Genomic DNA, 72,089 nt, shown 5'->3' on the forward strand with positions numbered 1-72,089 from the left:
CGTGGACAGCAGGAGATCAGTGACAGGTTATTGTTTCTCACTTGGATCTGGAGTTGTGTCATGGGTCAGCAAGAAGCAACCCACAGTTGCTCTTTCTTCTACTGAGGCCGAGTACAAATCTGCATGCTTTGCTTCTTGCGAGGCAGTATGGTTGAGGAGGATTTTGGGGGACATGGGTGCAGTGCAGAACAAGCCTACGCAGTTATCATGTGACAATCAGAGTTGCATGGCGATTGCAAAGAACCCAGTGTTCCACGCTCGCATAAAACACATTGAGATTCAATATCACTTTGTACGCGAGCTCATCATGGATGGAGAGGTTGACTTGGTGTACTGTCCGACTACAGAGAATGCTGCAGACATCTTCACGAAGGCTCTTGGAAGAGACTTGCTGGAGAGGCATCTTCATCGACTTGGCATTGGGCCGAAAAAGTAAGTTCACTTGCAGGTGGACATTGACGGGGGGTGTTAGATATCAATGCTCCACGCTCATGTAACTACATGGGAACTAGCTAACTCTACTTATAAGCCCCCCATATGAGGAGAAGGCATTTGAGTAGCTCGGTTATCCGGTTGGTCCTGGTTTGGACACCAGATGGGGGCCATGTGTGGCTTGATGGCTGGACGGCTTCAGATAGAGTTGGCACACCGCCAACTAGGCTACATGCAAGTGCGGGAAGGCATCCCTTAACTGACTGCATTGAGGGTAGACAGAACATTTCTCGAGGCAGCCCACTCTCGGGTTGCGGGGCCCGTTTGGAGCCTCAGATGATCCCGGATGGCTCTGAGCCAAACGTAGACCATAGGTTAGTTGCTTTGTTTTGCGCACTGGTTCTATCGTATGGTCGGTGGCCTATTTCGGGACCGACCCCCAGTCGACCGTTTTGGGCGAACTGGGTCGGTCGCCCAATTGAGCCTAACCGACTACGAGTGGTGGCTATATAAGAGCAAGCCCGTGAAGCCCATTTCATCACTGGCTACAGCAACCATGATTCCTTAGCATTCAGCCTCTGTCTTCTACTGTTTCCAACACGCCATCAAAGCTTCTTTCATAGGAGCGCACGGTTGGGAGGCAGCGCCATCTATTGTATCAGTTCTACAATAATCAAATTTTTGATTCTCCATACTATCTTGTTTTCTCTCTTGCGTACGAGATCCTGTTATCTGTTGAGCACAGACGTTGTATTATTTTCTTACACTTCTAAACCCATTTTTGCTTTCAAAATGGCAAAGCTCTACACCTAGAAAAGTTAGAATCATAGTATTTGATTTTCAGACTACTTAAGTTTTACTACACATTGATATTATGACTGGTTGTTTGAGGCTTAATAGTGATATCTATTTCATATTTATCATAAGAATGTACATGCCATTAACTTTGTATTTATTTCATGAGTAGTTTTTTGAAGCACAATAGTGATAGCTATTTTCTTGTAAGATATTAAGCATGTTTATCATAAGGATGTTTGAATTTTGATAGTATGCTCAGTGGTTTCATCCCTTAGCCCATGATTACCAATGAGTCCTCTTATCCCCCATAGAGTAATGGACATTTGGATACTAATACCAAACACCCAAAAACATATGCATCCTATCATCATCCTTAGGAATTACCAACACTAGTGTGGTGACTATCGGCGGTACTAAGCCTTTTATTGGTGGTAGGCAAGCTTTTGATTTGTGATAATTGGCTTACTACCAACAATAGTGCCCCTAGTTATCGATGGTAGTAAGGCCATTATTGAGGCGGTAGTTCACCTTTTGCAGGTCATTGTTAAGCAAAAGGTTTTCATTGTGATGGTGTGCGTCATTTCATGAAAAATGTATTCACGTATGTAAGTCACAAAAAATTCACGTGCTTATGTAAATATGTAATCCATGTCCTTGACTCCCACAAGGTTGTCAAAGACAAACCTACATCAAAGGGCAATCAAAATTTGAGATGCTTAGCTTACATGCCATGAGATAAATTCATTTAGGACTATACCTAATACTGGGAATGGAAACTAGGCCAAGCATGGACATTTCTAGGATAATTCAGGATGGAAGAGCCGTACAGCTTGTTCTCATATGTCACCTACCATTGCGAATGCCAAAAGCTACACTTACACGGGAGAATGTGAAAACGATAGACAAAATTATGAAGACAATGGACAACAAAAGAAAGATGGTTGTAATGGCAACTTTGAAAATGGGCACAGTAATACAAATGATGGTGAGCACCCTTGCACAACCATATTGGTCTAAACAGTTATTGTTCCCATTAATACATTGGTGCACAACATCAAAATAATGCATATATGCAAGATGATGAAAAAGAAAGTTTATTAAAGTCTTCGGAAGACCGATGGGTCTATGAGACTGTGAAAATCCTGATACAACGAGCTATGGTAGTGGAGCTACTAAACGAGCATCCATACCAATGCAAAATGCAAAAAATGCAAAAATGCAGAATGGCAGTACTAAGTCCTAAGTACAACATAGTCATGTTGATGGTCGACTATATATCAATCTCAGCATCATCATCAATATCATCATCATCCCCAGCAATAGCAAGATATCAGGATGGATGAGGCAGTGGAGGCATGAAGTCAGCAATAGAGTGTTGTCGGCCACTCAAAGGTGCGGTCCTGGCACATCTCCTGGTCGTAGCTCTGTGTCTAACCATGGCTACTATGACCCCCGTCAGTCGGGCTCCGACTCTAAACAAGGAGGGTATGTCTCCAAGTGTGATCTATGTGTCGACCCTCTATCTGAGCTGTCAAGTCATGGGCTCCGGGTCACGGTCATGTCGAGGCCTCGTCTCGTTGGGGTCCATGTGATCTAGCTGAAAGAACTCCGTGATAGAGCTCTGAGAGGGATCAACCGAGGAAGAAAGATGCACATGGAAATGCTATTGGAGGAACCCAGGTAATGCTAACTTGCCACAACAAAAGTTGAGGACCATGAAGGAGAAAGGTAACAGCATCTTTCCGAGGAGGGTGATCTCATGGGGCACAATAATGCTACATCCTTGTCGGTAGAGTACCAAGGTACACTAATGCATGGGGATTTTTATGCAATCACACATAAGATGCAAGGTGGGCAACAAGTAGAATATTTATTACACAATCAACCAAAGTTTTCCATCTGTGGGAAGATTATCATTGAGCAGCCCACTATGATCTTGCCCATGCGGAGGTTCGTGTAGAGATCCACCCATGACATTTCCAATGGGTAATATCCTTTATTAACATGCAGGGGATAGAGGTACCTGATCTATCATGCTCCACAATGTTTTCACTATAGGACATCATTTCTAATATCACAATTTGGAAATTTTGGTGCTCACAGTTATTTAATTCGAGGACAAGGAATGCTAGATTTGGTTAGGACTACACATGCCATAAATTCAATGAAGTAGATCTTTAGCTGACTATTAGGCTACAGAAATATTCTTTTCGAGATACTAGATTGTGAAACCCTCTCAATGTCACACAATATTGGTGCAATAATACTAGAAAAACCACATTTGAAATCATGATGATGATCAATTGCTTTAGAAAAAGGGACACAAATATGGAAAGATGCCAACAAGATCCAGAGCTTCACCAACAACTTTCTTTTTTTGAAGGCACAATGTATGTGTTAAGAAAAAATATTTTAGAGCTTACTATCTTAAAAATGTAGTTCATATGTAGAAAGATCACAAAGAAAGCGAGCATACAAGGCAGTTACCAATGCATCAGAGACCCTACATGTTAGCCTTTATTTTTTAACCTTGCACCTTTATTACAGGATATACTTTAAATCAACCAAAGTATAGAGCTTTTGCGAATTTGAATTTGCCTTGTATACAACAGAGCTGTTCGCTTCTTCCCCTATATTGGAAAGGCCTTGAATTAAAAACTTCATTTATTACATGCGCATTAACTTCCACCTTCCACATTTATTACATGCGCATTAACTTCCACCTTCCAACACCTTTTCCTAATCCCCAGGTTTCTTCTTTTTAAGTTGGCAGGATGTTCACCCGGTAACACTATTGTATGACTTGATAACTGGATCCCCTTACAATTGATAGTCTATCAAAATACATCCAGACCAATTTTCATGTCTATGCCACTAACCAATGAGACGTGTCCAAATTCTGTTGTGTTATCTATAGTCTTGCTTTCAAAAGGACTTTTTCCAAAAGCTATTAAGTCTAGAAAACTGGAAAAGATCAGGTAACACAAACATGACCAAAAGTTCTTACAGCATTGATTTCCAGTTCGTATTTCTTAAGGAGAAAAGGACATTGACCGCTGCTTCAATTGAGCTCTTTACTGTCATGCCTAAAGGGAAATGCCTTCTGGTAATTCAGGAAACCGTCCAGACATGAAGCTTGAGTATTGCTTCTTGAGAGCTTCCACTGCTAAGACCACCAAATACATTAGAGGGCCCCATATATATGTTTGTGTGCATAGTTTATAATAAACAGAAATGTGTGGCAAGGGCATGTGTGTAAGATGGCGAATAGTGGGAGGCAAAGAAGGTATGGGGATTTGGGGAGAAGGGTGGGGGAACAAGGGAAAGAGAGCATCCAAATTAAAAATAAACCACTGTCATGTTATAAAAACTGGAGGTAAAAGTCAGGAAAGATGTAAACAGATAGAGAGGTATTATAAAGTCTTTGCTTCCTCAAGATACAACATGAATTGCTATATATGCTCCAGAGACGAGAATACATCCACACCTCCCAAAAAGCTAGCCTATAAAAGTCAGGAAAGGTAAAAACAAAAAAAGAGAGGTGGTGTTGTCGAGTCTTTGCTCCCTCTGTGTACAACATGTTTGCTGTATAAGCAAATAAGTAGCCTGATATGTGTAATGCAATTGAAGAATCTATTCCACATGAAATATTACCATTAGGAGGCAGATGCACACTATTAAATCTCTCTCCTTCCCGTAACAAACAATAAAAACTTACGTGCAAAAGTGTTTACAGGACATCATCTCCTACATTGAACTGGTGTAATAGTCCTTCCTGAGCGAAGGACCTAACAATAGTTCCTTCTATGCACGTGAAGATGGAGAGAATGAAGGATGCAAATATCAGGATAACTCACTTGAAGAAAAGGGGTTGTACGTTTCTTTTTTTCCCCTTTTGTTGCTAGAGAAATCCCAAACATTGACAACTACCACTCCAAGGAGCAAAGACCATCATGAAAGAGCAACACAAGGAACCCCGCCAAAGAGCACGACATGGATAGACAACACAACAGATCAATTTGAGACACTAGGCGGTGCTGGAATCACCATTAGCTCGATTCCTTGTCCCAATTTTCCTATATGCAGACTAAGTTGCACAAAACATTTCCATGCAGAAAACATGGAGGTTTTGAAGCAGGAGATGACAGGGTAGGCTGGGTAAAGTAAATTTATGGTCACATACACAAGCAAGCAATTACAGCAAACCATGCACCAATGCAAGCTAGATGTGTGTGCAGGACATGTGTGCATGCAGGATCACCAGGCAATCTTAGAAAGCATCCACCATTCAATTGTCAATGAAATGAGAGGATGATCGGTTCGAAATTACTAGAGAGCTCTGACCAATTCAATAATCAAGGGATTGGATCATGGAACAGATAATTGTCTAAGATACCCATGCCAAATCGTCTACCCTGAGTCTTGTGTCATTCCTGGCACCTGCGCTATGCACCCATGTGGATACATGTGTTGCATGCGTAGAGTACATCCTTATCAATGCCATCATCTCCGCCAATACCTTCTCGTTGTTCATTTTGTTCTAGTGCAGGTGCACTTTAGGCGTTTCCTATGTTTTTGGACGATGATGATCCACCATGGATGATCCACCAAAAACATCGGTCCGGAGTTTGGAGCTACTCCCCTTCAGGTTCATGCAGCCTTTCAGATGGTCATGTACCTTCATAGAGGTAGAGCCTCCGGCTCCACGACATCATAATGGAGCAGGCTACATTTGTTGGCCGGCCTATCCAATTGTACAAATTCAGAATTTTGTCGTTCTAAAGTCCTAAATTCTACAATGAAAAAAGAAAAGAGAAAGAAAAAAAAGAAAAATGAGATAACCAAAAAAAAAAGTATTGATCCATCTTGTTCTCATCATAGGTTGTTTTGGCACTGTGCTAGAGTCCCCACCTACAACAGAAACGTCCGTTCTTGCAAATGACGGGGTTCCATGACTCAAGGTGATTGTAGAGTGCCCAAAGACTGTACCAAAGGAGACCTTCCTTAAGACAATAGCTGGAGGAGAGCCCGGTGGAGGGTAGAGGTTTCTGAGCCCCTGTGTTAGAGAAACCATAGCCAAACAGTGTGTGTGATGTGTTGTACTAGTGGTTCATCTGTGAGTGCCACGTGTCACCTTGGGAGTTATTCCATATGCACTTGCTACATGTGTGAGTGTGCCTAGTCTATAAATGCTTGCCCTTCACTTGTCACTTCATACATGATGAATGAATGAAAGCCTTTCATGATGTCTTCATTTGAGTATCATTCCCTCTCACCCTAGCCTCTCTCTCTCTCTCTCTCTCTCTCTCTCTCTCTCTCTCTCTCACATACTCACCATGTTTCCTTCATGGTATCAGAGCAGGTCAACCCTGCTCTAATCTGCGATGTCATCTCCCTCATCTACCCTAACCCTAACCCTAACCCTGCTCAACCATCTCCTAGGCTGCCTTCTTTTGAGTCGGCTCATTTCGCCTCTATTCTGCCTCCTCCTTTCAGCCATTTGCTTCTGTTTTTGCCTCCATAGCCTGCCACCTCCATCCGGATTGCCTAGGAGCTGCCTCTAGGTGTTCTAGGTGCTCTTGGGAGCCTGCTAGCTTGCTGGTCGGTTCATTATCCAAGAGGCACCTGCACGTGTGGAGCTCTCCATCGCCGAAATCAGAGCCTAAGTGCTGCTCTCTCATAGCTGCCTACAACAGAGGCATCTCCGAGCTGTTTCAAGGCCAAGGATAGCCGACTTTCAGATTGGTGTCCTGCTGCAGCACTTCGGAGCTGTCCTGCTGAGCTGCCTTGCAGATTTTGGACCTGCCTTTGCATTTTGGAGCCTCTCAGCCCATCAACCAATTGCTGTAAACGTCTGCAGGAGCCTGCTGTTCAGCTTTGGAGATCTAAACTAGCATCCGGTGCTATGCGTTCGTCACCTCAGTTTGCTACCCGCCTTGCACACATGGAGCCTCGTCCTCGTGGTGAAGACCAATCAGCACAAGTTACAGCTTGGGATGAGAAAAATGACAAGGCACTGGCGCTTATTGGTTTGAGGCTGGCTGACAATCTACTTCATCATCCTGATCTAAAGAGTTCAGCCAAGCCGACATGGGACAGGCTCCAGAATCTTTTTGCCACATCTCCTGGACCTAAGGAGCAAGCTTTATCTCCTATATTGGATGACCTATCCCTCTCTGAGGTGGTAGATGATGTTTACTGCTACTAGTCCTTTTGTGTTGAGTCGATAAAGGTTCTTAGCCTTGAGTAGTCCCTCTAAAATAAATGTATTTCGAGTCAATAAGGGTACTTTGCCCTGGGTTGTCCCCCAAAAATGATTGTATTGTCTTTTACTTTGGTATGATTCTATTGACCACCTAGTTCCCAGTAAGGGGGGCAACGAGTGATGGTCTACCCTTGCCGGTCGCAAGCTGACTGAGAAGTCACTATCACAAGGGATGTGCTGGGATAGTTGGACTTGCTCTTTGCAGTATTGCGGTGAGGGGGGCATCTACTCCTTACGTGTTCAGTCTCACACTCTTTTGCTCTAAGGGGGGTTGTTGGAGAAATCATAGCCAAAGAGTGTGTGTGATGTGTTGTACTAGGAGTTCTGGGAGTTATCCCATATGCACTTGGTACATGTGTGAGTGTGCCTAGTCTATGAAGGCTTGTACTTCCCTTGTAACTTTATACTTGATGAATGAATGACAGCCTTTCATGATGTCTTCATTTGAGTATCATTTCCTCTCACTCTAGCCTCTACTCTCTCTCTCTCACACACTCACCATGTTTTCTTCATGGTATCAAAGAGCAGGTCGGGCCTGCTCTAATCTATCACGTCATCTCCCTCACCTACCCTAACCCTAACCCTGCTCAACCATCTCCTAGGCTGCCTTCTTCTAAGTCGGCTCATTTCGCCTCTGTTCTGCCTCCTTTCGGCCATCTGCTTCTGTTTTTGCCTCCATAGCCTGCCGCCTCCATCCAGATTGCCTAGGAGCTGCCTCCGAGTGCCCTAGGTGCTCTTGGGAGCCTGTTTAGCTTGCTGGTTGCTTCATTCTCCAAGAGGCACCTGCACGTGTGGAGCTCTCCATTGCCGAAATCAGAGCCTATGTGCTGCTGCTGCATAGCCGCCTACAACAGAGCCCTCTCTGAGCTGTTTCAAGGCCACAAGATAGCCGACTTTGAGAATGGTATCCTGCTACAGCACTTCGGAGCTGTCCTGCTGAGCCACCTTGCAGATTTCGGACCTACCTTCGCATTTTGGAGCCTCTCAGCCCATCGACCAGCTGCTGTAAATGTCTACAGGAGCCTGCTATTCCGCTTTGGAGTCCTAAACCAGCATCTGGTGCTGTGCGTTTGTCACCTCAGTTTGCTACCCGCCTTGCACACATGGAGCCTCGTCCTCGTGGTGAAGACCAATCAGCACAAGTCACAGCTTGGGATGAGAAAAATGACAAGGCATTGGCGCTTCTTGGTTTGAGGCTGGCTGACAATCTACTTCATCATCTTGATCTGAACAGTTCAGCCAAGCCGACATGGGACAAGCTTCAGAATTTTTTCGCCACATCTCTTATATTGGATGACCTATCCCTCTCTGAGGTAGTAGATGATGTCTAGTGCTACTAGTCCTTTTGTGTTGAGTCAATAAAGGTTCTCAGCCTTGTAGTCCCTCTAAAATAAATGTATTTGGAGTCAATAAGGGTACTCTGCCCTAGGTTGTCCCCCAAAAATGATTGTATTGTCTTTTAGTTTGGTATGATTCTGTTGACCACCCAGTTCACAGTAAGGGGGGGTGACGAGTGATGGTCTACCCTTGCCGGTCGCAAGCTGACTGAGAAGTCACAAGGGATGTGTTGGGATAGTTGGACTTGCTCTTTGCAGTATTGCGGTGAAGGGGGCATCGGTCTACTCCTTACGTGTTCGATCTCACACTCTTTTTCTCTAAGGGGGTAGTTGGAGAAATCATAGTTCACAGTAAGGGGGGGTGACGAGTGATGGTCTACCCTTGCCGGTCGCAAGCTGACTGAGAAGTCACAAGGGATGTGTTGGGATAGTTGGACTTGCTCTTTGCAGTATTGCGGTGAAGGGGGCATCGGTCTACTCCTTACGTGTTCGATCTCACACTCTTTTTCTCTAAGGGGGTAGTTGGAGAAATCATAGCCAACGAGAAAAATGACAAGGCACTAGCGCTTATTGGTTTGAGGCTGGCTGACAATCTACTTCATCATCTTGATCTCAATAGTTCAGCCAAGCCGACATGGGACAAGCTCCAGAATCTTTTTGCCACATCTCCTGGACCTAAGGAGCAAGCTTTATCTGCTATGTTGGATGACCTATCCCTCTCTAAGGTGGTAGATGATGTTTAGTGCTACTAGTCCTTTTGTGTTGAGTCAATAAAGTTTCTCGGCCTTGAGTAGTCCCTATAAAATAAATGTATTTGGAGTCAATAAGGGTACTCTGCCCTAGGTTGTCCCCCAAAAATGATTGTATTGTCTTTTACTTTGGTATGATTATGTTGGCCACCCAGTTGGGAGTAAGGAGGGGTGCCAATTGTTGGTCTACCCTTGAGGTTGTCTCCCAAAAATGATTGTATTGTCTTTTACTTTGGTATGATTCTGTTGGCCACCCAGTTGGGAGTAAGGGGGGGTGCCAACTGTTGGTCTACCCTTGCTGGTCGCAAGCTGACTGAGAAGTCACTATCACACGGGATGTGTTGGATAGTTGGACTTGCTCTTTGCAGTATTGCGGTGAAAGGGGGATTGGTCTACTCCTTCCATGTGGAGTCTCACAATCTTTTGCTCTAAGGGGGTTTGTTGGAGAAATCATAGCCAAAGAGTATGTGTAATGTGTTGTACTAGGAGATCTAGTAGTGGTTCATGTGTGAGTGCCACGTGCCACCTTGGGAGTTATCCCATATACACTTGGTACATGTGTGAGTGCATATAGTCTATGTAGGGTTGTACTTCTCTTCTCACTTCATACTTGATGAATGAATGAAACCCTTTCATGATATCTTCATTTGAGTATCATTTCCTCTCACTCTAGCCTCTCTCTCTCTGCCTGTCACACTCACCATGTTTCCTTCATGGTATCAGCGCAGGTCGGCCTTGCTCTAATCTGCCACGTCATCTCCCTCATCTACCCTAACCCTAACCCTGCTCCGAAGCTGTCTTCTTCTGAGTCGGCTCATTTCGCCTCTATTCTGCCTCCTCCTTTTGGCCATTTGCTTCTGTTTTTGCCTCCATAGCCTACCGCTTCCATCTGGATTGCCAAGGAGCTGCCTCCGAGTGCTCTAGGTGCTCTTGGGAGTCTGTTTAGCTTGCTGGTCGGTTCATTCTCCCAGAGGCACCTGCACGTGTGGAGCTCTCCATCGCCGAAATCAGAGCCTATGTGCTGCTGCTGCATAGCCGCCTACAACAGAGCCATCTCCGAGCTGTTTCAAGGCCACAAGATAGCCGACTTTCAGATTGGTGTCCTGCTGCAGCACTTCACAGCTGTCCTGCTGAGCCGCCTTGCAGATTTTGGACCTGCCTTTGCATTTTGGAGCCTCTCAGCCCATCGACCAGCTGCGGTAAACGTCTGCAGGGTCTGCTGTTCCGCTTTGGAGCCCTAAACCAGCATCTGGTGCTGTGCATTTGTCACCTCAGTTTGCTACCTGCCTTGCACACATGGAGCCTCGTCCTCGTGGTGAAGACCAATAAGCACAAGTCACAGCTTGGGATGAGAAAAATGACAAGGCACTGGCGCTTATTGGTTTGAGGCTGGCTAACAATCTACTTCATCATCTTGATCTCAATAGTTCAGCCAAGCCGACATGGGACAAGCTCTTGAATCTTTTTGCCACATCTCCTAGACCTAGGAGCAAGCTTTATCTGCTATATTGGATGACCTATCCCTGTCTGAGGTGGTAGATGATGTCTAGTGCTACTAGTCCTTTTGTGTTGAGTCAATAGAGGTTCTCAGCCTTGAGTAGTCCCTCTAAAATAAATATATTTGGAGTCAATAAGGGTACTCTGACCTAGGTTGTCCCCCAAAAATGATTGTATTGTCTTCTACTTTGGTATGATTCTGTTGACCACCCAGTTCAAAGTAAGTGGGGGTGACGAGTGATAGTCTACCCTTGCCGGTCGCGAGCTAACTCAGAAGTCACTATCACACGGGATGTGTTAGATAGTTGGACTTGCTCTTTGCTGTATTGCCGTGAAGGGGGGATCGGTCTACTCCTTCCATGTGGGGTCTCACACTCTTTTTCTCTAAGGGGGGTTGTTGGAGAAATCATAGCCAAAGAGTGTGTGTGATGTGTAGGCAGAGTTCGCCATGACACCTCTCCAAGTGGACGCCCTCTTCCAGACCGTGACTTTTCTCCACAGAGTTTGGACCCTACCTCAATGGAGATTACCGAGACTGGCACTTGACGCCTAGCTGAGAGAGGCTTTGATACAGCATGGTATGCACGGGTGTCCACATGGTTTGATAGCCACGGTATCCATATGGATAGGCTCCCCCCCTTTCAGTACAGCATGGATGCATCACCGGAGCTCCTTCCACATGATGAGATTAACCGTACCATACGGTTAGACCTTCTCCAGCTTCACACATCTTGGGCCTGGGGAGGGGATAAACAATTCCCCACCAAGACCCAGTTCTATCATGACCACTTTTTGAGGATATCGGAGTAGGGTCTCATCATCAGGCCCTAGTACCTCGAGGATAGGAGAGTCTCATACGCCTTGTGGATTGCTATCGGAGGGATAAGAGTCTCGTCCCACCAGTTGCGGATTGAGTGCGGATTGAGGCTGGGAGAACGGCCAGCATACCTAGAGAGCAGCGGGTTTGTAGACAGCACGATGGGGGAGGTCGAGACAGAGGAGCATTTTCTATGCGTTTGTCTGGCCTACTATGAGATCCGAGGACGATACCACTGTCTCTCTCAGGAGGGGCTCAGCTTCGGACCACTCACATGACTGATTCATTTCCCTGACCAGGATTGCATTGGGCTCTACCTGATTGAGATGCTGAGACGCAGAGATTCCCTTGTGCGGCAGGCCAGAGATTAACTACAATCAATGCCTCAGGAGACCGAGCTAGATCGAGCACACACACGCATCACTTATTTTTAAGCATCCGAGCCAGCACCAGATGAGATCAAGGCGGAGGAGCTCAAGGAGACGAGAGCACTATGGATCAGCAGTGAGACCCGTCACCAAGATGTGGCTGGACAAGAGACGCGGAGACCACACACGACAAGTGGGGCGACCAGAGCACGCACAATTGAGGTTCAACCTATCTCAGCCCTCCTCAGAGGGGACCGCCAGAGACGAGGCATACTCTCGATGTAGCCCATCGGATACAGAGATCCAGGAGAGCGCGCCCCTTGCCACCGCAAGTTCTTTGCATCACATCAGAAGACCATCAGGGAGCCGGGTTATATAGAGCCCCCACATGTACTTGGAGCTCTGGTTCTGAGCAGTATTTGATTGCTCTTTTCTTCCTACTATATTTTGTACTGGCTTTTTGCATTCTTAGCACTTAGCACTCAACAAGGGCCTTAGTGAGCCCTTTGCTTCAGCCCACAGTGGCTTGTATGGGTTACATATATCTTGTATCTTGTCTCATAGACCCACGAGGTCCCCTGAAGACGTTAATACCTCTCTCTCTCTCTCTCTCTCTCTCTCTCTCTCTCTCTCTCTCTCTCTCTCTCTCTCTCGCGCGCGCGCGCGCACCCGCATGCGCCCACCGCCACTTGGGACCGTCCCTTGCAACAATTGGTATGATGATGGGCTTTGTGCCACCAACTCAAATTCGAAACTAAACACAACCTTCCAACCAAACATTAAACAATACACGAGTATCGTCGGTTGGTTCACAAGAAGAAACAAGAATCTATCTGCAGACCAAGAGGAATTATTGAACACTTTGTTTAGTCTCTACGACATCAAGCAATGAACTTCGAACATATTTGGTCCATAGCTTCACAGTCCTCGCCCGCCACACTTTCAAACGATAGGAGCTCACGTCAGCCCTCTCTCCCACCCATGTGCCCTCTCTGGCTGTGACATGTGGGGAAAGACCTTCCTTACTATCAGAAAGCCGGTGCAATCTGAAGAATCCATGCCTTGGGAGTACCAGACTAGTTTAAAGAGACTTTGACTTTGTGTCCTAGTCCTTAGCTTTGTTCTTGGGACCGATAGTCCTTGGCCAGATGCTCTCTCTTTCCACACGCATAATGCCTCTGCCTTCCTTTCTTGTGCATTATCGAAAGTGCTTCAACACCATCTTGAGTGACCTGTAGCTTTCCTTGAGATATGAGAACCGTTTCCTCCTCTAGGAGAAGGGAGCATAGGTCATCAAAACCTAACTGACTTGTCATGACTTGCCACCTTAATGCTCGACAAGAATGGCTGCATGGTACGTCCGGCGGGGAACTCGAGATTGTATAGCTATCCTTGTAACGTGACAGCTCGCATCTTCGAATCCCTCGCATAGAGATCCTCCAGCTTAGACCATTCCTCGAAGGCACTGGTCAGCGTTTATACTACTAAAGAGACCTTCTTCGTGATTGTGCATATTAATGCTGAATGTGCCTTGGAGTCACACTCCTCCCAATTCTAAAGCTCCTCCTAGAAAGCATCCCAATGGATAGAGCTCTTGGGACGTTCAGGCTTCCGTTCGTAGCCCTGAGCTATCTCCCATAGCCTTGGGTATAAACCAAATCTTAAGATGCAATTTCTAGCGGCATGGTTTGTGCCATCGAGCTTGTCCTCCTTACTCATTCACAATGGTCCCATGGAACTACTCAACCCTCACACACCTCTATTGATGCCATAAAAGACACCCCTAAGGGCGGAAAAGAAGAAAGGGAAGGCGGGATGGAGGTGTGGGACGGAGAAGGAAAACTGCCCTGCTGACGTTTCCAACAAAATGCCATCCAGGCTACCTTGCTGCTGCCAGCTCTAGGATGTCGACTATGACAAGCTGCCATGCTAGAAGCATGTTCACACTACTTAGCTCCAAAAATACCCAGCAAAGACCCCCTTCAAAGTGAAGGTGGTGAGACCCAACACGAAAGAAAGATGCTACCTTCCAAACCCATCACAAGTTGTGTCGAATCCTACCTATCATGCACACCTCCGATGTCATAATAGCCCTCCAATCACATACTGCAACCAACATGGCAAGGCCAACACTTTAGTCACCCCCCTGAGTCCCAACTGGTTATAGGTCAACTCTAGATCCTTTCATAGATCGGAGGCTTATTTCATCACACACACAATCATTTATTACAATCATTCTAGAGGAACTAGGTAGAGTACCCTTCTTGACTCACCCACATAAAGGCAGCTAGAATGCCCAGTCTATATCTACTCCTAGAGGTGGAGTCATCCACTTCATTGTTGTACTAATGAACCAAATTTAGCTAAATGATCACTCAACTCATCACTGTCATCATCTTTAAATCATAGAATTTTAATTTCAAAAAACCCTTTAAGTTGGTGATGTGATTACCAAACAAGCTTTCTAGACTGTCCCAGATTCCCTTTGCTGTAGACTTGAAGTCCAAGGAGTCTGTCATGCTGAGCCCCATAAGGGCAATGGCCCTTTCATTTTGTTGCATCCATAGCTTTGAGTGTCGTGGATCAGTGCTTCATGGATTCTTATCATCATCAGATACTGTTCCTCGTGCATGAGAAGTAGCTGAACCTTGGTTTGTCATGTCGGGAATCCATTGCCTAAGAATTCCTCGACAAGTGAGGCGTTGGTACCTTGGGAATGCCATTGCGAACAGAGAAAGAATCGGGAAGATGGAGATGACAGCGAATCCAGATTCACATTAGTGAGGAAAGAGAAAAAACGGGCAATTCCATCAGGTAAAAACTGTGTAAACAGTCAACGGCCAGTGTCAGAACTCAGAACTGAAGATGGTTGGGTAGCATAATACTCACGAACAGGAGCAGCAGGTCACAAATAGGCTCCAGGGAAAATGGCGACTTCAGCAGGAGGAAACAACAGCTGAGTGGAGTCTTCAGGAAGCAGGCTGAGTAGGCCTGACAGCTCCAAAGAGTAGGTGCGACGGCGCAGGTCAGGACAGCAATTGAACTAAAGGTTGACAGGGCAAATCAGATCTGATGCAGTTGAGCTAGATATACTCCAAATGGTGGCTCTTCCAAAGATGGCGGTGTAGATTTGACAGAAAATCAGCCTATGCCTGAATAGCCACGGCTTGTGGAGGGTACACACCATGGCCGAGCAGGTCTAGCCCACAGAGAGGATGATGACCAGTAAACTAAGTACCCTGTGTGAAGAATGGCGGTGATTTCTGGAAGAGATGTCAACCAGCAAGTCAGAAGCAACAGCGGCAAGCAAAAGAATCACCAAGCTGAAGCTGGGCAGCACCACAGGAATGATGGCTTGCAGTGAACCTCCAAATTAAGACAGATCTGAGTAGATTGCCCCTGGTTGAGAGTAGCTCGAGGGTCTAGAGCACCAGGCTCTGATACCATATTGGTAATTATAGCAGATCTACATGATAGAGACAGGAGTGAGGCACAAGCTGAGTAGATCAATTGGATAGCAAAGTACAAGCCCCATTTTATATGCTGGGATAGCCTTATCTTGCCACAGACTACATCACTGATGAAGTCAAGAAGATACCCTTCGTCAACATCATAGATGATGTTCTACACACTAAACCACTTACACCTAGCTAACTTGTTCACACTGGTTCACCTAAACCCCTTTTACACTTGAACCCTGTATGCACTATTTTAGCTCCGGGCATACCCAAAAGTGGAGGCAGCGAAGAAGAGGACAGGAAGGCGGGGGGTGGCGCAAGGGACAGATGGGGCAGGGCGGAGAGGCAATGCAGGGAGGGGGTGGCACAAGGGGACAGCGGGAGGGGCTGTGGGGAGACGGAAGGAGGGCGGGAGCTCAGGGGCGGAGGAGGAGAGGGCGGGGAGAGCTGCCGGGTAAGGATCAAGGGAGGGAACTTGCTGGAGGAGCAGGGAGAGCGCCCCACAATACATGACTTCAAGGTCATAGCCAGAGAACTGTTGACAATCATATGGATCTCATAGACCAGATACTCCAAAGAATATACAGAAGCACGCATCAATGGAAAGACGCACATTCAATGGCAGTTTGTGAATTTCAATGAATGAACACACTCAGTTAGATCAAAGACAGCTTGTCTTATTTACATGGATAGAAAAGCCACATGACTATCCCTTCACACATATTTGGTGGCAGCTGGGCATAGCGCTTAATCCAAAAAGGCTGCTGCTTTGTAGAATGATACAAGCCAACAAAATAAATTTTCATCATTGCATCAAAGCTGCGAAACACAAACCTTGTGAATGATACAAATTCAAAGATATTCCCGTTGTATCATTAAGATGCAGACAGTTCTTAAAAAGCTAGACCATAGTCACAATGAAACGTGTTTCATTGGTAACAAAACGTGGAGTATCTTTACCTGCACTAACCTAAATCAAAGATATTAATATTTCAGTAAACTTTAGTTAAAAGTTTGAAATTTAAACTTTGTAATCTAGATTCCAGTCTCCATATTACTAATTTTTGAAGTTCAAAGCTCACACTCTAATTTAAATTATCTCTAGTCTTCTGTAACAACTAGCTAGTAACAACTTACAGACTAGAGTACTTCCAAAATCATTGGGCGGGCATTATAGGCATTGTATGAAGGCATTTTGTGATTTTTAAGCTTAGTTTGCATACTTTCAGCATAATATATGTATGCAGGGCATACAATTTGCATTTATTAAGACCCAAATATACAAACTGAATTTTTGAAACGCCCCGTGTTTTTTTTAAACGTTTCACATTTCTAAGTATTGAAACGTTTCTTTGAACGATGAGCTAGACTCATACAAGCTTTCAAAACACTGTGCAAAACAAGAGCTACACTATAGCTAATTACCAACAAATATAATATAATGTCTTACCTGTAGCTTCAGTGGGCTTTTTTGCTTTGCTCTTAGGTAGTTTCTGTGAAACGGTGGCTTCAATCAGCTTAAGCAGATCCTTACCTGCCAAATGGGAAAGACAACCAAACAACGCTCTTTGATTGAAAGCCTCAAGAAGTCGAGAACAAAGCCCTATTTCATGGATAAGACAGTTATAGCTCTAAGATAGAAATGCAAAATACAACTCTAAACAGAAAAACATATTAAATATTCAAGACAAGGTAGCAGGCTTTTTTTTGCGAATACTAAATCCATACAACAAAGACCATGCACCTGACATCAACTTCTCGCCTTCACTGGCATTGATCAAGAACGCTGGAACACCAGAGCTGGTCAGCTGTTCAAGAACCGACATAGGCTTAGGGTATAGAATGTAATTTAAAAAAGTAACTCTAAGAACAAAGAATGAATGCAGGTGCTAGCAGAAAGAAACCCAAGAACAGAAAGAAAGAAAGACTGACAAGGTCAACGAGACCAAAAATCATGCAGTAACTGCAAAATTAAGTATATTAGATAAGGAAAGACAAGAATTGTACTAGACACCACAATTTACCTGAAATGAATGAAGACTATTGTCAAGAAATGTGACCTATCTAGGTCTGCATCTGTAAATACTAGAGTTCTGTCCCAAGTACTTTGCTAAGAAAGTACCACATTACCCGCACAATGAAGACTCCTACAAGAACATGTTCCTTACATTCCCATGTCTAAAGTAATAGGGAAACCTAGGAATGTTTTCCAAGTACTATCTAGAGGCAGTGCCACATAGCACCATATACATTGAAACGTTCCAGTGAAAAGGTTTCAAGGTTCTGCAAGTTCAAGCTAAAACACGTTTGTGTATGAACCTCTGTCAGGGATTATTATTTTTAACATACATTATCTTTTATTATTGGAGGCATTTAGGACCTAGGGAGAGTAGGAACTAGTTAAAATTGTTAGAATTATAGATATAATTCAGCAGTGACCAATGTAATTTAATAAGCTAGTTAGAGGCACTTTTCCCTCTTTAAGAGGTTTTTCCCCCTAACCGCAGTTAGTTCACTAACTATGGTTAGTGACTACTAAGGTTTTGTCACTAGGACAAAACCTTATCTCTCACTCTTTGAGTTGTACTCTTTACACTCTTCTATTGCAGCTCAGCTCTCAAGCTTTCAGCTCTCAAGCACTCACTCTCTTGCTCTCTCTCTCCACAATCTCTCACATTTGGTATCAGAGCAATTGATCCTACTCCCTGCTCCTTCCCCCGTTCAGCTCCATCCTACAGCCCACGCTCCTGCTGCTACCTTCCGTACCCTCAGTACCACGACGTACTGTACCTGCTGTACCGTACCCTGCCGTACTGCTCCTACTGCGTCCGTACCTTCAGTACCTGCGTGGTCGTCGTATAGCTCGTCGTCCGTACAAGTGAAGCGACGTACAGTCTGCATTTCCATTCCGTACAGCAAATCTTCAGCCGTATAGTCCGTCGCCAGACTGTACAGTTCGCCGTACAATTCCGTACGGCTCGCTGTCACCATTCGCACCTGCGCGTACCTGCTTCCGTACTTGCCGTACGGTTCGCTGTCACCATCCGTACCTGCGCGTACAAGCCCTACAGCAGGTCATTGTCCCTGCTTCCGTACAGGCCCTGCTTCCGTACAGGTCCTGATTTCGTACAGCCTGCGTCATCGCCGTACGGTTCTGTGTAATTGTCCGTACAATCTGTACTTTGTCGTACATCCGCACGTGTGGCAGATCTGTACCTGCTTTTCTGTACTCAGTCACACATTCGTACTTGGTCGTCTGTACTCACTGTACCGGCGGACACTTGCAGTTCTTTGCTGTCATTTGGGTATTTTTAGGTTCACAGTTACTTGCGAAGCAAACATTGCAGACAGATCTGCAGATTTGGTCTGAAATTTGGGGCTCTTGGTCAAAAATTGCAAATTTGGGGCTTTTAGTAAATTTGCCCCTTCCTGATTGCAATTTCAAGCTCGAAATTTGGGGCTTTCAGTTTTGCAGTACAATTTCTTGAAGAAATTTGAGGATTTTGTGATTACACTGCAATTTTGCAGTAAAATTTGGGGCTTTTGCAGACAGAGGGCAATTCTTGCAACATTTGGGGCTTTTGATCAATTTGCCCCTTTCTGGTTGCAATTTCGGGCCTATTTTGGGGCTTTTGTGTTGGGAGAGCAATTTCTGGAGGTTTCAGTTCATACTGCCTTTCTTGAAGTGTTTTGCAGCACTTTTGGCAGATTCTGGAGAGTTTTTGATGCTTGGACAGATTTCTGACAGTGCAAGTACAGAAATCTGAGTTGCATTTACAGCCAGTGCTTGGCTGTGTTTTTTGGAAGTTGTGCATTTCATTCCCAGTAAGGGAATTCAGTTTTGTATCTGCTTAAATCTCTTTCTCAGATATAGCCCAGCAAAATCAGAATGACTTCTAGTTCGGTGGTCTTTCACAGGAAGACAAGTTGGATGGTACCAACTACTCCCTCTGGAGTTTTATGGTACGCAATATTCTGATTTCTCGCAATTTATGGGATTATGTGAATGGGGGTGAGATCCGACCAGCAGGTATGGCACCTAATACCCCTCCTCAGCAAGGAGGTGGAAGAGGTCGTGCACAGGGTGCAGCTGCAGAACAAGTTGTTGGTGCAGCTATAGCCACTACTCCAGAGCAGAAGAGATGGGATTCACGGGATGCCTTAGCTTTGTCATGTATCTCTCTTTCAGTAAAAAGATGTATCATTCTGCATATCCGGTCGTGTAAGACCTCGAAGGCAGCGTGGGATATTTTAGAAAGCATGTATGCAGCCCAGAATGATGCAAGGGTATCTTTCTTGAAAAGAGAGTTAAGTAATACACATATGGAAGAGGGTGACTCCATGTCAGTCCACCTCACAAAGCTACAGGATCTCAGAGAGCAATTATTGAACATAGATGAGATTATTCTTGATTCAGAGATGATTACTACCACTCTGAATTCTCTTCTTGAGTCTTATCTCAGCTTTCATACCTCGCTGAACTTATCATTGAGGGGGGGTGCAAATCCTCTCACTTTTCATGAGTTGATAGGACTTCTGCTTCAGGAAGAGCAGACCAGGAAAAACTTGCTTCACGTGCAGGTGAACAAGCTATGCTCTCAAAGTTTAAATCAAAAACAAAGGGACAGGCAAAGACATCAGTAAATCAGCCTTCCAGTGGGTCAGGACAGCCTTCACAAAAGGCTAAAAATGATGCAAGTAAGCCCAAGAAGAAGGGTTTTTGTCACTACTGCAAAAAGCCAGGTCATCACATTGCAGAATGCAGGAAAAGGCTTGCAAAAGAGAAGAAAAACAGCTCCGGTATGGCTGTTTCAGATTCAGCTCCTCATGCATCTGACAGTGGGGATGCTGCAGCCAACTTTGTTGGACAGGATTATGCCTTTTTATCTTGCATTTCAGATTCTAGGCTGGCTGCTCCAGATGCTCGGGATAGTACAGCCACTTGTAATGATGATACATATGCATTTTTGACTTGCAGTTATGACTCTTCTACGGATGCATCTGCTTTCAGTGTCAATGAAACACTGAACACTTGGTATTTTGACAGCGGTGCATCCAAGCACATCACTTCTAGGAAGTGTCTTTTTACATCCTTGCATCCACCTCCCGTTGGTAAGAAAGTCACTTGTGCATAACTCATCATATTCAGTACGTGGCACAGGAGATGTTGAGCTTACTGCCATTGATGGCTCAGTTTTCAGACTTTCAGATGTCTTATATGTGCCTGGTATCACCAAAAATCTTCTTTCAGTGTCCACTCTTAACAGAGCTCGATTTCAGGTCATCTTTGAGGATGACAAATGTGCTGTCCGAGACAGGGAAGATGATTATGCCTTAAGATTACCTAGTACTCTACTGCGTGGGCTTTTTCAGCTTGATCTTTTTGAGAAAAGAGCAGCCCATGCTCTTGTAGTTTCTACCCCTACTGCTGCCATGCAAAATGCAGAATTATGGCATGCCCGATATGGCCACATGCATTACAACAGCTTGATGACACTTCAGAAGCATTCTATGGTTGATGCATTCCCCTTCAAAAAGGATGGTTCAGTTAAAGCTGTCCGCAAATTACAGCTTATACATAGAGATGTCTGTGGTCCCATGAGGACTCCATCATTGGGTGGTCATCTCTACTTTGTTACCTTTATTGATGATTACTCCAATTTCACTTGGGTCTTTGGGCTGAAGCGCAAATCAGAAGTGTTCATGGTGTTTAAACACTTTTCAGCCATGGTTGAAAATGAAACCGGACTCAAGATACAGACATTGCGCACAGATAGAGGTGGGGAATACTTGGCTGCAGATTTTGATGCTTTTCTGAAAGGCAAGGGTATTGTGCATCAGCTCACAGTGAGGCTGACCCCTCAGCAAAATGGCGAAGCTGAGAGGAAAAATAGAACTCTCATGGAGATGGACAGATGTATGCTGAAAAGCAAACACATGCCTCACAAATTCTGGCTTGAGGGTCTGATGTGTGCCAATTACATTTTGAATCGGGCTTCCACTAAGGCTTTAAAAACAAAAACTCCCTATGAGGTCTGGAATGGGAGAAAGCCTTCAGTGGATCATTTCCGAGTCTTTGGATGCCTTGCTTATGCTCATGTGCCAGTTGAATTTAGGCACAAGTTGTCAGATAAAGCCATTAAGTGCATATTTGTTGGATACAGTGCAGAAAGCAAGGGGTACCGTCTCTACAATCCTGCTACATGCAAGATCATTGTCAATAGAGATGCGATATTTGCAAAAAATTCAGCTCACACTCACGCTGAATTTCAAATGCCTTCTTCTTCAGAGGATGTCTTTGAGGGGTTGCTACCCATTGCCTTGGGTTCCCCTGCTGATATTTCTGATGCAAATCAGAATTTACAGCCACCTCCTGATTAGTTCCGCCACAGGATGTCTTGCCACCTCCACAGGCAGTGGAACAGGTAGTGCAGCAAGAAAAGAGCAGGTACATGCACAGCCCAAAAACTATGCATTGGCAAGCAGTTAAGCGCATCTTCCGTTATTTGCAGGGCACGAAGTCTTTTGGCTTGCTATTTCCCAGGGGGGGTGACTTGCAGATGCATGCCTACAGTGATTCAGATTGGGTTGGTGATTATGACACTAGGCAGTCCGCTAGTGGCAATTGTTTCTTTTTGGGTAAATCTTGCATTTCCTGGCTGAGCAAGAAACAATCTACAGTGGCTACCTCATCATGTGAAGCTGAGTACAGGGCAGCTTTCACAGCAACAGTTGAATGTGTCTGGCTGTGACGTCTATTTGCTGATCTTCATCTGTCATTGGAGGGTCCTTCTCGAATTCTCACTGATAGTCAAAGTGCCATTGCAGTGGCAAAGAATCCAGTGTTTCATGCTCGCACGAAGCACATTGAGGTTCACTATCACTACGTCAGAGAGAAGTTGCATGCAGGAGAGATCAGTATGATCTTTGTGTCCACACATGACAACGTTGTAGATATTTTCACCAATGCACTACCACGTGAAAAGTTTGAGGCATTTCGCAGTGCCCTGAACTTATATCCGTTTGGTGATTGATAAGCCTTGTACATGACATTGGCACTGCAGGGGGGTGTTAGAATTATAGATATAATTCAGCAGTGACCAATGTAATTTAATAAGCTAGTTAGGGGCACTTTTCCCTCTTTAAAAGGTTTTTCCCCCTAACCGCAGTTAGTTCACTAACTATGGTTAGTGACTACTAAGGTTTTGTCACTAGGACAAAACCTTATCTCTCACTCTTTGAGTTGTACTCTTTACACTCTTCTATTGCAACTCAGCTCTCAAGCTTTCAGCTCTCAAGCACTCACTCTCTTGCTCTCTCTCTCCACAATCTCTCACAAAAATAAGCATTGTAACTTGTTCAAAACTGTAGAAAAAAATGGGGTGCAGGATAGTGGAAGGGAGGTGTGAGGAAGGAGGAAGGAGGGGGCAGAGAGAGAGAGAGAGAGAGAGAGAGAGATTACACGATAAAATATGATTGCATTAAAGTCCACGTGAGACCCTTCAGGATCTATGGGACTAGCGATCACTATCAACTAATAATGATCCCTTACATCCAGTGAGAGAAAGCTGGCACTGAGGCGGTAGACGGAGAAGGTGTACAAAGGTGAGAGGAGGGAGGAGGAGAATATGATGACAAAATTAGACGTCACATCAAAAGTAGGAGATACTTGCTTTTTCAAGGAAGGGGATTGTGTGCGTCAATTCTCCGCAAAATCATTGACCCTCACTAAAGGGTAAGGACAATTGGTTGCATTCTGAGACTTTCCAACACAAAGGTTGCTCATCCCTTACAACATTATCCACAAGGTTGGGGAAGTTACGTATCAATTGGAGGTACTGCCAAACTACCAAGATCCACAATGTGTTTCATGTGTCTTTGCTCAAACCACATGTGGACCAGCGTGTGCACATGCTCCTAGAGTTGCCACCTATGGATGAGGGCCATATTCTGTCCTTCACTTTGTGGGTTTCAGAGATAAGAGTACTTCGCAATATAAGGTATACGTTGAGTACCTTATCACACATGCAAAGGAGTATCAGAGGATGAACAATCATGCAAGCCAGAGAGCATCATCCAGGAGTATCCTCATCTTTTACCAGGCTGATCAGCATCATTTTGCTGTCTCGGCACCCTTGTGTGATAGCCACAGCATGTACTTTTGGGAGTGAAATTCTATGAGAAGGTACTGAAGGGGGAAAAAGCGACTAATGTAGTAGTACCCTAGTGAGAGTTAGAGGGAATTGTGAAGGGGGCTATATGTAGGGACGCTCATCGCATACTTCTTTTGCTTGGTTTGTGCATCTTTCATATTCTTTTTAGCTAAATATAGAAGAACCTCCATCCTCCCCAAGTCATCTTGTGCTTGTTGATTATTCACGGCAATGTCTGCAACCAAGGAAGGCGTTCCCACTTTGCACCCATGTACTGCCTCAAATAGGCTTATTCGAATAGAGAGTTGCTTGGTGCTGTCGTGGAAAAATTCAGCAAATGCAAGCCACTTCTTCCACGACCTCTAGGTGTCATGACAAAAATGCCTCAGTTATTCCTCTAGCCATTTGTTCACCCTTTCAGACTGATCATCAATCTTAGGATGGTACTAGTGTGAGTAAAGTACCCGCTGCTGTAAATAATTCTTGCCAAATCTCCTGAGGAAATCCGTGATGTTTAAAGACTTTATCAATGAACTGCCAAGCAACCTATAGTGCTGAATACCAGGTCTTGGTAGGTATGAAGGGCTTGTCTGTCCAACACTACATAGATGCGCTCCCATCCTCTATCTGTAGAAGGCAGCCCCATGATGAAATCCATAGCTATCTGTGCACATTTGCCCTCTAGAATGGGTAATGGCTGCAACAAACTAACTGGTAGTTTGCCGTCCACAGGCATTCCTAGAAAAAAACCCTGCCTTATCCTCTCATACGTCTTTGTGACACCTATATGACCTGCATAGGAGAAAAATGCAACAAATAAATTTTGAGCCATTATGTAATTTAAATTCAGGATGATCATAACATGAGGGCTCCTGCAAATCTGAAAAGATTGCTGCTGTCTTTGAATTATGCATGTACTCTTCTTGAGTGTCATGTAGCCAATCCTGGTAGCTTGTAGACACTGCAGACAGCGTGCAAGCCCACATCCTAGACAAGGCATCTACAACCACCTTTTATTTCCCCTTTCTATACTCAACCTCTCTTGCTGGGCCGACAGGTTGTCTGTGTAAGGAAAAATATGAGTGTTGTATGATCAGTTTTCACTTTGATTTTGCTCTCATATAGATAGAGATGACACGTTTTGAAGGCATGAAAGATGGCCATCATTTCCTGATCATAAACATGGTAGGTAAGCTCTTTGGCATCAAGTTTCCTGCTTTCAATAGCTATCACACCATGGTCCTGCCTTAGAACAGCTGCCAAAGCCTTCACCATTGGCATCTACCTCCACAATGAGTGGCCGTGAGAAATCATGGCATACCAATACAGAGGCATGAATCAATGCAAGTTTCAGGTCTTCAAAACTGATCTGCAACCAGGCTCCAACCAGGTCCTAAAGGTGTGTAGCTGCAGGAGATCCTCTCGAATGACCTGGTTGGTATGTGGCCCAATCGGGATGGTGGGTGGGAGTACCGGAGGGGCATCTAAACTGTACTGAAAAGGAGGTATCCTATCGATGTGGAACCCTAGTCTCACAAACCATCTGTGAGTCCGTGCATACCAACATCGCTCGTCTCCCTCTGCTGCCAACCTCATGGAGGAATCGAGAGCCAACCATAGCAACCTCTGTCTCCCTGATGTGCAGTCCCCATATGATCTAACCCGGTGTAGATATGTGATGGTCTGAAAGGCTGCATCTAGCTGGAGTGGAGAAGCACCAAACTTGGCCTGAATGATGTGATGTGGTACAGACGGTTTCCCCCGGATCATTCGTGAGAGCATGAGGATCTGCAAGCGCTCCACCCGTGTCCACTCTATCTCTGACATGTCAGGCCCCCAACGCCATACATACCGGCTGGTCGGACCAAGGAGTCGAAGAGAAGAGCCTTGGTCCGAGGGTCCTGGAAGTGGGAGTGAAAGCACTGTCTCTCTAGCCGAGCCAGTGAGGCGTATCCCCTGCTCAGTCTGGCCTGCATCGCTAGTCTCATCGTGCCAATACAGCTGCATAGATCTTGGACATCACATGTCCAATCATGATAGTCCTGTAGTTACTCGGGTCCATGGGATCCCCTACCTTGTGGATGGGGGTGATGGTGTTGAGTGTCCAAGTGCGGGGGAAGCCAAGGCAAACGTCATTGAATAGCTTTGCTAGGATCGGGGCTAACGTGTCGATCCCATATGCGATAAACTCAGTGCATAGCCCCTCGTGATCCTTAGCTCGGCCATTGTGCAGTTTCAATGTCGTGTCCTTGACTCCCCCTCTGGTGAAAAACGTGCAAGTGGTGGGACGAGGTGTGTGTATGAGGTCTGGAGTGGGCTGCTGTGGGACATCATATAGATGGTGTGCATACGTGTGCCAGACTCTCGTGTCGATGAGAGGTGATGGGAACCTACGCTCAAGGAATCTCCGCCAAAAATCCTTAGAGTTGTTGCTGTTCAAGATGTGCAGCAGCAGCTCCTCATTTTGACGAAGAAAAGCCTGCTTCTTCCGACGTACAAGACGTCGGTACTTGCGTACCGTGTCTGGTGTGTTCGGGAGGTGACATATGGGTTCAAGTCGGAGCTGTCGGCGATAAGCCTTGCACTCCGCATCGTACCAATTGTTGCAAGGTACAGAACCAAGAGGTGGTGGTCTAGTGGACCGTGTGGTGTGGGGAAAGATTTGGGGGCAGCCTCGTGGAGTGTGCGACTAATCAGGGCAGCACGGTCCTCTATGAGTGGTATGTGATCGATGTAGGTTAGGAGTCAGTTTAGGCGTCCAAAGTAGGTCAATGAGAGACTGTGATCAAAGTGTATGTCGTGGTAGGTGTCGTGTTTCCTATGTGGCGTGTGTGGTGTGGCTAAGCATGGGTTGGCGATAGTGAAGAATAGGTATGTGTGATCAGCTCCTGGAGGGAGTGGTGCTACGGTGAAGTCGGTGATACATGAAGTGAAGGTAGGGGATCCCATGATGTAATCTACTACACTAGTGCCCCCCCGTGTGGGAAGCAAGTAAAACCACCTGAGGAGGGCCATAGGTCGAGCCCGTTGTAGATGATGAGATCATGCATCTTGCCCAAATCAAGGAGTGCGTGTCCATATGGTGTAACAGGCCCGTGTCGGTCCGATGAGGTCCTAGTCATACCTGCTCCGTCTAGGTCCATGTCTGGAAGCATGATAGAGTCATCTCGAAAGTCCAGGAGTGGTCCCTGTCGCGTACTTGTCCTGGCGTTGAAGTCCCCAACAAGGAGAACTTCCCCGCGGGCTGAAAGGTCTGGGATATCCTGATGTAAGGGTGCATATGGAGATGTCTCACCCTCTTCTCGTGCCACTCTGGCGAAGTGGGATGTGTCTAGCGGGAAGTAGCATATTGCTATGAAAAGGTCACGGGTGTCTGTGCGTCGGATCCGGATCCACATGAATCGGGAGTGTGCGTCCTTCCTCTCAATGGAGATGGCTCCAGCGAGGGAAGACCTATACAATACTGCGACCCCGCCTGGTCCTCAGACTCCTCCTGTATCCCTCGTCTCATCCCTGAAGGCTGACTCCCATGTGTAGCCACTGACTATCGGTAGTGGACGCTCTGGGCTCTAGTGTGTCTCCGTGTAAAAGACTATGTCTCGTCCTGTATAAGACTCCGAGAAGTTTCCTCGGTCTGACCATAAGGTGCCATTACAGTTCCAAATGGTGCAGTCTAGGGTCTCGAAAACCTGAGTCTCATAGGCCCCGTCCCCCTAGTCTCGGACCACGGCCCATTTTCCCTCCTTGCGGGCAACATCCCGCTGCTGCAGAAGAACTCGTCGCTCCTCAATCTGTAGTGGTGTCAAGTCCTCGTCCATGGACAGGGTGGGATGCTCTCGTAGAGAGGCTCGGCGTCGAAGTATCGCTAGACGAGCATGTGAATCTTTGAAGCGAATGACTAGGGGCTGCTCTCGGTTGGGATCTCTCCCAACACGCCATGCTCCCTCTATGCCATGGTCGGGGACCCCCATGGTGGTGGTCACAAAGGTAATCGCCTCCTCCATGGGCGTCGTAGTGGTGCTGGTGCTGTCTCGCGTGATCCGTCATATCCGGATGTTGAGGGCCTTCGAAGCCCTCTGCTGCTGCTCCTGTATGGCGGCTGAAAAGGTTGCCTTTGCGGGCTCTCGTTTTGCCACGTCCACCCATCTAGTCGTCTCTGCTATAGCCGACTGTATCGTGGCTATCTGTGCCTCCATCTCTGTGACTGGGGTCCCTCCGGGCGCTGCTCTAAGGGTCCCGAGCTCCTCTCGAAGTTGTGTGATGTCGTGTCTGAGTCCCTGGATAAGGGTGCCCTGCTCGTGTATAATGCGGGCCTGCTCCTGGGTGTATCGAGCCTGCTCCTGGGTGTAATGTGTCAGCTCTGCCTGACGGGCCCGGATGTTGTGTATCTCAGCCAATAGAGAGTCCCAAGCATCTGGCGGGGGCCTAAGATGTCCTGGTCCAGGTGGGAACTAGATCTCGAGAGGGGTTGGAATGAAGGTGGGCTGCTGAGGTTGTACTGAGGGTGGGGGAGTGATATGTAGGAGTAGCGAGGTCGGACGAGGTGATGAAGGGTGGCTGACTGAGAGGTAGAGGTGATACGAGGGGAAAGTACTGTGGAGCCGTGGCTGATGGGGCCAGTGGTGAGGCTACTAGAGACGAGACCTGTGATGATGATGCAAGAGAGGGGGAGGAGAGAGGTGGCGTAGATGATGAGGCGGATGATGGTGGTGAAATAGTGGTGGTAACCATAGAGGTCGAGGATGTGGTGAGCGGCATGGGCTTTGGGTGGGCCCCTTTCTTCTGGCAAAGAAGGGACTGCAGGAGGTCAAAGCTGCTTTCCCCCCCCCCCCTGGGAAGGGAAGGGGGGGTAGCGAGGGGTTAGCGGAGGGGGTAGCGGGGGGGTTGGCAGAGGGAGTAGCGGGGGATAGAGAGGGGTAGCCGAGGAGGTAGCGAGAGGGGTAGGGGGGAGGGGGGGGGTAAGCGAGGTAGCTGGGGGGTTAGCGAGAGGATAGCGAGGTAGCGTGGGGGTAGCGAGGTAGCGGGGGGGTTAGCGAGAAGGGTAGCAGGGGGTAGCGAGGTAGCGTGGGGGTTAGCGGAGGGGGTAGCGGGGGGATAGGTAGCGGAGGGGGTAGCGGGGGGTAGCGGAGGGGGTTAGCGAGGGGGTAGCGGGGGGGTAGTAGGGGTAGCGGAGGTGGTAGCGGGGGGGGGGGGTTAGTAGAGGTAGCGGGGGGGGTAGCAGAGGTAGCGAGGGGGTACGGAGGGGTTAGCGGAGGGGGTAGCGCAGGGAGAGAGAAAGAGAGACATTACCGTCTTCAAAAGGCCTCACGGGCCTATGAGACAAAAGTATACATCCAAAGTTGATCCAAGTACAAGCCATCATGGGCTGGTGCAGGATACATTAAGACCCTTGCAATAACAAAAAAACTGACCCTGCAAGGGTATACTAAGACCCTAGAACTGAACATCACATATGAAAAGGAAGATATAGGTATAGATATAGAAGTGGAGAGTAGTCAAGGAGCCCCTCCTCGCAGGCACAATGATATCATGGTAGGTCCTTCGATATGATGTGAGGATATCGTGGATCCATTGTGAGTTTATGATGCCAACAGCCTAAAAACACTGGTAAGTCAATCAACCAAGCAATTGTCCCTCGGGAGCATATTTAAAGAAACTTTTGGGACACTGCAGAAAATTTTTGGATATGGCAAACAAGCTAGCAAGACACATAACAACCACATAGAAAATTTTCAGACTTTCACCATGGGAAGTCCAGATGTAAAAGACCCACTATCTTGCTTGATAGCGAGTTTGAGTCCCATAATCTTGAAGGGTCTTCTGTGGACTTTATTAAAATTATATCACATCATCCGCAGACTACCGAGATTGACCCTGGAGTCATCTTTGAGACTTTGAGATAACGGAGTCCGTACGACTTGGTACGCACTTGTATCGCAATGGTTCTCTAACTAGGGTATCAGTTCATCTCACATCATATGCTTGGATCTACTTCAGCCCCATAGGACACAGACTTAGGGGGGAGATCAGGAGTTCCCCACCAAGCTCCAGTTTTATCATGATCACTTTCTGAGGATGTCAGAAGATGGAGTGATTATCCGGCCCAGATACTTGGAGGATAGAGGTGTCTCACATGTATTGAGGATTGACATTGGGCAATTGCGGGTATCACCCCATTAGTTGGTAGTTGAGACAGGGAGGGCAGCAGGCATACCTAGAGAGCAGACTATGCACATTGAAGGAGGTGGAGACGGAGGAGCACTTTATGTGTAGATCCCGGTATACTGTGAGAGATGGGGGCGATATCACTGCCTTTTTCAAGAGAGGCATGGTTTTGGACCACTAACTCGAGTGATTCATTTCCCTGATCAGGTGTGTGTCGACCTATACTTGCTGGAGCTGTACACGCACAGAGACCCTACTGAAGCAGGTCAGACAGTAGGAGGAGATGGCGACACTTGAGACAGGGATGTACAGGACACAGATGCATGTTACAGACTTCTTTGAGTCTCAGTTAGAGTCGATCCATAGGGAGGTGGAAGACGAAGGGGTCTATGAGATGAGGCTAAAGTGGATCAGGAGGAGGAGGAGGCCAGGATGTCACATCCTGTCTTTGAGTCTGAGTTAGAGCCGAGCCATAGGGAGGTGGAAGAGGAAGAGGTCTATGAGATGAGGGCAAAGTGGATCAGTAATAGGAAGAGGCAAGAAGAGATGGAGTTGGGATTGCAGAGATCAAGAACAAGGTTTCTAGACAGCTGCATTTCAAGCAGGTTGTTTGATGCATACGGCTTTCCTATAGCCTCATGTACCAACTTCCCTCTAAGAATATTTTCTTCGTGTGCCTCATTCACGTCTGAAAATCGAGAAAACACCATGCACTTCATTGAATTTACCCTGGAGAGCCTGCTCGCATCTTCTTCATAAAATAAGCTTTTTTACCATTTTAATATCTCCGCCAAAACATGCAGCACAAACACATTTAGCAACACTGGATATCAGACAGATCTTTTCCTTGCAAAACCAACCACGAAAGTTTTTGTGGGCCTTGCCTTGGTAAGCAAAGCCTTTCCAAGAGATAATGGGTCCACAGACAACGGACCCTCCTGATATGCCGGGACAAAACTTTTCCCATTATAGCCAGCAAGAAAATGGTATGCTGCTTGTCCGGGGGTGAGCTGACACACACTTGGAATAGCACCAGAGCTGCAAAAATCAACAATAATAAGAGGCATTAATAAATAATAAATAACAATTCCCGTTCCAAGCATTAAGATGCAGAAGAGAGATTGGAAAGGGGAGCTTTCTGCAACATAAGCATACCTATCCACTGTCACAAGCACAAAAGAAGCAGGAGCTTGAAAAAGATTGGGTGCTTGATCATCAATGCAGCTGAAAAAGCTTGCCAAACCATCAGGTGCACTCCAAGAAGAATAAGAATCACTTGTGACGGAGGCCTCAAGAATAGCTGGAGAACCTTGGATGACTGATTCCGGTCCAAGAAGCAGAATGGTTGAATCTCCTTGGATAAGTATACTGCCATACACAATTTACTTACGAATCAATCATACTAAGAATAATGATGAGTGTTAGCAATAATTAACACATTCCCATCATTGGAAACTATACCCCAGGAATTAACAAAGCCGCCTTCTGAAAGTCTTATTTGTCTTGTGAGACCCACCGTGCTGCCAATGGAAGGGCTCCTTTAGACAATAAAGAAGGCGCCGCGAGTGCAGCCAGTGTACTTTTCAAAGCAGAAGCATCAGCAAATGCTTTGCCACCCAAAATCAATGCAGACCGGTCATAGTCTGCAGCAGCAAATCCACTTTCTGCCTTGGATGTAAATCCAAGCTGTTGCAAAGCAGATGGGCTGTGATCATGCAAATAGTATTAAAAGGTAGATTCTTGCTCACCCAATCCGTCAAAAGATGCTCAAAATTGTCCAACTTGAACACTGGTCCTTGGAGACAACTCACCAGAATCCTGAGGCTACATATACAGTAAGTGGAAATGCATCAGCACCAGCCACACGAAGGGGTGTTCGGCACAGTACATTCTTCATTGACAAAGCAGCAGAAGCATCATCACAAATAGACCTCACACGTACATCTTCTGAGGGATATGATCCGACAGCCCCATCATGCACAAACAACTTTGACACTGAAGACAAGTGCGACTGAACCTGTAATTTAAAAGTTTCCTTTAAAGGATAGAGGTATATGATGACCTAATTCCAAAAAATGGAAAATCACAGCCTGTACCTGAGTACTCAGAATCAGTCCCAATTGAATAGTCCAGATTAATTTTATAAAGGAAAGTTTTCAAGAGAGCCAATGGATGACGGAATCAGAAACCAAACACAATTTATAGATATCAAAGTGATGTGAACTGGAACCTGCCTGCTTGAGAAGCCTATTGAATTGTGCTTTAGTGATCACATTTGCACCTGTGGAGAAACTCCCATGGGCATATAGACTAGAGCCACAAATTATGCCTGCAAAGAAACAAAGGAAATTCAAAGAAGATTTAAACATAGGACTATGGAGAGGGACACAAGCATATCGTATGGATACCTGCTGCAGATGCACCATGCCTCTTGAGTTCCAATTCTTTCAGATTCCTAAAGACTTCTTCCTTTGGAGGCACGCCTTTAGTGGCAAGTGCCCAGTTCAAGGAGTAAGAAATGCCTGGGCCAACCCTGCCAATGTACACCCTCGAGTTCAGTCTGTAGTTAACCCAGTGTTTACAAAACTACTAGTGTCCAAACATTAAAACCAACACCTTGGAAATGGAACAGTATCGATCTCCACTTCAGCTGCTGCCGTGCTTGCCAACTGACAGTAGTTACAGAAGTCAGACACTCATTAGAATCCTCTAAATGTATTTCTACTCGAATAGTTGTATTACAGGTCTCTAAAATAATCTGAAAAAATGCTGAAGCATCCTATAACAAAAACAGGGCTGTAAACAAATGAAGAATATCACAACTAGCACCGAGCTTGTCAGAGCACAACAACCTGTGTTCAAAGCATATCTTAGCTTCTAGAATACCAGAACAAATTCAAAACATGTGCAATATTGGAGTTTGATGTTACAAATTTGACAATTGTCTTGCAACCTGCTAGTTTAAATCCAAAACCATGTCACATATGTTGTCATCAAGACCCATAAAGGGCCTTGATCATCAAATTCAGAATACCAGATATCAACCATTGTTCAACCTTATCAAGCATCCATCACAGGACTTTTAGCATCACTGACATTAATAGAAAGTCCGGTGCTGTTGAAGTACTAGGCAGCATCTATGTGAAAAGTTGCCTTGTGATATATTAAGAACTTTAGATTAAGCTTGAAGAAAACTAAGTAGAAATCAGCTATCTAAGAGCAATGTCTGGGTAGCTCTTACAGACTACTTCACATTCTTCCCAGCTTACCACCTACGAAAACCTAGAGCAGACACAAGGAGTGAGTTAGAGGGGCTACAGAAACCACCAGCTACTTTGAACAATGAAAATGTAGAAAGTGCCAAGATGCCAGGTCTTACAAAGGTGATCAAAATGCTCAGATGTCAGAAGACCTTGATCCAATATGGAGGGCAAGGCATAGACAATATCAAGCTACATGCCCACCAAAAAGACCAGAATCATTCATGACTTTACTGTCAATTTGAGATCAGGAAATAAGTAGAATCTGATGACAGACAATGCCTTTCTGGGACAAAGCATATAGTGTGCAAATTACTGCCAAATGCATCAGGCAAGGTAATCTGCACAACTTATACACAGAAATCCCTGCAAGAGTTCAATGTTCCACCTCCAGACACCTACAAGGATCCTAGATGCTCAACTTGTAAGCCCCCCATATGAGGAGAATCCAGTGAGCAATACATTAGAACAGTATACATGACCAAAGGACACTGCATGAAAGCCATGCAATACTTGGCATTTCCATGAAAGGCCCAGAATCTACATGATCCAGGTATGTCTGGTACCAAATGTCAGCTGACGGGTCGACATGTATCAGTCTGCCGTTTCTCTGGGAAAACAAAATGTACCAGTCGGCTGCTGATGTGGAAGTTGGCTGATGATATGGTAGGTCAACTGCTGATGTGGCAGGTCAGCTGATCAGCCGATCTGCGGGTGTTGCTGGTCAGACTAGTCAACCTATATCATCCCTTGTTGGGACCTATAAAGGTCCTCTCTAGACTAGTTGGCCTATATCAGCCCTTGTTGGAGCCTATCAAAGGTGCCGAAAGGGGGCCTATAAAAGGTGAGGGTTCTCCCTATCATATCTGGGGCTAAAGCATTGCTTGTCAGTCCACTCTAGACTAGTCAGCGTGTATCAGCCCTTGTTGGGGCCTATACAGCCCGAGCACCCTGCATTGGATATGGAAGCAATACATTGTCATTGTAAGGAAAGGCTTGGCATGCAAGTATTTTTACGTTCTCACTAATGAAGAGATCCATTGGTTGTATATTCCACCACAATGGTTGTTGACATCTGCTCTCATGATATCTTGAGTAGTGAGCCAGAACCCTGAGAAGCAAGCTGGTCTCTCTTTCTTGTCAGCACCCTCACCGATAGTGTATCTTGTACCGGTTTTCAAAGAATAATATAGAAGGTTCTTTTTTTGGAGCCGCTAGAACCAACCAATTCAAAATACTACAGGTTAGACTCACTGTTAGCTGATTGAAAACGAAAGATTTTGTCTTTGCAGCCTGAAATTAAGCTCAAAAGTACTGTCACTCACGCTTAGAAGGGGCAGCATAACCCTTCCTCAGACGACACCTTTTGATGAGCTCATAGATGTAACCTGTAGGTTATAATGTTAGCTAGGTATTCTCAAAAGGCAAGGATTAAACCCTAGAACTCATGGCATGAGGTGTCCACAGCTTTCATCATGGGTGGTTGATAGAGCTTGCTCTCCTGTTATTCTGAAGTCCATCCAACATGCTTTCAATCCCTCTTATGAAAAGGAGCAACACGTACCGGAACTCCTACTCGTCAAAAACCAACACCCCTGTGCTGAAACATCCCCTCCTCTAGCATGTGAATTTAGAGCAGCCCATATGCTATGATGTACTTAAGGGGAAGTCAAAAGTGTTTGGGGCTAGCTCGCCAAATACCACTCAGCGTGAGGAAGAAGCTGTTGAAATGCCTGAAGCTTACGATGAGCAGCAGCCTTACCACAGAATTTATATCTTTCTCTGCCCTGAAGTACTTAAGGGGAAGTCAAAAGTGTTTGGGGCTAGCTCGCCAAATACCACTCAGCGTGAGGAAGAAGCTGTTGAAATGCCTGAAGCTTACGATGAGCAGCAGCCTTACCACAGAAGCACTTCGTTAGCTTTTTTTGTAGAGCCTTCCCGGACTGAAATGACCCCTCCCACACGAGTGGAGAGCTCTAAGATTCTTAATGCTTTGACCGTTCAGCTATGACCCAGCCAGAGACATAAGCTGAAACGGTCTCATTGTGGAGACAGACCCAATGTGTGACGACCGGATTGAAGATTATAATGTCTTATCAGTGCCTTCAGGGTATCTGGGCACCCCGATACGGGGAGTTTTACGTCAGACTCCTGACGGACTCACTGTGGGCAGTCCTTTGGCCATACCGTTGGGTGTCATACACGGACGATTTATTCGCCAAATTGTCTTGGATGGAGTCATTGCCACCCACATCGTACCAGACCACTAGATCTGGGATCCGTTGATACTGATTGAGTAGACTACATGTCTTGCAAGACGGGCAGATAATTAACCTTTTGTAGAATTTATATACCTTGCCGAAAAGAAGGCACAGCACATACAAACTCCTATTGAGGACTCGAAAGAGGAAATAGAAATGCAGAATTCATTTACATCCTTGAGGCGGAAATCAATTATGAGGGGCTGCAATCAGAGGATTATATACGCGCAGGATCGAGAGAGAGAGAGAGAGAGAGAGAGGAGATTATATCAGCAGATGTCTGATAAAGGAGAGCGCATGAAGAAGACCTGTCGAAATGTGGAACAGTTCCAAGATGTATGAGAATGGGGGAAACGAGCGAGGAGACGATGCACAAGAAACCTCTTCATGGTGAGAGCTGAGGCTAGCCCCTCTCCTCTGCTTCTGCTCTTGTATCTGCAAATGGGTTTGATTGTCACCAGGCCTGCGGATCAGTCCACTTCCCCTCGTGCCTATTTGTTACTTGCACAAACACATTATGAACTTTGCAAGCACCTTATATGAATGCTCAAGGCTAGCCCCTCTTCTTGTACCTGCACATGGGTTTGATTCAAATCAGCATGTCACCAAGGCCTGCCACTTCTCCTTGTTGCCTATTTGTTAACTTGCAAGCAAATTATGGAGACCTTCTAAAGCGTGTGTGCAAGTGTCCACTTAACAAAAGAACATCAATAGAAATGCCTAATAACAAAAAATAGCTGGACCCTCAAGAAAATACAAAAAGTTTAAAGGCCGAAACGAGGTGGCCACACTGTCCCAAAACCAGATACAGTGCCTTCAAGAAGTATATATTAAAAAGGGCTCAAACTTGCCATTAGGTAGATGTTGTATAAAGTACTGTGTACATCAAATGGAATTGAGGGCGGCATGGTGTGGTGAATATGATCATCAAGATGTGTGATGCTAACAATTCAAGAGCCTCCTAACAATGCCTCCGTTGCAAGATCATTAAAGCGAAATGTGATTGATTTGGGCCATCTAACAATTAGAGTCTTTGCATCAAGTGTAACCTCATCAGATAGTTGTCATTGCCATTCATTTGGCTCCCTTTCCAATCTAGATTCTTACCTGTGATTTAAGCATCCTTTCAAGGTTGGGTGTAGGCACCGTCATCACTGTTTCTGGCATAACTAGCTAGCAATTCATCTTCCACATCCTTATCCTCCCCCACATTTGCCGGCTCTTATTGAAGTGAGCACAATAGCTCACACTCTACATATAATGAGGAGAGGAAAATATTTACACATAGTTCACACTCTACAAACATAGAGAAGAGGAAGATATGCACACAACTATTCGCTATACAAATATACACTATCTCTTACATTGGAAAATAATACTTCAGAATATATAGTAAACCCTAACTGGGTTGGCCTAAGCTCATAAAGACTATTCACACAATGACTCAAGTCCCTTCTAGGGCATGTATACAACATATGTTCTACCATATGTACATGAGTGATGAGCATATCAATGACTCAGACCTTAATGCTTCTTCCCCATCATCATCATTGGATGTTACTTGATCCCTGCACAAAGAGTGAACCAGATAGACAATTCCATCTTCCACCTATTGTTAGATGAAATGGTAAGTGAATGTCAATGTGCTTCGTCCATTCATAACACTTTGGATTTTTTGCCAACACAAGTGCACACGTGGCTACCACAAAATATCATGGTAGCACCACCTTTGACTACACCAAGAGCCTCTAAGAGCCTTCAAAACCAAATTGCCTCACAAGTACATGTGGGCAAGTGACAAGCCAATGCCATGGCTTCTTGCTTCTTGCTAGACAATGATTCCTTGCTAGACCAAGATACACACTAAGAATTTGGTATGAATGTGTGTCTTGAAATAGACTTATGCCTCAAGGTGGCCTTCCCAATTTTTGTCACAAATCCCTACCATCTATGGTTTTGCATATTGGCTATCCTTTCAAATATGCCAACTTGTGGTGGTTACCCACTAAGATATTGAAAAATCTACCCCACACCATTTGGATGGTGGACATATGACTTTGTCATTAACTTGACCACAAGTCCTACTACATGGGAAATCTTTTGCCATGTTGATGTCATCAAAGAGAGAGCTTACCAACTACTTATCGGTATCACTTTCTAGCTTCTACATATTATATCCGGTCTTAATAGGTGTACTTAGGAGTATGAAATCCTCTAACAAATACAATATGGAGTCTATGTATCTAGTTTGACAAAGACATCATCTATCTACACACGAATGTACTGCAAGAATTCCAAGGCATGCATTTCAAAGTTTTTACTACAAAGATCAACCTTGACCTCCTTGCTATAACTTGTTATGATTGAGATCATCCACATAGAATTCTATCATAGTGAGAGCATTTGCATTTTTCTTCACATACAATTCATGATCTAGTTTAAGCCTTGTGAACCCTTTCTCAGTAAAATAATGTCAGACTTGCTATGCTAGCCCATGGGACCTACTTGAGAGCCTTAAGTGCCTTCTTTAAATTGCATACCAAATTTAAGATCTTTTCTCAACATATCATTCAGGATGTTTCATGTGACCCCTTGTAAGAAGTTTTGTGTTAAGATTGCATATAAGAGAGTATCAAGATGGCCTTTATCCTAATTACTAGTGCTGGGGTCTTCTCAAAGTACATTTGAGCTATATGCTTTCTAAGTTGAACTTGTAGATCCATTTGCATCCAATAACATTATTTCTCTTAGATGGTTCTACGAATTCCCAAGGATCATTATTTAGAATGTATTTTGTAGAATGCTATTGTATTCCTTTTCCCATTGCATGTATACCTTTTCCATTGTATGTACCTATTCTTTTGAAAATTTCTCTAATCTATGCCCCACAACACCTATAAACTACTTGTTGCCTTTCAGGTTTCATGTCCTTGACAACTTCCTCCCCCTTATTAGGAGTCATTTAGCCTACTTTGCTATTGGCTTAGATAACATGGCTTCTGGTCATATTGACCATGATATGCTCTCTAGCTATAATTTTGTAAATTAGGTGGGCATCTATCCCCCGTTCAACTGATTGCTCTTACTCATGCTAGGTAGCATACCATCAAATATTTTACATTTTGTGGATATGTTTCATAGGATATTCAAAAGAGTCCAAAGATATAGGTTGTATGATCTAGTCAAGAGAAGGTTGATCGTCTAGAGAGATATCATTGGTAATACTTCTTCATACTTTGATCACCCTATAATAGTCTCAATGCCTACTCCATCTTCTCACTCAAAGAATTGCTTTATTGTCACAATCATACAATAATTAATCTCTTGACAATCTTGATGGATTTTTCATAACTACATTATGATCAAAATCTTGTTTACTAGTTTTCGGTTATGTTAAAAAAGTGTGAATCCAAGAGTTATATTAAAAGAACTCTCTCTTTCACAATAACATTTTGCAGACACTTTTAAAAAAATGAGAGAGAGAAAAACCTTCTATTACTGCTTGGAAAAACAAAACCACAAATGTTTGGAAGGCACTGACCAAAACTAAAATGCTCAAGCCAAGCGAAGGCCAACCTAGATCTTGGGTCCAATCCCTAATGTAGAACTTGTCTAGGCACCCTAATAAGCCATGGTGTCTCTCCTACCCAAAGGATCAACAGAGACTGCTTGGGATCCATTGAACTCAGCCTCTCTCCGTGGGTCCCTGCCACTAACCGCCTACAAAGATGAACTATTCCCCGGTGCTCCTTTCTACTTCTGCATCTTTGCATATGAAGCTCCTCGTTGTTTGTCTTCTGCAAAGTCTAGGTTGTTGAATGACCCCAACAATCCAGGAGTTGACATCTAGGAGGCCCTCTATCAAGCACCTCCAAAAGGTTGGCTGGTGCTGCCTGCAGGCTGGTCCATAAATGTTCAGGGTGCCAGTCTTGGACTCACCCATGCAGAGGCCCATCCAAACTAATCAACCTGCGGTCAGCTCTCCCTGATCATAAACCTTGGGAGCCAATGCCTAGGATGCCAAAATGCAAACCCTCCCACTGCAACCTACTGTAGCAAACCATACCTCTAGGCCTCTCCTTGAAAGCAAATGATGGTTGTGGTTGATATCTTTTTCCCAAACAAAGAGGAGGTCCACTTCTCACCCTACCTCTATCCTCTGCAACTCTTGCCAAAGAAGCAAGTGATGTGGCTGACTCTATGCATGATTGTGGAGTCCATGCACAAATTAATCATCTAGCTCATGGGGAAAAGAAGAGAGTGAATAAGGCTTGTCTATGTGTGGGAACCTACACCACGATCTCACAATTATGTGACTTTGGGGGGGCATTTGGATGGGGAGTAGTCTGTGTATGTGCATTTGTGCACAAGGGGCCGGCTCATGCCTACCTTCCATGACCATTACATCATAAAGGACACATCCACCCCAAACCTATCAGCACACTACTAAAGTGACCAATAGACTGGACATATGATCTCCACCTCTGGGGGTAGATAGATCAGGACCATTGCCAAGCCCTCTCCCAATCGTGATGTTGAAAAGCCAAGGTGGTAGATAGCAGCAAGGGGAGAGCTAATCTACTACTGAGGATGAGGGGCCTCAGCCTGGGAAGGAGGAGCGGGGGGAGAGACCCCTGCTTCCCCCTTGCCTGAGGGTTGAGGGGCCATCTTTGGCCATGATGAGGAATTGGGGGCGAAGGAAGTGGACAAGGGAAAAGGGTATGTTGTACTACAATGGGCGGTAGAGGTGGGGGGGCGGTCGGGTGTGGGAGGGGGAGGGGTAGGTAGGGGGAGGGGAGGGCAAGATGAAGAAGAACCTATCACTAGGTCCACTGCAACTCTAATGCCCCCTATGTTGCGCCGGCGATGGCTGTGATCCCTGGACTTGCACCCCAAGGGGCAGGGAAGTTTTGATAGGTGGGTAGCTGACACTGGAACCTCAAGGGATCTTGTGTCTTGCTGTTGAGCCTGTGGATGAGTGCCATATGCCCCTTTACCTGTGGATCGTCCATAAGGTTGAAGAAGGCCTTGTCCTCTTATGTTTGTGGGTGTACAAAGGGGATGCTCCTTGGCTGCTCTCCCTAAACCTAGGAAGTAGCCTTGCTCTCTCAACGCAGCATCTCTTTGGCCTTCAACTTCCTCCTGTGGTTCTACTCACCCTACTTTCTTTTTCTTTCTTTTCTTTCTGACTTTGGTCCACTTTCCTTCAAATTGTTCCACCCAAGGAGTCTGGGAGTCCTATTGATGTTGGTAGTGCTGCCTAAGTGTACTGGGGTCTCTCTGCCTGTGGCTTACTTTGTTGTCCTTGATGCACCTGTGAGGGAGGGGCAGGGACCCATCTCTGACATCAATGTGTCCTCAAATTATTAGTGTAGGATCTCGACTTCCTTTATAAACCCTTCTAATGAAGTTAGGGATCACTAATATAGGATCCCCAAGGTACAATTTGAAGGACACATTGAGCCAACAATGGTACAAATTGGATTGATGATGAAGCTCCCCCCGTCTAGTGTCTTGAGGTAGATCTCCTTTGGAAGTGATTCTTGGCACTCCACCACTAGTAAGAGTCTGGGGAACCCATCATATGCTATAGTTGCAACTGTTGCTGTGTCTAGTGGGGATGCCAACACCATGCCAAAAGTGTAGGCTATGGATGAAAGAATGGCCCGGTATTCTCAAGAGAGCCTCGAGAAGTGGAGCATCATTAAAAAGAAAGGTACACGGTGTGTCATGTCCATGTCCTCCATAGTGAATCCATGATATCAAGGGAAAACCTACACTATGTGCGGGAGATCGAGCTCTACTCTACAAGGGTCAGGGTAGTATTTGGTGAGTGCAACTGTAGGAGAAAACTTCCCTTCCATAGATGATGACATCCTATATCACCTTCCAAAGTTCTAAGCTCACTTGGATCTAGTCACGAACCATCGCCTTCCTACCTACCCCTACTTTATCTGCAGTGATTGAACTGCTTTTTTCACATATCGCTTATCTTTTGGAGAGAGAAGGGCCTTAACACTAGTGGGATTCAAGGGTGTTGACTAGGGTCACCACCGAGAAACTTCTATTCCAAGATAAAGACCTACTGCAAAGAAGGGGAAGAAGAAAGAAAGAGGAAGGAAGGGGCAACCGTTACCATGCCCAACCACGAAAATTGCAAGGCTTCTTTAAGCATCGAAAATCCTTCTAGAATGGGCTTCTCATTCAAGAAAAGCCTTAAGAGGGAGCAAATGTTGTTTTTGCAAGCCCTCTACAAAGGGGGGCAGGCTAAAAAAGGCTACACTCTACCTAAGAAAACTCCTACCATAGTTAGGAGGGCAAGGCAGCCAACCTAGAGCACCGGGGGCACCCAACCTAGTCACCTGAGCTGAGCGTAGGTAGTGTGGGTTGCTGCACAGCTAGGCACAACTATGGCATAGCCTAGGTGCTACCTAGGCACAATCTAGAGGCTGCACAGGTAGCCGGGGGGGCCACGATGGAGGAGGTGAAAGAGGAGACAAAGGAGAGGCGAAGGAGGAGGCAGAAGAGGAGGCGATGGTGAGGTGGAATGTGCGGAAGGGGTGGCAATAAAAGAGTCACAGGGGTAGACATGAACGAGGAGGTAGGGGAAGGATAGCAGGGGAGGAGGGAGCTAAGAGCTCACGGCTCGAGAGGTTGCTCGAACTAGTCAATGAAATATTCCTTCTATCATCATGTTATGACCATGTAACAAAATAGACTGCAACGCTTGTTGGACAACTCATTCACTTTATCACCAAAAGTTATATTAAAGTCCACTTTAAGACTAAAGTAATGAAGGAACTCTCTGTTTAATCACAATATATTAAAGATATTTCATCCAATTTATCATCTACCCTGTCAATACATCATCTAGCATATTTGAATGGGCTTCCAAAGATTTCTCTTTAACCATATTTCCTTGATTTTTCCACCACAAGGGCTTCTATGTTCATGGTAGCATTGCTCTACTTCCTTAAGAAATTTTATTGGCATCTCAGCTATTCATTGAGCATCTTGCAAAGAATTGGCTATGTACTTTGCGTATGTATTTATCTTAAAAAATACTCTTAACAAATTATATGGAATCATGCTAACCCTTTACTTAAATAATTTATGAACTACTCCTAAAAAGCTACTTAAGATTATTGCTTAACTCTTAAATTAGATAATTAAACAATTGTATTAAAATTATATTTAACATTACTCAACTCTTTTTTAATAGATCTTTATTAAAATGACATTTTGATTTCTCAGTTGGATATTAATGTACATCCCTTGTAAGATTGATGATCCTTTTGTCTTTCATTTTAATACGTTAAATGCTATATGATGAAAGGAATCTTGTAATTAGCTATAGAAAATTGGTTTTTTCCCCTTCGTATAAGAAAGAAAGTCTTCATGGATGATATGAGAAAGATGGAGAACATGAGTAGATTGTTAAAAACAAAACAACCGGATAGAAAGGTAGAAGCTCAAAAAGCTTCTAAAAAAGATGGGAATAAGAGGAGATATAAAAAAAGGAGGAGTCACTACAGCAAGTGTAAAGTTGATGGACATGCAAGCACCAAAGAGTGTTGGTTCAATAAAATCAAAAGTATTGTAGAGGTTGAAAAAGTAGAGAGTTAGGACATAAGACCTTATCAAATAGGCAAACCAAATAATCTCAACATTGTGTGTTTCTTTTATGGGAAGGAAGTTCATTAGCTAAAGGACTACACATTGTGGAAAAGTAACGACATATGTTGCAAAGAGAATATGACACTGATGAAGAGGCACCCACTATAGACCTATTCTTGGCACACATAAAAAAAAGTGTGGTCATAGCAAGGCAACCAAAAGGACCCAATGAATCAAGAGGACCCAATAAAGCTACCATTTTGTTGGAAAGAAGAAAAGAAGATGGCTACTAGAATAACCAAGGCATTAATGCCAAAAGAGCCCTTGGTAGAACTAAGAGAAGAGTCCAAATTAGTCAAATAACAAATAAAAGAATGTATATATAAGCACAAAATCAATGCAACTTGAGAGAGATATAGTGAGTTGAATGTGCTCGCTATTGGAAATGACACCAAGTTCTTCCAAAATTGACCAACAAGAGCAAGGAGCCAGTGGAAAAAGCGATAACGACCATAATCAAGGCGAACACTTGGGATGAAGAAGAGCGAATGATTGATGCCAAGATCAAGAACCACATGGTCAAGGATACAGACGGTTACCAATGCCTTCTTCAGTTTCCTATCCCATTAAGAACATTGCATACTTATGTCTTGAGGCAAACTATCTAGATGGCAACTAAGGCATCCATGGGAGTGAGGGTGACTAGGGTTGATCTCCTCATGGACAATATCCATGATCAAATGAAGATGTTGCAGGGTAGCACAAGTGAAAGGTGTGCCAATAGGAGCACACCTCTACATACAAGAGGTGATGAAGTGATTGAACCAAAACAAATGTTTGTGATGATAGACCTCCTTGGCCAAATGTTTGCCAAATCATCACTAAGGACCACCAAGATAAAGCCGAAAATAGCATCGACATTGGCAGCTACTAGCATGGTCAAAACCATGCAAGAAGTCCCAATATCCAACCTACCAATAAAGAGGATGCCACATTAGCATCATGACAAGGAAAGCACAAAATTCAAGAAGAAGGATTGAAGCAAGCATGGAACAGACGAAATAGGAAGCACAAGGAGATTTCTTAGAGATTGATACATGGAACTTGTGCCTAGAAGATGGTCTACCACTAATCCTTGAATTGACACTATGGAAATCAATACATGGACATTGTACCTAGAAGATGGTCTACCAATAATCCTTCAAATTGATACCATGCCTTGAAGAAGGATGCAGGCTCCTCCAATGCACAACAAACATGGTGATGCACACTATTGAAAACTCAATTCCTCCTCAATTCTATCAGGAATAATGCCATTCAGTCTGATGAGGAGAGAAGAAGGGATTAAGAGGCTTGAAGAGTAATATACAATCCTTAGCAGAGCAATGACTATGAGGATGGAAAGGCACAAGAGGCAACTGTAAAAGCTCAATTAAAGCATGCCACAAAACAAAATTGCCACACTAAAACAACTAGTAAATTCGATGCACATCAATCGAAGCCAAAAAAAATGGAAGAGGCCTTGTGGTACTCAATGAAATATCCGAGGAAAATTTAGAGCTCAAGGTTAATACAAATGTACTCAAGGCACATGTGGAAAAGGTAATCAATATGGTAATAGCTAAATAAATATGGAGAGAGGAGAGGTGAAGAGTGGAGATGAGGAGAGGTTGCACAGCTACATCACAAATGACTAACTGTACACTAAATTTAGTTGAAAATATTGAATATATACAAACCCCTTTAGGGTTAGGGTTAGGGTTTCCAACCCTTTATTTTTTAGCACTCTTTTGGTTAGTGCTATATGATATCGAACATGATGTTCGGATGATCCTCAACACCTTCCCTCAAGATCAACATCATGAAGTAGGCCTACCCTCAAGATGATGATTCTAGGAAATGGAAGAAGGACTGAACATTACATTCCATCACACCCCTTAAAGGAAAATTTCCTTCTTCTACGTTAAACCAAAAGCTTGTCTTGGTGCTTCTCAAAAAGCTTTTTGCCAAGTGCCAAGTCATTTGGTAAAGATGTCTGTGCAACATTCTCTTTGTTGTCACATGTTGCAATGTGATGTCACCAAGTAACACTCTTTCTCTGATGAAGTGTTCTCTGACATCAATGTGCTTTGTCGTGGTGTGATATACTTAATTCTTGGCTAATGCTTGGGCCAATTGATTATCATAGTATATTGTATTTGGCTTTGATTCATCAAAGTAATCTATTTCTGACAATAGTCTTCTGAGCCATATAGCCTCACATGCATCTATTGTGGGTGCCCTATATTCTGCTTTTATTGAAGACAAAGAAATAGTTGGTTATTTACTTGACAACCATAATATAGCACCTTGACCAAGGAAAAATGCATATCCTTGTGTAGATCTCCTGGTCTCATGATCTCCTGCATAGTCACTATCACAATATCCATGCAACCTTGGATGACTTCCTCTGTATTCTATTCTAAACTGTCTTGTACCTCTGAGGTATCTCAAGACTCTCTTGGTTGCATTCCACTGAGATTGTTTTGGATTTTCATAAACTGTGCAAGTGAACTTACTACATAACAAATATCTGGCCTCATGATAGTTAGATATATAAGTGATTTGATGAGTTGCCGATAGTAGTTGTCATTGATTGTAGGCTTTTCTGGATCTTTTGTAAGTTTCAAACTCTATTCCATGGGAGTGGCTACGATCTTGCAATTTGCCATATGAAACTTCTTCAGGAGACTATCCACACATTTTTGTTGGCTCATGAAGGTGTTGTCTGAGTCTCTCCAGAACTCAATACCAAGACAATAGTGCATAAGTCCAAGATCTTTCATGTTGAACTTTGCAGATAAGTCTTGTTTCAGCTTGCTGGATGAAGCTATCATTACTTACTGTCACAATCAGATCATCTACATACAAAAGTACAATAGTAATGTCTTCCCCTTGAACTTTGTAGTAGTTGTTCCTTTCAGCTATTGCATTTTGCTGAGGAGTATCTACACATGTGATCTGTCTTCAAATGCCATTACTTTTGCAAAAGTTCATGAATGCTGAAGACATGTATTCACCTCCTCTGTTTATGAGTTGCTTGTTTGGTTCTCAACCATGGCTTTGAATTCTTGAAATTTGGAAAAGACTTCAGATTTCACTTTCAGAAAATAGACCCAACAATAGCTGCTGTAGTCGTCGATGAAAGTCAGGTAGTAAAGTGAACCATTGATGTTGCAGCGGGTATGTGCATAACCCCATACATATGTATGTATAAAATCAAGAATACCTCTCGCTCGAGAGCTGCTTCTGCCAAAGTTGGTTCTCTTTTGTTTACTCAAGCAACATGCTTTGCAAAATTTTCCAAGAACGGGTTTTGGAATTCCAATTGCCATATTTAGATGTCTTAGCTACATCAAGCTTTTGGAATTGACATGTCCATGTCTATTGTGCCATACTGCAAAAAGTGACATCGGTTGCTGCTGAGCTGACATATGCAAATTTGGTATTGAAGCTAACATTTTGAATAAGCGTCCTTCATTGATTGCCTTTTGTACTAGTTGATATCCTTTGGATTTATCTCTGATAGTGCATTCATCTCCATTAAAGATGACTCGATAGTTGTGTTTTATCATTTGCCCAAATGACAAGAGGTTATTGCTGAACTTCGGAACATAGAGTACATCTTTCACCAATCCTTTAGTACTAGTGAAATTGTTCATAGGAACAATACCTTTCCCTTGAACCGGATTTGGTGTGTTATCTATAGTGTAGATAACATTCTTCGGTCCTTCCAATGGTTTCATCTTCGTTAACCATTCTTGATGCTTTGTCATATGAGATGATGCAGCAGTGTTGATGTACCAAGGATCTTGATCTGATTGATTGACTTGATAATTGCAATCACGTTTTGAATTGCAATCAAGGTCAATATACATTATTTCAGTCTTTTGCATATCCTCACTTGCAAGATATATATTTTGAGGTTCATTAGCATAATTACTATGAGGTGAATGTCCACCATGATGATTTCCTCTTCCACAAAAATTCCTTCAATTGCAGCTAGATTTACCTCCTTGGTTGTATTACTTCTTGCAACAATCTCTTTCATAGTGTCCAAACTTATGACAGTAGTCGCACTGAATGTTTGACATGTTGGTGGATGCATTCCCTCTTCCTTGAAATCTTCCTTTGTTGGAATGATTTCCTCTGGGATGCTAACGCTGATTTGTTCCTTGAAATCTTCCTTTGTTGGAATGATTTCCTCTGGGATGCTAATGCTGATTTTGTTGATAATGACCACTCCTTTGAGATGCTCTGCCTCTGCCTGAAGATGTGAATGCTTGATTGGCCTAAGTCCTCAGTTTTCACCAAGTAACACTGATTGGAACTCTTTCTATGTTGGAATTAGCCATTGAATGGCAATACTCTGGACTAGATTCTCGTATCCCTCTTCTAGTCCATTCAGGATGACTTGAACCATTTCTGTGGGATTCATAGTCTCTCCTGCTATTGCGAGTTGATTATTGCGAGTACGTAAGCATGACCAGTTTCATTGCTCTTGTGGAAACTCCGGTTGATCTGGTTTCTCAGTGTAAGAATCTTGGATGTGTTCTTAGACTTGAAAGAACTACAAACATATCCCATGCTTCTTTGGACGTGTTCATTGTGTTGAGCTGTCCTAGCTTGACATCTTGCACGTTCTGTTTGATCAAATGATATGCTTTGCCTTTCTTGTCCCATTCTGCCTATGCTCGAGCAATGGTAGGATCTACTGCATATGTGGACACCATTGGTGCAGGTGTATAACCTTCTGCTTGTGCTACGGCAATGGTGGGAGCTAGTATTGGTTCACTAGATGGTCCAGGTGTAGACCCATCAACACTCCCATTTGTCTTGAAGTACAAGAATGGTCTCCATTTGGTATTTTCATGTGCCGTAGATTGGAGTTGTCTAACTTAGAAGATGCCTCCAAATTGAGGTTGCTAGTGGTAGACATGGTGCAAGATATGTACTCATAGTGTTGGGAAAATCACTGTCTGAATCGACTGCAAAACACTGTTTGTATCAAGTGCAATCTGAACGGTCAATGAAGAAGAAACTACAATATATCTCCAATCCATTACAAGGCTTGTGGCAAATGATGCAGGGTATAACCTCTTGGTTTTACAAGGCTCAAAATAGTATGCACAATGCCATAAAATAGCTAATAGGCTTCACAATGGTGGCATGTGAGTGCAAAAAGACATGATGTGCAATCTGCCCATTGAACAATCAACCATGCCTCTGAAAACTTTGAAGTCTGCTCATTGAACTATGGAAGATCGGGTTTCAAGACGTGTGATGATGTGAAATTGCATGTGAGCGAAAGGACTGATTTCGAGTAGAAACTATTTGGGAGTTTTTGGGCATGGCTTCAATTGGCTACTTTGGATTTCTCTCTCTAAGGATGATCTAATCGAATCTGATCTAGATCTAGAACAACCATCGAGCGCTGAAAAAGTAGCAAGTAATTCATTTTCTTTTGTTCGTTTTAGGTGATGGGTCAGGTGCATCAATGTAGAGGCTCACATGTGTGTGGGAAGTGGATTTGATACTGAGGCTAAAAAGGTGTGTGATACATGCACCAAAATGTATGCGTGATGTGATGAGCACGTAGAGCATAAAAAAATCGAGCGTTTATTCTTTTTGGAGCACCCTCAAATTCTTCCTAGATCAAGAGATACGACTTGATCTATGTGGAGGGATAAAAAAGGAGAAAATGATGATGTGGCAAGAGGAGAATTGTGCCTATGGAGCATTGTGTGTGAGGTGGTAGCTGGGTGCATACTTCTGCAGAGAAATTTTATTGTCCATTCATTCCGTCCATTGAGTGAAAGGTTTCCATTGAGCGATAGAGAAAATTCCATTCAATTCTTTGAGATTTCAATTCATTGATTCTCCCAACATCCAAATTGGGCTTTGGAGTGATTCAATTCAAGCCCATTTCCCCCCCTTTCATTGCGCACATCAGAACTGGGCTTGAATTTGGCTCTCCAAAATTCAAATGGCCATAAGTTTTGATCCGTAAGGAATTTTGCAGTGCTAGAAAAACAAAAAATGCTCAAGAGATCGTGCTCTACATAGTGGTTATGTCAATGAAGTGTGGTTAAATTAGCGAAAGGAAAAATAATTTGGTGAGCTTTTAGGGCTAAATCCTCACCAAAGTTTTGGTTGAATCCTAAAAGCTCACAAAAATTTTGATTGAACCCTAAAAGCTCATTGAAAAATATTCCCCGAAGGAGCCAAACACATGGGGAGGGTTTAAGGGGGGGTCTTAGTTTAGGAGCGAAATCAGTTAATGCATCTTCTTATACATCAATTTTGAAATAGAAATGCCTTTGATTAAGGAATTCATACATTATATAGGGGCTTAATATTTCAAAGGGCGTCTGTAACCATGGCAATCTGTTGACTTAGGCCGAGATGAAACCATGTAAGAGGCCCAAACTCAAAAGGCATCAGAAATATTGAGGCTGACAACAAGTACATGAAGTTTTCATGACATATAAGATTTCTACCAGATTGAAACACTAGAAGCATCATCTATACAGTACATCTTATGGGGCATATGAAGAAGTGAGGAAGTATAACCAGCCTCCATTCATTGGCTGTGTAGGACTAGCGGATTGAACCTTCAATTCATAATCCCCTGAAAGTTTACGCTTTATCTGAGATTCCCCAATTTGCTGAAGTTGCAATTCTTCAGGCAACAATGGTATTGCCTGCCTGCATCCCTAGAGTGATTCCCAATTTGCTGAGTTGCATTTCTCAGGCAACAATGTTTGTTATTGCCTGCCTGCATCCCTACTGTGATTCATTTTGCTGAATTTGCACTTGTCAGGCAACAATTTTGCTTATTGCCTGCCTGCATCCCTGCTGTGATACTGTGGTTCATCACCGACTAGATGACTGCCTATGCTTAGAAACAGAACAAGCCCTAATACACTGAGAACTGGCGCTGCTGCTAGCCATAGCCAACTTCGTCTTCCTCCCTGATTTGATCCATCATTGGTAGCACGCCCACTAATCCCTGAACTCCTGTCTGCCTGCTCATCTTGCTCAATTTCAATTTCCCCCCTGACAACAGCACGATAGATGTTTTGATCCGATCTGTTAATGACTTGAGCTCCCTGGTCCGAACTTGCATCGATTGTGATAGCATGCTGTTCACGCTTTCGGGCCTCATAGTCGGCATCATCAGTTGGCAGCTCATAGCGACACACAGGACATGTGTTTCTGAACTCTAACCATGGAGCGATACAATTTTCATGGTACAAATGTAGACAGGGAAGCTCTTTTGCCAGTTCACCGAGTTCGACCAATTCCTTGCAGACCGGACAAAGTGCAGAATCATCGTCAATATGCTTCTGCTCAACAACAATCGACGGTAAGGCTTCCACAGCAGATTTTGAAGCTGGAGGTGGTCCGTGATTGTTACTATCATTCTCAGCCAATCGCAGCAACAATTGTTCGAAGCCGCGAGCATCTACATAATCTCTCGGATCTGCTACGAAATTGGGATCTTCAGGAGGCTCTACTTGTCCCCCTCTCGGTAAAAAGATGTCGAACATCTCCTGCATATAGCGCTGCCAATTTTGCTCAGAATTCCTTGTCCTCTCTCTGAAGTTTTGCAAGTCGCTTAGCCTGAGCCAGCGCCCTCGACGAAAACGATCAAGATCACTGGCTTCTGCAGTCCTTGAACCCGGTGCTCGAAATGTGTTGTTCGTTCTGTACCTCCGAACGAAGCTATCAGCATTGGCGTCTTCCCATTCTTCATCTTCAGAAGTCCAGCTACTATCATGAGCATGTGTTAAATCACCCCTTACCGTCTCCTGATGCTCCGCCCAGGCATACCTGTCGTCTCCTACCAAGCCAGCTGCTCCTCTTGTTTCTGGTTCCATGGGCATTGGCTCAACGATCCCCCCTTCGAGACTGTCATCAGCAACGGTATCAGACATGACCCGTAATAATTCATGCCCTGGCTCTTCTACAACTGAGATTGGTTCCAGTTGAGGAGTTTCTTCATCAATCTGAAGAAAATCGAGCGCAGCTGGCTCGGGCTCGGGCTCGGGGAATGCGGCCAGACCGAGGTGTTCCAGCAGCTGTATAAGATGCTGCGGAAGGGCACCCTCTGAGGTCTCTGGAAGCAAATTTATTTGCCTGGACTGATCCCCTTCAGAGGCTCCTCTATGCCTTCTCCTTAATCTTAAGCCACCAGCCGCTGGAAACGTTCGAGCTGTGCTCAAAGGTTCGACAAATCCGCTTCGGCATTCTGAGCATACCATATCGCGTCCTCTTTCCCGTCCTGCGATCGCAACCACTTGTTCGTTGCATTGATAACACCAATAAGCATGCTGATCTTGACTCTGGCCGCCAGCTCTCAGGACGCTGGCAATCTGTTGCTGGGGATCAGCCATACGTACCTACAGTAGCAGCATTTGTCGTAAGTAGTCCATCTAACATTCCGGAAATGGTTTTAAAAACTCGCTGGAAGTTTGTAAGAAACACGAAATAAATTGCTTCGCATGTCAGACGAGCACAAATGAAAGGTGTCAAACCATAGGCCATCTTTGTAAAGAACTTTCAACGAAAAATCGAAAATCCACAAAGGTAGGATCGAAGTTCCTCCACAGCTCTTCCCAGCAATTCTTTCCGCTGGTAGAAATGTTCGACGACTAACTTAAAATTCTAAGGTCTTCCATACACAAGGAGAGTACACACGTCGAATTCTCTTTCCACAAAATATTCTGTAATCCTAGATTCAGAAACCTTCTTAGAAACCGCTTTACAGACAATGTATTAGTCTAGTACTGTTGATGGAAAGTTTATCCAAACGACTGAAAATTTTAAGTCTCTCGTACAAGTAGTCCAGATGTTATCGTTTCCGGACGAACATTTTTCCCTCTGCGCCTCTTCTAATGTGCTTTCAAACATTTAACGTTCCCAACCTACAAAGGGACAAAAGTTGCCTGAAGCCCGTCCTAGAGCGACCTCTTTTCTGCTGAAAGGATGCCTCACCGACCAATTTGAAAATTTATATAAGCTATGGCAGTTACAAACCGACAAGCACCTCAGCGAATCCTGCGGAAGTTTTACAGCACGTACGAAATGGACAAAAAACGAAACAATGAGAAGGAAAACCTGAAACGATTCTCGCAAACGAGCGGTCTGGACGTTAAGGGGGGGTTGGCATTCAAAAGCACGACGGAAATTATGGACAGAAGGAGGAACTTACAAAATTCCAGCTGCGACGACGTGCGATCCTCGGGGGGGCAGGATGCAGAAACAAAGGGAGGGATAATAAGGAGAAGGCTTGCCGGACGATCAAGATGTGGAGGCTGGCGAGATCCAATTAATCGTGTTGAGATGCGAATTGTGGAGAAGATTAAAAGCGAGGGAGATACGAAGTGTGAGAAGGGAGGAGGGGATGATGCGAGGAGTGATGCTTGGAGAGGTTGAGAATGCAAGGAACCATCAGAGATTGATCCGATGACGATGAAGAAGAAGATGATCCGAATTAGAAGATGAAGATGAAGTTGAAAATGAAGAAGATGAAGAAGAAGTGGAGGAGGATTCTTGGCGCCTTTATTCCTTCCTTACTCCCATTCACACCCAACCCTTCCTTCTTTCTCAACCCCTGGGCGGTTTCCGATTTTGTTTTGTTTTGAGAGCCGGCTTTGCTCTGTTGTGGGCTTGCACCCACCAGACATCTCATGGACAACTCTTCCCTCCCACATGAATCCCTACGGGTTCATGCTCGCCACCCACGTGTGAACCCACCATCGCCACCGCCCCTGCTTGAGCTGGCAGACCAACACCTCAGAGCCAGTGCACATGAATGTGTAGCTCGCCTTGCACCGTCAATAGCTGGGGTCGACTGAGTGCTCATCCTAGCTGCCGCTGGATCAAAAAACATTCATAATGGCCGCTTTTTACGACCGGCAACAAACGGTATAAGTGATCGGGAAATCAACGAACCACGATCAGCGCCACATTATCGTCGTTGGATGCATGTCAGCTCATTAAAGTCTCCCACATGCTCGCGACTCACGCCCCCTCTGAGTCGTTAGATCCAATAAGGATCTAACGTGCCATAGTCCATCACAAATAGCATCCAACACTTGAAGAAAGAAATCTTAATATCCACCACAAGATCGTGTTCAACATGGATGAAGGGTCGAGTGCAAGCAGGTCATACACATGTACCTCCGAGTTCGCAATCTCCACATGAACATTTGAGGACATGCATGACACACATTTTGAGAGCCCCGATTTCATTTTTGCAGAATCTCCCAAAGGCTTTTTGGCCACCACTCCCTCATGCAATCCATGCTGACAACCGACCTTCTTCGCACAACTTGATTCAAGGATGGATTAACTACAGGAAGGGGGGAATGTTAAACCACAGGAGATAGAACGGAAGAAATGCTAGAATAGGAATGGAATCCCACCTTGGCATGGCCAAGTGCTAGCAAAAGTGCTATGTGGCAAAACTAAAAAGTTTTGACTTTTGGTCTTCACTTGTAAGTTGCAAGTTTGAGAAATAGAAAATTTCCTTCTTTCCAAGAGGGGTTGTCTAAGTTTCTCAAGTTCTTGTCTTTGTGAATGCCTCTCATCCCCGTCCCCCTTCTTGCTTTACTTTCATGTCAAACTCTACAGATAAGTATTGTTTTAGCTTTCTAATAAAGCTATCCTTGCTTCTGGTAATCTAATGCATGGACCTTATTTATATATGTATATATATATATATACGTATGTATGTATGTACGTACATACATGTGCACACACACACGAGTGACACCTTGGACCGCATGGGCTTGCATTGCTCCCACAAGGAGTAGTAGGAGGTGAGGAGTTTCCTCGGCATCCCTCCAAGATCCTTCTTCACGTGGAGTCACCGTCGGAGACTACACATACAACGCCTTAGACAGAGGGGTAAGGTGCCCCTTTTAAAGTCTACTCCTCGCCAACGGTCATCGCAACGTGCCGTGGGGTTTGACTTAAGAAACATATCCTAAAATAGCTACTATTGCATGGGTGGCGTCGTAATAACTAGGGGCACCGCTGCATTGAAGGTGGCTACTCGCTTGACTACACCTTAAAGGCTCTGTTAGAGGCGGGTCTAGTTCGGGTGACTCCAATGATCAGACCTGCTGGTGTTACCAGAATGCCTACCCAATCGGGGTGGTGAAACCAATTAACACTTTGGCACCCCTAAGGGAATGGTTGAAAAATTGAGAATCCACAAGGCCTGAGGAGAGTCAGATGCTTTAAAGGGGAGCTAAACCTATATTGACAACAAGTCTGATAGAAAAATAAATTACTTCAATTTATGGCATAGCCAGGGCTCAGAACCTGAATAATGACTCGAAAGATGCTTGCTGAAGGAGAACCTGTGAAGAAGGCTTGTGAAGATGCGCCCCTGCACGGTTCTCCTAATGACTTGGAAGATGCTCCTCTGTCGCACCATTCCCCTTTGGACTGCATATCATGGTATGTCCATGGGAGGGAGGAGGAGCTTCCGATTGCACATCATTGTTCCATTGCCGAGCCATTGAAGGAGTAGGCAAGGCAACTAAAGAGGGACTTATGTAGCAGTCATGTCGATAACCAAAGATGAACCAAGAACACTTGGATCTTCAAGAGGGCCAATGGTATTAGCTGTCTTCTGCCATTGGAGAAACGACAATGCCCTCGTTAGGAAAGACAAGCTGGAGCCAAATGCAAACGTGGCCAATGCTTCCGTTCTCCAACCATAGGGACAACTGAGCATCACTGGGCCAACATGCCAATCTTCAGTACAGTGCCAAGAGATGATGCTTGCGCTAGATGCTAGTAGCTAGAAGGAGTCCGCTCAGTCCCTTGCGGAAGGGAAAAGCCCCCCTAACGATAGAGCCTCCACGAACGGATGGCCTCCTCCTCATTGCCGAATTGGATGAAGAAGTGGAGTCCCCTCGACTCTGGCTCCTACAAGAACACATTCTTGCCCTGCAATGCAACTGGAACTATACCAAGGACCAACTTAGACTAGCCAAGTTGCATTTTGGGCTCGAATCTAAGAGCTAGGCAGAGCAGGAGTATGAGCTCAAGTAGCAGATCAACATGCTCGAGTAGAGCGTGAGTGTCCTCTAGAAGAAAAGAGCACAGACGCAGAGCCAAGGGAATCTGGATCCTCTAGAAAACAGCCTAGCCCATGAGTCGACCCCGATCTGGCCACCAAAGAAAGCTCCTCTAGAAGCGAGCGCAGCAACTTCCTCCCTCCAAGATGGTTCTACAACAAGTGCAGGAGGAGCTGGGTGGTGTGGAGCTACGTATCCCAGAGAAGGCTCGAGCCATTGTATTTGCATGCTCCTAGCGAAGGCTCTCTAGCTATCGAGCATGCTCCTTCTCGGCCTATTGCTACAAATGCCTGAGGAGTTCCACCTACTATGACAGCTGAGAGACCCTAGTTTCGAACTCCTGTTGTAGCTGCGCGAGTTCCTACTCCCCAGGGTGGCCACTAAAAAATATGTAAGATAGTATGTGCGATTAATGGAAGGGGTTTTATATTTTTATGAAGTTACAAAAAATATACATAAATAAGGAGTTTTTAAATTCAAAAAGTGAAAATTTCCATACATAAGGGACACTTTAATTATCTCAAAATTTACAGAAGGGCTGTATATAGGTTATAAAAATCTGTAAGTAGGGGGTTTCTTTAATACCCCTTGATCGCACGTGCTATATGGGGTTTTAACATAGTGGCCCCCCCAGGTCCTACTCCTCCTGTTGTAGCTTGCTATTGGCCTCTGTGCAAGCTCCTGGTGCAACCTCTCGATCTGGTCGATTGCTAGGTACTTTGTGAGGTCATAGCAACGGGCCACCTCAATGCTTCTTGGCGAAGGAAAATGGGGAAATTTCATTGACATGACCAATTGAGTGGGAGGCATGGTAATGGCGAGCTTTGGCTATGCCTCTTGATCCGTGTTCATCCCTGAGCGCTTGCTGGTAGTGGTGGTGGACGCATCAATGAAAGGGCCTTATTGAGCCTTCCTTTTGAACAATGCCTTGATGGGGTTGCTAAGCTTGGGGATCATCCCTGCACTAGCCATGATAGCTCCTACAATCACCCAGGGAGGCAGAATAGACACCTAGGCGGGTGGTATGATCAGAACTATCGAAGGGGCAGGAAGGGGAAGGGTTGGCTATGAGGGTGGAGCCGAGGCAACTGAGATAGGGGGAACAAGTGCCAGGATAGTCGAGCTCATTGAGGAAGCTAGTGGAGGTGCCTTAGAGAAGGTCATCGTTCCAAGACCCAAGGGTAGTGCGAACGAAGTAATTGGCTCGAAGTTGTCATTTGCAGATACTTTGAAGCCAAAGGTTTCATTGGGGCTGCTATCCTCCACATCCATGACTCACAAGGCATTTTTGTTGCATTCGATCTTCTTCTCTAGTTTGCGCTTTGAACGACGCTTTTTGCGATTTGACGTCTCCATGGGGTTTGCCTCCAGCTCTCCGGTTGCTGGTGGTACTAAGAATGGGAACATGATGGAATACACTTGGCCGATGCGGGCCGTGTGTTGTTGTGTTCAATGAGGCATTTCACCTCATGGATGAAGCACTTCATGAAGGGGTGTGTCCATGCCATGGGCGTTTCATCTTTTGCTTGCAATAATGACCCTGTTGTGGCAAGAATAATTAGTAGGCTTTGCTTGCAACCAAATAACTCAAGAAAAAATTTGTAGCAGGGGATGAGGAGGTTTGGCGTGTTTCCCAAGTAGGTATTCTTGGAAAGTCTTCTTGTGAAACAACACCTCCATGTCTTTGGGCTTGGCACTGGAGTATTGGACTTTGCCGTCAAGGGGGAGATGAAGTGCAGAAGCCATCAAGTTGGTGTTGAGTAGATAATCCACTAAGTTTACGTGCACTATCCTCCCATGTTGAAGTTGCACCATGTGTTGTCAGCCTCTAGGTGAACGGGGATCGTGATTTATGGTAGATAAAGTGCATCCTTGAGACACATTGCCATGAGCCATTCGTCGACCATAGGTGTAGTAGTGTCAAAGGTCATCAGTCAAGTGTAAGTCACCATGGTGGGAGATAGAAGCACAAAGAGCAAAAGTTTTAATGAGTGACAGCAAGAAAAAATGGGCTTGCAAAGGCAAGGAGTCCTTTGCCTGCATGTTGGGTGATGATTGCTTTTTTGGGATTCAGCACCCCATGATTTGTAGTTAAGTTGGAGCACGTCTTGTCACTTAGTGACTCAGTATCCAACCAAATTAAATCCACACGTGCAACCATTATGACCAGCTCATCTTCTGATTTCTTGGGGAAGGGAAATGGCGGCATAAATAAGGCCTAAGGCTATAGCCATTAATTGGCTTTTTGAAAATTTTGTCCTTAAGCATGTTGAGAAAAAATGTGCCATTATAGAAGTGATGCATGAGCGAATATGGTTTGGCCTAGTGGAACTTTAGCTTGCCTGGGTGGGGGCCTAGTCTGGACTGGAACTACGACACCACATCTTTCTCTTTGAATCTAGTTCTTTGCATGGCGGTCGACCCATTTCTTTCAGTGACGCTACACTATGTCAGTAGTATGGGCCGCAAAGAATCTGGTCTCGTTGAGCTATTGCAATTGTTCCATGTAGTATGTGAGCGACTCATCTAAGCTTAGTTGTTCTGTGACTCCGATCCAGAGGCATGGAACCAAGTACTCCATGGGAACCACTACTTCAATTCCTATTGACGTTGTTGGCTCTTTCCCACGGCTTTCATAGGAAGAGTAGGGTATTCTCAGTATGTAGGGTTCCAAGGCTTTTTGTCACCTACCGATATATTGGTGTTATCATTTGTAGTATAAGTGTAGCTTAGGACCTTGAGTCGTATTCTGATGAGATGTAGGATTGAGTGTGGTAAGCAAACATAGTGCATGCATGTGTGAAAGAAATGTGCATCATAATGATTGGGGTAATGAAGGCTTTCGCCTTCATTGGGGGTTGAAGGGTTTAGGAGGAGTTTAAGGGTTAGAGCGAGATTCAGGGTTTAGAAGAAGGTTCCAAGGTTTAGAAGAGGTTTCAAGGGTTCAGGAGTTTAAGGGTTAGAAGGAGGATCCAAGGCTCCGAGTAGAGTACATGGCAGAGAACTCATCTCCCTCGTAGATCATGGAGGTCAAGGGTTGAGGGACTAAGGGTTTCGGGGAGCATAGGAGTGAGAGAGGAAGAAGGTGTAAGAGCATGAGGGGGAAGGAGAGAGAGGCAAAGGGAGGAGGAGAGGGAGGAGGAGGGAGGAGAAGAGGGAGGAGAAGGGAGGAGGAGGGAGGAGAAGGGAGGAGGAGTCAACACAATGCCCCAAAGAGTGTGGGCTTCATTCCAATATGGGGTATTTATACAAGTTGGAGAGCTTCTCTCTCTGCATGTAGGAATTGTAAGACATTCTCTCTCTACATGTAGGAGTTGCATGTAGGAGTTGCATATAGGACTTGCATGTAGAAGATGCATGTAGGAGTTGCATGTAGAAACTGCATGTAGGAATCGTATGTAGAACTTGTATGTAGAGCATGCAAGTTAGATGCCTAAGAGGGATTATTCCTAGCCTTATGAAAGTATAAGCGGAGCTTTGCTGCTACTCTACACACACATTCTATGCTGCTTAAGTCCATGTTGACACAAAGACAACAGACATTGTAGTTCACTCACCCATGGCTATCTTAGAAAAGGTGCACGGTGTTAACCCAACCTAGTGCTATGCTTGGTGAAGATTCCCTCTCTTATAATCCTAAGGATGGCATGCTTGGGAGATAGAATGGACAACATCCACACAGGCGGCTGTGGGATTTTGGCGGGTGGAGCGGTGGAGTTGAAAATTGCTATGGCTTCCTACGTGGATTGATTGTTTCAAAATTGCTGACCAAGGACTCGAGAGTCCTAGAGAGCTTATATCACCCGATTATATAGAATGATTATGCCAAGGGGATGGTAGGCGGTGGAGCGGTATGCAACTAGGTGCCCTTGCATTTGGATAGCTGACTGCCAGTCGTAGGTCTGCATCTAGTTGATATCGGCTTGGAGGCCATTGGGAGTTGAGTTCATCGAGCTTGGCTAGTTGCATCACGTCATCGTTCTGTGGATAATTGGTGGACTCGATGATGACCCGGCACCATGCTTGGAAGTTAAGCAAGATGGGGTGGGCAGCAAGGGTCTGAAGGTTGGAGGGATGGAGGAGGGAGAGGCTGGCGGGCTAGAGATCTCGAGTGAGAAATATGACATGGCAAGGATGGGGCAACAATGGTTGGGGTTGCGATGGAGGATTGTTTGGAGTGTGTTGGGAGGAATGGGGGTGGTGAGGTCTATGTGGAAGATGAGGTTTTGTGCCGGAGTGCATCAAAGTGCATTTGTAGGGTTTGGGGGACGGTGTGTGGGGCAAGAGTGTACGTTGCGAGCTATGTGGAGACCTCCCGGTACATTTGGAACTCCTGTTGCTCCCTCTCTTCCAATGCGGATTCCTCTGGGCAGCAAGAGGTACGTAGGCACTCGTTTTCTATCTTCATGGTGATGGTGAGAGCATGCTCCTATGCCAAGAGGTCCTAAGGTTTTGGATATGCCTGTTGGTTCCCACCTTGAGTCCTGGCTTGCTGCTCCTCAGCTTGCGCCCCGCATTCTTCTACTATGTGAAGGTTGGTCCAGCTGGTCCATGAGGGTTTTGACCAGGGATTCACTGGTAAAAAGCTCTTCCTTGAGCTTGGTGATGGAGACCTCTAGCTCTTCGGCTTTGGTTCAATACTCCTCTACTCTGTCGAGGGCAGTTTGCCCTGTAGCTTGGGCGGCGACCATTAGCATAAGGGGGTTGTTGCGTGCAAAGAGTTGTGCCCAGATGACATGCTGGTGGACAACTGGGAGGTGTGCTCTTGCCTCCTTTGTAAAATCATTTTTGCCACCTGTGGGAGTTGGGACATGGCATCTAGCAGCTGCAGCTCCATTTGATCGACATAGTAGAGCTGCTTGACATGTTGTTGTAGCCGTCCATGGTCTGATACTGGGGTGCGCGACCAAATTGAAGGGCTTTTGTGAGCCCTACCCACGGGGACGAGGAGGAGCTGGTGGTGACAAACAAGGAGATCTCTTAAGGGTGGGCGAAAGCTGAGGCCGAGACTTGGGGCGTAGAGGGGGTGGCTTGAGTGCCTTAGGCTATGGGGTGGAGGCCAATGTGAACACTGTTGTCCCCAAGGAAGTCATTGACGTGGATGGGTACCTGGGGTGCGGCCTTGACCTTGGAGCATGGATTGGAGTGCTCCATTCAGTGCTGCCTACGTTAGGAATACATGCACCTGTCGGTCTTTGTATTGGACGAGCAGCTGACTATGGAGGGGTGGTTGAGCGGGGCGATTGGGAGGGGTGGCACTTGGCTCTGTCCTTGATTGCTCTAGGATGGCCACTATCTCTTCCTCACATCAACTACCATGGGTCTTATGGCTATTTTGTCAGCCAGTCCATATCCAATTGGCAGTTGCTTCTGTCTGCAACATATGGTAGAGTATTGGCATGTAGAGCATGGGGTTGCCAAGGACTTCGCCGTCTGTCTTGAGGTCCTCCCGCATCTCGGTGTATAAGTAGTCCGCCTAGTTGGTGACTTGGGTGGCTGTCAATCTTGCCAAGATGTTGGGAACGATGGATTAATCAATGATGATTTGTATGCCAAACACTGGAGTGCATGTGCCGATTTCTCTATCTCTAGCTTGATGATCTGAGAGAAGTGGACGTGCCCCTTGCTCTTTTTTCAATTCTCTCTGTTGTAGATTTGGCCGAGGGCCTCGGGCATATTTTTCTTCTAAGCATACTTGTCGGCAATGATTAGGAAGCCAAAGGCGGCGTGCACCACATCCGAATTGAGGTGGTAGACCTGGGGGGTGCCTATTGCATCATGCAGGATGCCAACATTGGTGTTATGGGCCTGGAGGAATTCTCCGAGTAGCTTCATGTCTAGGTGATAGGGGAGGTGGTTTGCTACAGATCCAAGGCCTGTCAATGCTAGAGAGGCTTGAAACTTTGGCTCCTTGAGTGCTTGATATACAGCCATGTTGTGGTAGTGGAGAATGTAGTCGTGTCTCTTATAGGCATATCGAGAGTGGATGGCACATCCGTTGAGTTGCTGTAGCCAGGCTTCTCAAAGCGGTGAGTACGTCTGGGACTGCACAATCTTGTACTCCCCTTGCGTTGGGGCGGGAGTGTGCTAACTAGATGTCTTGGAGGGAGTAGTGACAATTTCTGTGGGTAGATCTTAAGTGGCCTACTACATCGAGAAACGCTTGTCGGTCCTCTGCTGGAATGTCGAAGGGCATTCAGATTGTCCTTGAGGGCATACTATGGGATTTGGAGGGGCCAATGGGTTGTGGATTTGGGGGGTGGATGCTGAGCTCTATCTCGATTTTGAAGAATTCATTCTTGGGATCCATGGGAAAAACGGAGGGTAGTTGCGTGTGAGAAGAGGGTCGGTGGAAAAGGAGGAGGCTGAGGACATTCAATGGGGGCTGGAATACAGGCTGGAAGAGGGCTGGAGAAAGTCTGGCAAAAATTTGACAGAGTTGTGCTCTTTTTGCTAAGGCGACGGCTGGGGGGGATAAGGGGGGCCTTTTATAGTTTTTGTTATCCCTACGGCAAGGGGGATGGTGTAAGACGATGGGTCATGGGGATAGGAGCTATGGCGACGGTCAGCGAGATGGGAGCTATGGCAATGGTCAGCACGATGGGAGCTATGGCAACGATCGACAAGTTACCAAGAAAGCGATGGCTGGTGGGATAGAAGCTAGGGCATTCTCTCGGATGGAACTCTTTTGTGGTAGCATACACGGGTTCTTGTGTGGTTGTAACCAATCAAAAATAGGTTCTTGTGGCACTGTGACCCTCGTTGTGGTAGACGGGTTATGTCCGTTACCACTGCGACGGGTGCTCTAGTGAGTAAGACATCCTTTGATGTCTTGCACACAGGTCTGGAGGAAGGTTCTTGTGTAACTACCCCTTTTCTAGGGGCCAGTTCTTGTGTTGTCCTTAATGACCTCAGTGGCCTTCTCATTGTGTTGCACTATTCGTGGAATCATGGCACTCCGAGGGCTTGGGGGCCTGTTCGTCACAACGGGCTCGAGGGTAGGTTCTTGTGGAGCTGCATCCAATGTTGACACAGGTTCTTGTGTTACTACCTTTTGTACCCCAGTGAGTTGGGATCGTGTATTTGGTGCCATGGAAAGTTCTAGACCCAAGCGACCTCCTTGCCTTGGTGATAGCCCTGGGCTTCCAAGAGCTTCGTTTCGACCCAGCGCTTATGGGGCCACTGTGCTTGGAGTGGCAGATTTAGACCTAGCAGTCGAGGCAATTGGCGGCATCGAGTTCTTCTCTTAGAGGGGGTTGCAAGAGTCGATGTAGGGCCAAGAGGGGGCCAGAGAGCCTTCCCCTACTTTGGTCCTTTAGGGCCGTCGACTACTGTTGAAGTGGCATTGAGCATAGAGAATAGGTTCTTGCACCTGTTGTTCATGGCATTTCTAGGTGGGCGGTAGGGGTGGTGGAGTAGCTTGCAGCATGACTCTAATGTCATTGTGATTAGGACTTTGTACTATTTGGTTATGGACTTCCTTCCGAGGGTCGGGACAAGGAGTGCTGGAGGTTTTTGGGGCCTTGGAATCACCTTCAATTAAAGTTCCCTTACCTTTGGCGGTTGGTGGTACTGTGGGGAGAGTGGAATGAAGTTCACAAAGCATAATTATCCTAGTCCTCCCCCCATTTGTGAGAGATGCTGTTCTAGCCCTCCAATCAACTTGGTAGTTCATGGCGTAGCCCTGGGTCCTTCCCAATATCATCTATTCATCGGTCGCCTCTGCAGGGAGAACATAAAAACAAATCTCTACTTCCTGGTGGCAAACAACCATTAGCTTCAAGTCCACATACCCTAATGTGCTTAAGAGTTGACCGTTAATGGCATGGACTAAAGCCATAGTAAGGTTTAGGGGTACCTGCAGCATTTCCCATATTTCACGAGAGATGAAGTTATGGCTCTCGCTCCCGAATCCACGAGTGCCTGGATGAGTAAGCTCAGACCATGCAATTGGACATACAATCTAGCTAGATCTACTGTTAGTTCATCAATCAATCGTAGATGTTCGAGTGTTGCCTTAAGCAAGGCCATTTGCTTATGTTGCTTGATCTTGGCATTACATGCTTTGGCTTCTTCGATGCCTGACATTTCATCCAAGCCACCTTAGCCTTAAGCTCCTTTTCCTATGGATGGCCTGGAGGGTCTGTAGGGTGAGGGGGCCATAGTATCTTTTCAATTTACTCCCATTGAGGTAGCCATCCATTTCTACTCCATCCAGGGTAGCTATTCGGCATCTCCCTTGCGGAGTAATCTCCACCACACAGTAGGGACCCATGCCCTTGTATTTAAGTTTATGCTTGGTGTTGCGGTTGCTGTGGAGGAGTGTGAGATCTCCTTCTCCAAGGTCCTTGTTTTTGAAGTTGCGATCGAGCCATTTTTTGCGCCATGCCTTCTCCACTTGGAAGCAATAAGCTGCATGCAACCTTGTCTCATCTAGCTATTTGAGATCGATTAAGCACTCCTCAAGGCATTCTTGGTGAGCCTTTCCCTAACTGTAATGCGAAGGCTAGGCACTACATATTCCATTGACATAACTGCTTCCACCCCAAAGGCTAGGCTAAAGGGGGTCATGGCCACTTTATAAGATGCTTGGTAGACCAATAAGGTTGCGATGAGCTTGTGCTCCCAATCGGTATGATCGGCTTTGACAGTGCAAGTTATAATCTTGTAGCACGTTTTGTTCAAGCTCTCAGTGAGGCCGTTTGCCCTAGGGTACTATGGTATCATCTTTCTATGTATGAACATGAATTCATTAGTCAGGATTGCTATAAATTTGTTGGGAAATTTAGTTCCTCGATCACTGACCAATTCTAAGGGACACCCAAACTGTGCAATGACTTGCTCGTATAAAAACTTAGCAGTGGAGCGCGCATTGGCTTTTCTCATGGCTCTCCCTTCCACCCATTTGGTGAAATAATATATGGCCAAGATAATGTATCTATCCCCTATTCCCTTAGCCACTGAGCTTATCGGTCCAATAAAGTCTATGCCCCATTTCTCAAAGGGCTGATTGGTTAATATTCCTGTTAGGGAAATCATGTCCGCTTTATGTGGGATTTGCACTCGTTGGCAAGGGTCGCATCGCTTGATAAAATCAGCTGCATCTCTGAAGAGAGTCGGCCACCAACGGCCAACCTACAGCACTTTATGTGCCATAATGTCATCGGTGGCAAAGTGACCGCTTGCTATCCCAAAATGTGCTTCTTTGAGCACATCGATGTATTCGTGCTCACACATGCATCTATGCATGATGCCATCCTAGCCCATGCGGTATAACTGGCCCATGATTAGCTGATATGGTGCTACGTCCTTGATGAGTTTGTGCGCTCTATCCCTCTTGAGGGCTTTATCTAGAGGCAACCCGTTGGCTACCTATTTTGGCTGCCCATTTAGGAATTATGTTAATGAAAAATAGGGGAGCATCTGGGAGAACATCCTCTCGACTCCTATCGAAGCTTCTCCATTTGGAATCCTTGAGAGGTGGTTTGCTAGGATGTGGGTCTCTTCCTTACGCACTGCGATTGTAAAGTCGACCTCCAGGAGGATTAGCTTCCACCTTGTGATGCGTCCCATCATGCAGGGCTTGTTAACCAAATATAGTTATGCTTGATGATCCACAAAAAAGAACTTGATGGCTAACAACAAGTAATGCCTGAACTTCTTAACTGCATAGACCATGGTTAGGCCTTTCCTCTCTATTGTCGTGTAATTGACCTCGGCATCATTTAATTGCCAGCTAGTGAAATACACCAGGTAGTCCAAGTTATACTCCCCTGGTTGGGCTAACACACACTCGATAGCAAAATTGAAGGCATCTATGTGAACGTGGAATATTTGCTCGGGGCCCATAATACCACTGATGTGGCTAGAGCTAGCTTGAGGGTTTCAAAGGATTTCTGACATTCCTTGGTCCACTAAAAAACTACTAACAACTTGTGGGGCTATGTCTACATAGAACATAATGAACCTTCGATAGTAGCTAGTAAACCACTACACACCCTTGGCATTTGTGGGGGGAGGTAATTCTAGAATGATCTTGATCTTGTTGTAATTCGATAGTAGCCCATATGGCCTATAAACCACTGCACGCCCTTGGCATTTGTGGGGGGAGGTAATTCTAGAATGAGCTTGATCTTGTTGTAATCTGTGGAGATACCATTCTTGCACACTATGCCGTGTTTGACCCAAAACTGGCACTTGAGGGGACTCAGGGATATATGGTACAACTTGCACCTTTCTAGGACCAGTTTCACGTATCTCAGGTGATCATCCCATGTTGAGTTCATGCACACATCATCCAAGAAGACTTCCATGAAGTCCCTTAGATACTCCTTGAAGACGGTGATCATCAACCGTTGGAAGGCGGCGAGCACATTGGTAAGCCCAAATATCATTACCTTGGTTGCATACACACCCCACTCAATTGCAAAGGTAGTTAGTTGTATGTTGATCTTGCAGGGGAATGGATACCTGATTGTATTTCGAGAATCCATCTAGGAAGCTATACGATTCCTTTTTGGCTACTCTTTTTAGAACATGTGTCGTGAAAGGCAAGGGATAATGGTCACGCTTAGTGGCAACATTGACTTCTTTTAGATCCATGCATACTTGAATCTTTCCATTCTTCTTTAAGACTATCACGATGGGTGACACCTAGTCTATATGCTCTATCTCATAGATGAATCCTACACTATGAGTTTTTGGATCTCCTCTCTCACTATGAGTGCATATTTGGGATTCATAGGGTAGGGACGCTGACGCACTATCCTGACATCATCTAGAATGGGTATCATGTGCTACACAACTTCAGCGGCACATCCTTCATGTTTGTGTATTTCCTTGTACTCTTAAAGGAGGGCAATTAAAGCATTCTTCTTGTTAGGGGTGAGGTCATCTCTGCGATGAATACTAGTTGGGGGTTTGCCCCTTCCGATGCCAGGTTTACCTCCTTAACCTTAGCCGAACCGTTGTATCCTTGGAAGCACCCTTCTTCCTTAGTTCTCTTGGCTTGCTATTATAAGATCTTGTGATCCTCGATCGTGTAGGCATTGTAATCATGGCAGGTGTTAGAAAATACCCAACAGAGGGTACACGCAGTGGAAATAATGCCCAGGAGCTCACACAGTGTGCGGTGTGGGTGTGGAATCACAAACTTCTTTACTTATGTGCATTCAATAGGTGTGCAGACTCATCAATAGACAATGAACCAAACTAGATAGAGAAACCACCATATAAAATATTTCCGTCCACAACTATGGACACAATACAAGAGAGACAGATCCAGAGTCCCACCAATGGTGTGGTCCTCTGATCTTACCACAAAGTCCTTCTCCTATCTGCTGGCTATCTCTAGACTAGAGTCCGCGTGCTCCACCTCGAGCGTAAGTAGACTTTCCATCTAGAATGATCTTCTCCACCTTGCTGTCTGGAAACTAGTTTAGGTGGGCAGCTTCCTGCAAGCCAAGTTTGCAGCACAAGGTACTACTTTCTCTACCTGACTGTAGGCCCAAAGATAGCCCTGCTGCTGCTCCTTCTGCTGGTGGAATTGCTGCTCCAGATGATGATAGTGATCTCAGTGTTGAGATATCGAGCTCCACTCGTGATATGCCAGGGTGACTGTTGTGCATTTATGTCACCGACTTGTTAGCTGGAGATGCGGTTGGTACACCGCCCACAAATAATAGCTGGATGACAGCTATCCTTATCTACTCTAGTTTGTGGCTCAGTTAGTAAGCCACCTTAGTTAGTTGAGTTTGGTTTGAGACCCACATATAGGGTTCTTCTATTTTCTTTGTACTAGAGTTCTTTTGGCTTTCACAACTAAGAAGAGGAAAACTGTTTTCAGCCTCCACCTTTGTGTGTATTCCCCCACATTGTGCATGTGAGAAAGCCGCAAGTGAGACTCCTTCCCTCTCTCCCACTATCTTCACATGGTATCAGAGCCTTGTTCGTGGTAAGGAGCTCAAGAAAGCAAGCCAAGTTCGTGGTGTCCTGGTAAGAGGACCAGTGTTGCTTTCCTTTTTCGAGTTTGGGAGCAAATCTCTGCAAGTAGCATAGCCAGAAGTGCAAGAGTGCACTGTCTCAGATTGAGACGCCCTTCGCAGTGTGGCGAGAGTGCAATATATGCTGCGGGAAAGGGTGAAGCCCTTAGTGACTTTATTTTTCTGATTCGAGGCCATTTCGGGGCCCGTTTTGAAGGCGGAAGTTCTTCGCAGGCACTCAGAAAAAGGCCATGTTTTGGCTGTGCGACCACTGCGCGGCTAGTCGGTGAAAAGTTGCTGCAGAAATTGCATCATATGCCTGTGTGCAGAGATATTGGAAGTTGCAGATTCATGCTTGTTGCCTGTTGATGCAAAATCGTCACTAGGAAGTGACTGTGTGGTGAAATACCACTTTCATCAGTTTTACAGATCTGCCCGTGTGAGGCAAAAACTGTGTTCTTTGCAGTGACAGAATATTTTGCAGTGTTCTGTAATGGCATCTGATTCTCTTTCACAGATTGTCACTGAAAAGCTTGACAAGAACAACTTCCAGGCATGGAAGTTTAGAATGACGAATTTCTTGATGGGAAAAGGCTATTGGGAGTTCATTACAGGAAATGAAGAAGAACCTGTTCTTCCTAATGTTCCCAGTCAACAGGAAATGTAGGCATTTAAAGGATGGCATGAGAGAGCCAGGAAAGTTATGTACTGGCTGTCTATCAGTATTTCGGACTCCATGATTGTGCATATTCAGGATGCAAGTATACCAAAGGAGGCATGGGATACTTTGGCAAAAATGTACAGCACAAATACGCAAGCCAGGAAAATGCAACTCAAACAGGAGTTGCACAATGTGCAGAGAGAAAATTTGAGCATAAATGACTACCACATGAAAGTGAAGAAAATTGCAGATGCACTTGCTTCCATCGGGTCGCCAGTGGAAGATGATGATCTAGTTTCTGTGACCTTGAATGGTCTAGGAAAGGAGTATGCACAGTTCCGGACATCCATTGCCGTCCGTGAAAAATTTCCTGATTTTGAAGAGTTGTTTGCTCTTCTAATTTCTGAAGAGCAGAGAAATGGGGGTGCATCTTCTTCAGCAGGAACTTCAAAAGAAACTGTCTTCTACTCAAATGCTGGTAGAGGTAGAGGCAGAGGTAGAGGAGGCCGATCTGCAGGCCGTGGTAGAAATCAGAATATGCAGCAAACGCAAGAAAACTAGTCCTATGCAGGAGGACGTGGTAACTCTAGAGGCAGGGGGAGCCAAAGAGGCCGTGGTGGATGGCAGAGAGGCCAAAATGCAAACAGCAATGTTGAATGCTACTATTGTGGCAAAATGGGTCATATGGCTAAGGACTGCTACAAAAAGCAGAATGACATTATGAATGGAAAATTGCAGCAAGGCAATTATGCATCTTCTAGTAGGCAGAGTGATGACAGAAATGAGCATCTATTTATGGTGTAGCATATGACCAATTCTGTGACAAGTGCAGAAGAACGAAATGATGTGTGGTATGTTGACTCAGGTGCGTCAAACCACATGACAGGTCATGCAGAATGGATGCAAGATGCAAGGAAAATGGAAAAGCCAGGATTTGTGGAGACTGGTGATGATACTGCACATCCTATTGTGCAAATTGGTAAAATTCCTTTGTCCATGCAGGATGGGAAAAAGAAATACCTGTCTGATGTATTTCATGTCCCGAACATCACCAAGAACCTGGTTTCTATTGGTCAAATGGTTGAGCAGGGCTTGCAGGTTAGATTTAATCCTCATGGATGCTTTGTTGAGGATATGAAAAATAACGGTCGCTTGATAGCAAAAGGAAAGAAGAAGGGTAGGATGTTTACGTTGGATGCGGACATGCCTGAATTGAGTGCAGCAATGTTTGCACATGGGACCGGTGTAGTTGCAGATATTGATATCTCGCACAAACGCATTGGTCATGTTAATATACAGCGACTTAAATCAATGCAAGCCCAAAATATTGTTGCAGGATTACCTAAATTCAAGGTTGCAGAAATGCACAAGGTTTGTGAAGCCTGTCAATTTGGGAAACAGGCAAGGAAACCTTTTCCTAGGCATGTTCAAGAGAGTAAAAAGCCATTGGAATTAATCCACTCTGATGTGCGGACTACTAAAGCTGCATCTATTGGAGGCTGTCACTATTTTGTCACATTTATTGATGACTTCAGTAGAAAACTTTGGGTGTATTTTATGAAAAAGAAAAGTGAAGTGTTTGGGCACTTCAAAGCTTTCAAAGCTATGGTTGAAAAAGAAACAGGCCTGCAAATAAAATGCCTAAGGTCAGATGGAGGGGGAGAGTACCTCTCAAATGAGTTTGCAAGGTTCTTGCAGGAGCATGGTATAAAGCAGCAATATTCATGCAGTCATACCCCACAGCAAAATGGAATTGCAGAAAGGAAAAACAGGCATATTGGAGAGGTATCTCGGGCTATGCTAAATGAAAAAGATCTACCAGATTAGGGCTGAAGCAGTTGCTACATCAGTTTATATAATGAACAGGACTCCCACTGCAGCAATACATGGCATGACGCCAGAGGAGATGTATACTGGTAGGAAACCAGATATTTCTCACTTGAAAATTTTTGGTTGCATTGCCTATGTCCATGTGCCAGATGAGTTGAGGTCCAAGTTGGATCCAAAAGCTGAGAAGTGCGTCTTTATTGGTTATTCTCTGCAGCAGAAAGGGTATAGATGCTATAACCCTTCTACACGTAAGTTCACAGTGAGCAGAGATGTTGTTTTTGATGAGATGAGCAGTTGGTATAAACCAGTAAATGTGATGATTGATGTAGATGCACAAAATGGTAATGCTGCACAGAATTCATAGCAGCCATCACAAAATATCAGTGGACCTGGAGTGTCCTCTAGCAGTGGTTCACATACTTCGCCATGGACAGGCAGATTGAGATCAGGAGAATCTCCTCAAAGCAATGCAGAGAGTGGTATGCAGGTATCACGAAAAGGAAAAGAGAAGGTAGATCAGCCCATGTTTGATGTGAATGCAGGTCACTCTTATGTGGATGGTGAATCCAGTGGCTCAGAACAAAGCATTGATGATGACTTGGGTATTCCTTCTGTTGTTACACCTGGAGTAAGGAAGACCAGGGATGTTTTGAGAGCACCTAGAAGTGAGCCTATTTTGCGCAGGTCTACCAGGGTTAGGTATCCTGTGGATAGGCTAAAATATGATGGATTTACAGCCATTCACTATGCCTATATGGTCAAAGTGATACAGGAACCAGAACCCACTTCTTTTGAGCAAGCCATGGGAAATGAAAAATGGGAGAAAGCCATGGATGAAGAAATGGATGCCTTGGATGCAAATGCTACATGGGAATTGGTGCCTTTGCCTAAAGACAAGAATGCAATTGGCTGTAAGTGGGTTTATAAGATCAAGCACAATGCAGATGGTTCTGTGAATAGATACAAGGCAAGATTAGTTGTCAAGGGGTATGCATAGACATATGGCATTGATTGTGAAGAAACTTTCAGCCCGGTTGCAAGGATGGCAACCGTAAGAGCAGCCATTGCTATGGCCGCATCAAAGGGATGGTCTTTACATCAGATGGATGTAAAGAATGCCTTCTTGCATGGTGATTTGCAAGAAGAGGTCTTTATGGAGCAGCCAGCAGGTTATGTTCATGCTATTCATCCTGAGTTTGTTTGCAGGTTGAAGAAAGCCTTGTATGGCTTGAAGCAAGCACCTAGAGCATGGTCTGACAAGATAGGACAGTATCTTGTCACTATTGGCTTTCAGATTTCCAAGGCAGATTTCTCACTCTATGTGAGAAAAACAGAGAAAGGGATTATGCTGCTTGTCATTTATGTTGATGATTTGATCATCACAGGTGATAGTGATGTAGATATCCTTCATGTGAAAATGCTATTGAGGCAGAAGTTTGAGATGAAGGATTTGGGAGAGCTGCGTTATTTCTTGGGCATTGAGGTGATTAGATCACCAAGTGGGATACAGCTCTTGCAGAGGCAGTATGGATTGGACATGCTGTCCAAATATGGGATGACAGGCTGTAAGCCTATTTCAGTTCCTTTGGAGCAGAATGTGAAGCTAAGCACAGATGCAGGTGAGCTTTTGGAAGACCCTACTATGTACAGACGCATAGTAGGAAGTTTGATTTATATGACTATTACCAGGCCAAATTTAAGCTATGCTGTTGGATTGGTAAGTCAGTTCATGCAGGCTCCAAGGAAACCGCATTTGGATGCGGCTAGACGCATACTCAGGTATGTGAAGTCCACATTGCAGTATGGACTATTTTATGAGGCTGGGGTTCAGATACACTTGCATGGATACACTGATGCTGATTGGGCTGGTAGCATTTCTGATAGATGATCTTCTAGTGGATATGTGTTCTCTTTTGGGAGTGCTGCAGTCACTTGGAGCAGCAAGAAACAGCCTACAGTTGCCTTGTCGAGCACAGAGGCTGAGTACAGGGGTGCAGCAATGGCTGCATGTGAGGTAGCTTGGTTGCATAAGCTACTTTATAATATGCATCAGTCTACAGATGGGCCAGTTGTCATTTATTGTGACAACATGAGCAGTATACACTTGGCAAAGAACCCAGTCTTTCATGCTAGAACAAAGCACATTGAGGTGCATTATCACTATGTGTGGGAGAAGGTTTTACTAGGTCTTATTGATCTAGTTTATGTCAGCACAGAGAATCAGGTAGCTGACATATTCACGAAAGCATTGGGCGCAGAGAAGCTACGCAAGTTCAGAGACCTGCTTGGTGTGTAGGAAT

General features: G+C 45.0%; 2 protein-coding genes across 3 annotated transcripts; both read right to left on the minus strand.

Moving 5' to 3' along the window:
- Nucleotides 1-3,876: 3,876 nt before the first annotated feature.
- Nucleotides 3,877-36,231, minus strand: LOC147904454 (uncharacterized). Of its 2 annotated transcripts, none has more exons than XM_087394405.1 (12): nucleotides 36,133-36,231; nucleotides 35,869-35,995; nucleotides 32,656-32,708; nucleotides 32,448-32,572; nucleotides 32,274-32,368; nucleotides 31,851-32,056; nucleotides 31,556-31,744; nucleotides 31,195-31,407; nucleotides 30,924-31,077; nucleotides 17,466-17,529; nucleotides 17,172-17,255; nucleotides 3,877-4,393 (listed from the first exon to the last, which is right to left on the minus strand). In XM_087394405.1, exons 1-12 carry the CDS (start codon nucleotides 36,138-36,140, stop codon nucleotides 4,317-4,319), a joined length of 1,395 nt encoding a protein of 464 aa, XP_087250531.1. In that variant the 5' UTR covers nucleotides 36,141-36,231; the 3' UTR covers nucleotides 3,877-4,316. The 2 variants fall into 2 exon arrangements, with proteins under 2 accessions (XP_087250531.1, XP_087250541.1); XM_087394415.1 differs by having other exon boundaries at nucleotides 36,095-36,191.
- A 13,337-nt stretch (nucleotides 36,232-49,568) lies between these two features.
- LOC147904455 (uncharacterized) lies at nucleotides 49,569-52,728 on the minus strand. Its single transcript, XM_087394428.1, has 2 exons — nucleotides 52,434-52,728; nucleotides 49,569-51,621 (listed from the first exon to the last, which is right to left on the minus strand). Exon 2 carries the CDS (start codon nucleotides 51,613-51,615, stop codon nucleotides 50,053-50,055), a length of 1,563 nt encoding a protein of 520 aa, XP_087250554.1. The 5' UTR covers nucleotides 51,616-51,621; nucleotides 52,434-52,728; the 3' UTR covers nucleotides 49,569-50,052.
- Nucleotides 52,729-72,089: the final 19,361 nt, after the last annotated feature.

This window comes from Dipteris shenzhenensis, chromosome 2 (genome assembly GCF_047967505.1).
Source record: "Dipteris shenzhenensis isolate YYH24624 ecotype China chromosome 2, Dip_SZ_1.0, whole genome shotgun sequence".
Lineage (NCBI taxonomy): Eukaryota > Viridiplantae > Streptophyta > Polypodiopsida > Gleicheniales > Dipteridaceae > Dipteris > Dipteris shenzhenensis.

Excerpts from the sequence above, each read along its gene's own strand:
- LOC147904455 (XM_087394428.1), bottom strand. The coding sequence starts at position 51,615 with ATGGCTGATCCCCAGCAACAGATTGCCAGCGTCCTGAGAGCTGGCGGC.
- LOC147904454 (XM_087394405.1), bottom strand. Across the intron at positions 32,709-35,868 it reads ACTGTTCCACATTTCGACAG|TTGGCAAGCACGGCAGCAGC; the intron begins GTCTTCTTCATG and ends AACTACTGTCAG. Across the intron at positions 31,078-31,194 it reads GTGCTTGTGACAGTGGATAG|CTCTGGTGCTATTCCAAGTG; the intron begins GTATGCTTATGT and ends TGATTTTTGCAG.